The 72,089-nt window shown below is 41.7% G+C and overlaps 1 protein-coding gene across 1 annotated transcript; it reads right to left on the minus strand.

Moving 5' to 3' along the window:
• Positions 1-21,846: 21,846 nt before the first annotated feature.
• LOC126334893 (mitochondrial import receptor subunit TOM20 homolog) lies at positions 21,847-45,457 on the minus strand. The gene is made up of 4 exons (XM_049997593.1): positions 45,085-45,457; positions 44,919-45,010; positions 25,862-26,035; positions 21,847-22,364 (listed from the first exon to the last, which is right to left on the minus strand). Exons 1-4 carry the CDS (start codon positions 45,212-45,214, stop codon positions 22,299-22,301), a joined length of 462 nt encoding a protein of 153 aa, XP_049853550.1. The 5' UTR covers positions 45,215-45,457; the 3' UTR covers positions 21,847-22,298.
• Positions 45,458-72,089: the final 26,632 nt, after the last annotated feature.

A 72,089-nucleotide genomic window follows, 5' to 3' on the forward strand; every position in this document is an offset into this window, starting at 1 on the left:
TTATTAAGAGTGTTCAGTGCATTGTGACATTGTGAGCTCAGACACACTTGTAGTCCACCCAGCATTAAAGTCTGATGTTAGTTCTGCCACAGTTAGCTGTCTGTCCTGTTTTACCAGTTTGCCCAGCCTGTGCTGTCTGACATCTGTTGTGATGGGTGGCAACCAACCTCATGATGTCTACATGTGGTTTCACCTTAGTTTTGCCATGTGTTAAAGACACTCACCACCCCACTCCTCAAACATGTGACAAGTCATGCAGTTTCCTTGTGCTGAGACTCTGGGCCATCACAGTCTGCCCCTGGACAAACTCAGATAGATAGATGGTGCACCTTCCCCATTCTACACACGGACAGCACACTCATGTGATACTACATGCATTGTGCATGTGTCTTACTAGTAGTCATTTCTCGCCAGGTCAGGCTGCTATCGCCTGGACAGGTCTGTATCAATAGTAGGTCAGTGGTCATCATGTTCTGGCTGATCAGTGTACTCTTTCCTTGGGCATTTTACTTCTCTCCCTCTCATCAATCATAGGACTGATTTGATGCAGTCCACCACATATTCCTCTCTTATGCCAACCTTTTCATCTCAGAGTAGTAACTGCAGCCTATACCCTCAATTATCGCAATATGTACCGGGTGATCAAAAAGTCAGTATAAATTTGAAAACTTAAAGTCGCAAGTGTATCGTGATTGACCGACATCTCTAGGGATGCTGAAAGACAACATCCGACGCCAATGCCTCACCATAACTCCGGACATGCTTTACAGTGCTGTTCACAACATTATTCCTCGACTACAGCTATTGTTGAGGGATGACGGTGGACATATTGAGCATTTCCTGTAAAGAACATCATCTTTCTTTGGTCTTACTTTGTTATACTAATTATTGCTATTCTGATCAGATGAAGTGCCATCTGTTGGACATTTTTTGAACAATTGTATTTTTTGGTTCTAATAAAACCCCATGTCATTCCAAGCATGTGTGTCAATTTGTACCTCTCTATCTACATTATACCGTGATTTATTCACTGTTCAAAATTATACTGACTTTTTGATCACCTGGTATTTCAATTTCTACCTTCCTCTACAGTTTTTATCCTCTACAGCTCCCTCTAGTACTATGGCTGTGAGTACCGGGCGTGAGTCGTGCTTCGGTAGCTCAGTTGGTAGAGCACTTGCCCGCGAAAGGCAAAAGTCCCGAGTTCGAGTCTCGGTTGGGCACACAGTTTTAATCTGCCAGGAAGTTTCATATCAGCGCACACTCCGCTGCAGAGTGAAAATCTCATTCTGGAAACATCCCCCAGGCTGTGGCTAAGCCATGTCTCCACAGTATCCTTTCTTTCAGGAGTGCTAGTTCTGCATGTTTGCCAGAAGAGCTTCTGTAAAGTTTGGAAGGTAGGAGACGGATACTGGCAGAAGTAAAGCTGTGAGTACCGGGCGTGAGTCGTGCTTCGGTAGCTCAGTTGGTAGAGCACTTGCCCGCGAAAGGCAAAGGTCCTGAGTTCGAGTCTCGGTTGGGCACACAGTTTTAATCTGCCAGGAAGTTTCATATCAGCGCACACTCCGCTGCAGAGTGAAAATCTCATTCTGGAAACATCCCCCAGGCTGTGGCTAAGCCATGTCTCCACAGTATCCTTTCTTTCAGGAGTGCTAGTTCTGCATGTTTGCCAGAAGAGCTTCTGTAAAGTTTGGAAGGTAGGAGACGGATACTGGCAGAAGTAAAGCTGTGAGTACCGGGCGTGAGTCGTGCTTCGGTAGCTCAGTTGGTAGAGCACTTGCCCGCGAAAGGCAAAGGTCCCGAGTTCGAGTCTCGGTTGGGCACACAGTTTTAATCTGCCAGGAAGTTTCATATCAGCGCACACTTCGCTGCAGAGTGAAAATCTCATTCTGGAAACTATGGATGTTATTCCCTGATGTCTTAACCGATGTCCTGTCATCCTGTCTCTTCCCATATATTCCTTTCCTTACCTTATCAGTCGACCTGATTTTCAACATTCCTCTGCTTCAATTCTCTTCCCTTCTGGATTTCCCCCAGTCCATGTTTCACTACTGTACAATGCTGTGCATAAAATATACATTTCTTCCTCAAATTAAGGCCTATGTTTGATACTAGTAGTCTTTTCTTCACCAGGGATGCCTTTTTTTTGCCAATGCCAGTCTGCGTTTTATGTCCTCTTTGCCCTATCCATCATGGGTTATTTTGTTGCCCACGTAGCAGAATTCCTAAACTTCATGAACCCCTTTCTAATGTTAAGTTTTTTGTTGTTCCCATTTCTGCTACTTCTCATTAATTTCGTCTTCCTTTTGTTTGTCTCTCAATCCATGTTCTGCACTCATTAGATTGTTCAATCTGTTCAGCAGCTCCTGTAAGTCCTTTCACTTTCACCTAGGATAACAAAGTCATCATCAAATTTTGTCACATATATTCTTTCACCCTGAATTTTAATCCCACTCATGAACCTTTCATCTATTTCTGTCATTGCTTCTTTGATGTATAGACTGAATAGTAGGGGCGAAAGGCTACATCCCTTTCTTACAGCCTTTTCAATGTGAGCACTTTTTTCTTGGTCTTCCAGTCATACTGTTCCTCTTGGTCCTTGTACATAATGTACATTATCCATCTTTCCCTATAGTTTATTACTCTTTTTTCAGAATTTTGAACACCATGCAACATTTTACATTGTTGTTCTCCAGGTTGACAAATCCTATGAAGGTGTATTGATTTTTCTTCAGTCTTGCTTCCATTATCAACTGTAACAGTAGGACTGCCCCTCTAGTATTTTTACCTTACCTAAAACCAGACTGATCGTCATCTAACAGATCCTCAGTTATCTTTTCCATTCTTCTGTACATTATTGTTATCAGTGATTTGGATGCATGAGCTATTAAGCTGATCATGCAATAATTCTCATATTTGTCACCTCTTGATATCTTCAGAATGAAGTGGTTAGTTAGTTGGTTGATTTAATAATTAAAGGGACCAAGCTATCAACCCATCAGTCCCTCCCACCTGGAACAGGCAAGTCAACAAAACTACACACCAAAAAAGAGCCTTGTGTGCGACACCCACAGAAAGTAGACTCCATGGTCTATCAACAGTCAACAAAGCCTACAGAAAGGCAAAGTGCCCTGTCCAGGGAGGAGCCGGAGGCCCTCGAATGCATGAAGTGTGATGGGGGATACAACCTCACAATGGACAGGCCGAGAGAAGCACAGGGAATCAGAGGAAGAGCACCAAGTCAAACAAAATATGTGAGAATGGGGAAAAAGAGCAAAATAATCGATAGGACGAGGACTGGGACAGACCACCAAGCCCAGACATCCACTGCCCGGCTGGGGCAGAAGAGGGAATCCAACAAGGCTGAGCCAGCTGCTGAGGCATTGTCCACTAATACCAGGAGTAGCAAGTCATGAAGGTTAAAAGTCCTCTGCAATGCAGCTAGTTTAGGAGAGTCCAGCAAGATGTGGACCACTGTCAAACGGGCACCACGATGGTGGGGCAGATCCTTGCGACAGAGGAGCTGTCCATGAGTTAGTGAAGTATGGCTTATGTGGAGTTGGCAAAGGACAATGGAGCCCTCACGAGATGCTCACTTGGAGGACCTTCACAAATTTGTGATCTCTTTTGATGCCCATAGTTCATTTCGTGAAGTCAGAGCATGCCATTCGATATTCCATATCCTGAGAAACTGATGTCATAAATCTAAATATAAGGTCTGGTACGAGAATACCGATCGAGAGGTGGCTTTCCAGTAGCCAATTTGTCCAGCCTGTTAGTGAGTTCATTCCCAGGGTTCCCAGTGTGAATTGGGGTCCAGACAAAGATCACAGAGTGTCCATATTGTTTGAGGGCAAAAAGGAATACTGTATACCAGAATGAGATTTTCACTCTGCAGCGGAGTGTGCGCTGATATGAAATTGCCAGGAAGTTTTGAATACTGTATAGTATAGTCAGGACCAATGGGTGGTGAGGGTAACACTGGCCAAGACCTTGTAAACCACTCAAAGAGTCACTACAGATGAGGAAAGACTCACTAGTGTAGGAACGAATATGATCAAGGGCATAAGAGACGGCTATCAAATCCACGGTGAAAACCCTACAGCCATGCCGCAAGGAGCAGAGTTCATTACATCCTGCATGAAGGTAATCAAAGCCAGTGTGACTGGCAACCATAGAGCCATCAGTGAAAAGACCTTGTGATGGGTCAAGACAGGGCTGTGGACAGAGGATGCACCATGCTGGTGTATGTGAGTTTCCCCGTAGAAGAGGTGGCAGAAGAGAAAGTTGCAGTTAAAAGGGACTGGATGTGGATGGCAATCTTAACCTTAGGCCTGTCCTGCCATTGTGGGAGGTAGATTTCAATCTCTGGGAAGAGGAGATGTTAGTTTGGGTGCTCTGGGGAGTAGCAGATGTATAACACATAAGCAATCAACTGTTATTGGTGCAGAACGTAATGGTGGAACCCTGCCTCCACTAGGAGGCTGATCAATAGGCTGCTCCGAAAGGCACCAGTTGCCAGTTGTACCCCACAATGGTGTACGGGTCCAGCATCTGTAACATAAAAGGTGATGCCAAACCTTGTGCCAGACTCCCCTATACAAGTGAGTGGACCAATACTTTCTTTGTAGAGCCATAGCAGACTAGAGTGGTCTATGCCGCAGCTGCTATCGCTGAGGCATTGAAGAGCAGTAACATGCAACCAACATGTCAGCTTTAGTTGAAGATGTGAAACCCATGTCAACTGGGCATCAAAGATCAGCCCCAAGAAGGGAGAGTCAGCTACACTGAGGGACTGGCCATCAAGATTGAGGCACTGACCAGTGGTGACAGTAATATGTAACACGTCTTGGCAGCTGAAAATTGGACGCCATGAGTGACAGCCTGAGACTGCACTTGTATATTGCTACCTGCAGCAATGCCCCTCATGGACAAAAATAAATCCGAAAGTCATTAGTATACAAAGAGAGAGACACTGTAGGTCCCACAGCCACCACTAGACCACTGATAGCCACTAAAAAGAGAGGGGCACTCAACACAGAACCCTGAGGAAAACCATTCTCTTACATATGGGGTGTGGCACAGGAGGTGCCAATCTGTACCTGAAATTTGCAACTTGATATAAAATTCTGGATACAAATCAGGAAAAGGCCATGGAGATCCCACTCATGTAAGGTGGCAAGGATGTAGTGGCACCATGTGGCATTGTAAGCTTTATGCAGATCGAAGAAGACTGGAAGAATGTGTTGACACTGGGCAAAATCTGTTTAGATAGCACACTCCAGGTGGACTAAATTATCTATACTAGAGCAGCCTCTGTGAAAACCACCCTGGGTCAAAGCCGAAAGGTCCAAGGATTCAATGATACAAATAGACTTTGACTCACCATATGTTCAAGAACTTGCAGAGAACATTGATTAAACTGTTCAGATGGTACTTGTCATTCTGAAGAGGCAGTACATCCAATTTCAAAACTGGAATAACAACACTTTCTCACAACTGGGAAGGGAATTCCCGTCGCTTCAGAGACAGTTAAAAAGGTCACATATATGACGTTGACCAGCCACTGATAAGTGTTGAATCATGTGCTTAGGTACCTTGTCTGGTCTAGGAGCCATGTCGGGGCAGTGAGCAAGGGCACTAGTAAATTCCCAGTCACTAAACGGTGCATCATAAGGTTTCAGGTGACAGGGAACAAAAGATAAAGGGAGTGATTCCAGATGGTGTTTGAGAACATGGAACACACGCAGATAGTGGACCAATGCCAAGGCCTGCACAAAATGCCAAGCAAGATGCTCAGGGACAGAATCCAGGCTGACGAGGATAACACTATTCAGGGAAATTCTCAGAACACCTGTAGGAGGACAGCAGTCAAAAATGTGCCTGACCTTTGCCCATACCTGATAAGAGGGTGTGTGCAGCTCTATGGTGGCAACATATTGTTCCCAACAAATCCATTTCTAGCATTTACGAAGATAACGGGTCTGGACCCAAAGCTGTTTACAGGCCAGGAAGTGGTTGAGAGATGAGTGCCATTTGTAGCATTGGAAGGCATTACAGCAGTCTTTAACAGCCCCAGTAATTTTGGAGGCCCACCATGAGAAAGCCTTCTGTTGGGGAGAACCCGAGGAAGAGGGAATCATGGAAGCAACTGCCAAATGGATGGCATTGATCATTCTCCGTATGGACTCATCAGTGCCACCCTATGGTGGAGTCATTGGGATGTCAGCCAAGGAAAACGCATTCGAATCTGCATTAGTAAAGGCCCATCTGGGAGTTCGTCCAGGCAAGTGATGCTGAACAAAAGATAATCACAAAATGATTGCTGATACACAAATTGTTGTGAGCTCTCCACAGAATGGAGGGGAGGAATACAGGGCTACAGATGGAAAGATCAATGGCTGAGAAAATGGTGTGTGCCATGCTAAAGTGAGAAAGAGAAGAAGTCCTACCAGCAGGTCTTCAACAATCGCACTCTGGTCAGTAGCCGCCCTACCCCAGAGAGAGTAATTGGTGTTAAAATCCCCAAGGAGGAGGAAGAGAGGAGGGAGCTGTCAAATGTAGGCAAGAAGAGCAGGAAGAGTAGGAGGCTGATTTGATATTGTTACTGCAGAGTCTAAATGGACCCAAACAGCCACCACTTCAAGTGAGGAACCCAGGAACTAACTACATCTATGCTGATCAATGTACAAACACTACTGGAGGCTCACAAAGGGCCAACCTAGTTTTGGTGCAACAGTAGGCGATTGAGCATCCATGAAACAAGTTTCCAGCAATACAAAATAAGCTACAGAGTGCAGAGAAAGAAAAGATGACAATCCCAGAAGGTGATGATCATTATCATCACACTTTCACTGGAGGAGAGTAATATAAGATGCCACATGGCTGTTGAACAGGCCAAAATCGATCACTGTGCCAAGTCTTTTTCCATCAGCGGTAAGGACAAAGATTTATGAATGCAAGATCAAACTCTGATTGAGAGGGGGGAGGCAACACCCCTGGGATGTCGGGTGGGAGGCAGGGGGTTCATCCTGAGAGTTTTACATCATCATCTCCTTCAGAGGGTGAGAGGAGGAGTGGTCTGGAAGAGAGCCGGTCACGCCAGTATCAGGATCTAAAAGAGAACAAGCAGTCTTCAGGCCCACAAAGTGTGGGTCCTGCACTGGACTTGAAGTAACAGGCTTCATTTCTTGGAGATAACAGTGAAGGGGCTCCTAGAAGCAGGTGCCAGACAAGAGGGTTTCTACTCCAGCCAACGAGAAGGAGCAGTTGCATGAGGAATGGAAATGGGAACCACGAGGGATGAGGAAAGGGGAGACAGAATGGAGATAAAAAGGAAAGAGGAGGAAAGGACACAACAGAAGCAAAGGTACACATTAAAGACACCAGGTGGGCAGTGGACAGTATAGGACAGATGGTTGAGTTTTGAATTCCTGAGTCTTCCTTTCCTTTTTATAGATGGGGCTATGTTGTGAGGAAAGAGAATAAGGGCCAAACACTTCAGCACTTGGGCAGTGGGGTGCAAGGACTCCCCATATGGAGATGGCATCTGCAGTCACCGCAAATGGGAGTCCCCTCACATCACAAAGACATGACCAAAACACTTGCACTGGAAATAGTGCACAAGAGGTTGTATGTAGGGCTTCATATCACAACTGTAAACCATACCTGACTTTTTCAAAAGGGTACCTCCTCAAAAGCCAGGATGAAAACACCACTATCAACACAATTGTACTTAGGGACTCTACCAGTTAGACAAAATGAGTAGTGCACCATACCAGATTAGTCCCCAGTTCATCATCAGATTGAAGGAGGAGGTACCTGTGGAAAATAACACTCTCGGTCATATTTAATGACTGGTGAGGAGTAACACTCACAGGGATGTCTCCTAAGTGCTCACAACCACAAGGGAAGCCAATTGACTGGCAGAGGTTTAAATCACATCTTTCCAAGGGACTCAGCTTCATCAAACTTATTTTCAATGTGTTCTACAAAAAAGAGCAGTTTGTAGCAGTTAAAGTCTCCTAATCCGTCCTGGAACAAACCAAGTAATGGAGGAAAGGGTTTCAGCCCAAGCCAGTGGGCCTGATACACCCCCCCCCCCCCCCGCTCCCTGCGGATGGTCAGGGAGCGGAAGGCTGAGAAAGCAAATGTAGGAGCAGAGAGAGAACCTTTCCTGTCTCGAAGAGATGGCCATAGAAGAGTGGCCATTAGTATGGATCCTAGCAAGTGCAGAGCGTCCACCCTGGTACCGCACACTCTGATTAGGGGTCTTACCATGGGCACCACCCAGCTGCAGCAAGGGATGCTGGGAGTGCCGATACCCCAAAAAGATGAGCAACCATTCCTAGGCACATGTCAGACAGTGACAGCTAAGGTACCAGAAGTGTGATCCCTTTGTTGTCAGGGTGATCAGCCAGATGGGTACATAACAGCCCTACCACATGGATTGACTACCATGTTGGTGACCTAGCAGGGGGGCTACAGTAGGGAGGATGGACGAGGAGAGGAACCCACACTGGAAACAGAATTCAGAAGGGGAGGGTGAAAGAGAGGGGGCCAGGAACAGGAGGAGTTAGGATGGTAGGGAGTGGATGTGGTGAAAGGAATGCAACCTGGAAGAGAAGAAAGGCTGCAATAGCTTGGAGCCCTGCGCACGCACCACTCATACTTACAGAAGTGCTGTGCCCTCCTGGGGTCAGAACTGTGTGGGTGAGGTTTCCCGAAAGCCTGACAGTATATCCCAGTCTCAAACACTTTACATACCAATGTGAATAGTTGTTTTGTTGCCACATCACCCAATGATTTTATAAATTCTGATGGAATGTTATGCATCACTTATGTCTTAGTTGATCTTAAAAAGCTCTTTTAAAATCTGGTTCCAATACAAGATCCCCTGTTATTTCACCATTGCTTCCTGTTTCTTCTATCATGTCATCAAAGTCCTCCCCTCATATAGGCTTTCAATGAACTCTCTCCATTTGTCCACTCTCTCCTCCGCATTTGAGAGAGGAATTCCCATTGTACTCTTAAAGTTACTGCCCTTTCTTTTGATTTCTCCAAATGTTGTTTTGATTTTTCTATAGGCTAAGCCATTTCTTTTTTAATTTCTTCACACTTTTCATGTAGCAATTTGGATTTAGCTTCCGTGTACTTTCTGCTTCTTTCATTCCTAAGCAGTATGCATTTCCACGTTCCTGAATTTCCCCTCACCATTTTTTTTTTACTTGCTCCTTTTGTCACTCAACTGACTATACCTTCTGCTACACATGGTTGCTTTGCAGTTACCTTCCTGGTAACATATGTTTTTCTTTACACCTTCTGCGATTTCTTTTTTTTTTTTTTAACAGATGTCCATTCCTCTTCAACTGAACTGCCTATTGAGCTATTCATTATCGCAGTATCTATAGTCTCCGAGAACTTCAAACGTATCTCTTCACTCCTTAGTCCTTGCATATCCAACATTTTTGTGTACTGATTCTTCCTGACTAATCTCTTAAACTTCAGCCTACTCTTCATCATTACCAAATTTTAATCTGAGTCTATATCTGCTCATGGGTATGCCTTATAATCCAACAGCTGACTAGAATCTCTGCTTGACCATAATGTAATCTAACTGGAATTTTCGAGTACCTTCTGGTCTTTTCCAAGTATACCTCCTCATGTAACTCTTGGACTGAATATTCATTATTACTGGCTAAAATTCATTGCAGAACTCAATTATTCTTATTCCTCTCTCATCCCTGCTACCACTAATATAGTCTCCCAAAATCCTTTCTTTTTCTCCTTCCTCTACAACCACATTCCAGTACCCCATGACTATTGGATTTTTCATCTACCTTTACATACTGAATTACCCATTCAACATCCCAATACACTTCCTCGATCACTTCATCATCTGCCTGTGGCATCGACGTGTGTACCTGAACTACTACTGTTGGTGTTGATTTACTGTAAATTCTGATGAGAACCCTATTACTGAACAGTTTAAAGTATCTCACTCTCTGTCTTACCTTCCTTCACAAATTCTACCACCACTGCTATTGGTATTACCCTATATTCATCTGACCAAAAATCCTTATCTTCTGTCCATTTTACATTACTCATTCCCACTACATCTTGATCAAGCTTTAGCATTTTCCTTTCCAGATTTTCTAGGTTACCTACAATGTTTAAATTTCAAATAATCCACATCCCAAATCATAGCACATTGCCTTTCCATTGGTTATTCACGGGTGTTGGCCAGAATGTTTTACAGGCAAGAGAGTGCCCTGAACTTCTGCCCGCTCCTGTCCTCTGACGAGATTGTTGGCAGAATGAGGATGGCTTCTATGCCAGAAGTCTTCAGCTGCCATTACTGATGATTTTTTGTCAAAATTTAAGCAGTGGCAAGGTTCAAACCTGAGCCCCAGGACATTTTAATTGATAGTTGAAGACACTACCCCCAGACCATTGCTGCTATAATACTTACTCCTATAATCCTATTACCGGTGCCCAATCACTCCACATTTGTCACACTGTGCTTGGTGACACTTTCTGAATGTGGCTCAAATGTCAGCAGCTATAACATCTCAGTCTGCTGAGAAGACTTTCCTTTTATCCTGTACTCTTCATCACCACATCTACCTCCATGGCCACCGTGATGGTGGCAGCTAGGTCCTTCGGAGTTCCTGCATGCAACTCCTCCCCTCCACCCTCTTGACAAATGGATAGCAGCCCCCCTTTAGGAAAACATCAAATGCTCAATGTTCTGCTTCCTAGAGAATTCATTCTCAAACTTAGAGAGATTAGCATTTAATTTCTTTATGCTACCAATAAATGTTGTACAAATACAGTTTGCCTCTGTGACACCCCTCTCAGCTGTTAATGAAGAATCTACCGTATTTACTCGAATCTAAGCCGCACCTGAAAAATGAGACTCGAAATAAAGGAAATCAAATTTTCCCGAATCTAAGCCGCACCTGAAATTTGAGACTCGAAATTCAAGGGGAGAGAAAAGTTTTAGGCCCCACGCAAATCGAAACAAACAAGTTCGTCCATTGTAATATGAGACACAATTTAGGTCGAATGAATGACGATACAGCTATAAGAGTTTGGTTCGAATCGTAAGCTTAGCAGTTAAGCTTTACCAGGTAGCCATTGCTATGCATCAGGCACTCCATCCGTATTTATATGGATACCCTCCCATTTTCACGTGCTTTGTCCGGTTTGAATTGATTGCTTATTTTTCTTTGATCTGATAAGTGCTGTTCTCTTTGTTATGCGTGTTTTCGTCACTCTAAGCTGAAAATGCATTACTGTACTGTGTCATGCATTGTTTGTCACATTCTGATAATGAGTGCTTTCGTGCACGCTACCGTCACTTGCAATTAAAAAAATAATAATAAATAAAAAATGATAGAGGAGTTATCTCATTAGCGAAACAATGGCAAGAGACTGCTATTTGTTGTTACTTACACTGCTGCTTTCTTTGATAATGATTAACAAGAACCACATAATAGACTGCGTATGATAGAAGATGTTCTGAACGAGAGTTTAGCGAAAAATTTTCTCCGTTCGAAAATCTTTGCAGACGCCTCTTTAGTACATTACATTCTGCACAGAAACTAGAGTCATCTTAGCTTTAAAATCTACTCAATTGCCGTGCTTCATTTCTGACTGTATCACTATTAGGCATAAGAATAATACGAATATAAACATTACATGATATGTATATTCTTCCACGTTTGCTGTTGTGTCATTCTAGTTTCGTAGTTTATTAGGCAGACAGGATTTAAATGAGATAGCAGCAAACACGAAAGAATACATGGCAAAATGTTTATACTCGTATTATTCTTATGGTGAAGAGAATACTGCATGTGATTCACAATTCATAAAAGTTCCTATTAGCAACCATCTCTTCTCACAGGTAGGAAAAAATTCAAAATGTAGAGTTGGCCATATTAACAAACAGTCTTGCCAGTCGGATTTTCGTAGTACATTGAAATGCTGCTACATTCGAAGATGAACAATACGGAATTTGTATTTACTTCGTTGGATAAAGTATGAAAATGCAGTGGTCGAAACTCGGGGCGGAGAAAAAAGCTCGTCTTCCACATTTTCTTTTTAATTTATTTACTGACGCAGAGGTTTTGTGCCAGTATTTATCTTTGTGCCTACAAAGCATGCCTGTGGAGCGCTACATATATACGACGGCAGAAGTTAGTTGTGGCAGTAGCTACCAACGTTTTTCAGAACTTCTGCTTACTTTGCACTCGATTCTAAGCCGCAGGCGATTTTTTGGGTTACAAAAACCGGAAAAAAGTGCAGCTTAGATTCGAGTAAATATGGCAATGTTATTTTGCTTTTTATACCACTATACAAGACCTTCCTTCAGCTGTTTGAACATATGCGCATTCTACAAGTCTTGGCAGTACATCACATAAGTTTTTGCTTCACCCGCTGGTGCAATTTGGTCACCTGTGTAACAGCTGCTCATCCATCCAGGAGTCCAGTCTTGCAGCTGCTACTAGCTCATCTAAGAAAGCCAACACACCTCTGTTGACTTGCCTGAGAAAGGCTAACCAAACAATCTAATACAGGAATGGTTCAATTGGACAAAGTTTTCCCTGCTCTCATAGCTACCAGCTGCCTATGCTGCTCTGTGTTGTCTGCTTTCAGCTGAACTGCTTGATTCACTGAAGACTGACTAGCTTCTTGCAAGGAAACACCTTGTGTCAGACACTTGACATTGTGGAACCTCTATCAGCAAAACAAAAATACAACAGAAAAACGAATTAAAAAGACACACCAAAACAACAACAGGAAACCATTCTACTTTTTACTCATGATCCATCTTGACTTAGGCACTGTTTACCAAAATGACAAACCGCCCAATTACACACACTGCCTATACTAACCAGGTGCAAAATAACATACATTTTTGCACAATATAATAACCATTGTTTGAGTTTACTTTCCACAATTCTCATACAAAAACGAACTTGAAAACCTGATAAAGACCCACTGCCTCAACATGACACTTGCAAGGGGGGAAAAAAAAGCCAACACCATACACTGTGTTTTCGATGCTGGAGCTGGTGACATTGCTCCTGAACCAGCCATCACAGCAACAATACTTCAGACACCAAATGTATGGGCCAGAGGTGAGTGACCTGAACAGGTGATAAAGAGTGGGCTGCTAGTGGTCGGAATAACTTGCAGTTCATTAGCCTCAGCATGGCCACAACAACTTGCTGGGTGGATGCCAAATGATTGTTCAACATTTCCATACGAAAACAATATTGTCAAGCAATCTCTTCAGCCCATAACAAAGTATAGCAGTAATGATGGCAATAGGAAACGGCCAGATTCCTGCAAGCTGCACTCGGGCGGTGACAGCAAGCCTTGCTCAGAATGGACAGCACATGGTCCCTGGTGAGGCAGTGCAGGCAGCTCAGTGGTGTAGGTGATCACTCAGGGTGGGAAGTGGCAGCCTGCAACAGCAGCTGTGGCAGTCTCCAGGACAGTTGTCTACTTGGATGTTTAGTCTATCATGATGTTTTACCCAGTATCCATGTCCACTATGAAAAATCATTCCAGCAAAAGATGATAGAGGAAATTGGTATAGAGTGTAAGGTGAAATTAAAGACTGTACACGGCACTTTATTTTGGCACTGACACTATGGGTGGGTTGAGCAACATCAGTGATAAACACACAGCATCTCCTGACTGGGCGCACCTGTTTACACAGTGATGCCCCCAATTGGATGTATCATGGGCTGCACAGAATGAGCAGCCTACCAACAATCCCATCATCATCATCAAAGGTAAATGAGTTATCTTTTAATATACCAGTGATTGCCTGTATCATCTTTAAGTAAGATGTGTTTTAACAATTGATGTCTTATTATTGACAGAGCATATTTGAGCTACTATAACAACAAAAACAATCAATTATTGATATAATGTAAATGGATGGATAAACAATCTACTCGCCAAGCAGCAGCACGGGGACACACACACAACAGTATTTAACGTTTACACACTTTCAGAGCCATTGGCTCCTTCTTCCGGCAGAAGAGTTGAATGGGGAGGAAGACAGTCATAGGGTAAGGAATGGAGATGTTTAGGGAAAAGGGTACAGTTCAGAAAAGTCCCGTCCAGTAAATCTCCCCTGACCCGGGGTTCTGGATGACTTTTCTGAACAGTATCCCTTTCTCTATACCTCTCTTCCTTTCCCTTCTACTCTTCTAACAGACGGAGCCACTGGCTCCGAAAGCTTGTAAATGTTAAGTCCATTTGTGTGTGTGTTTTCCTGCTGCCGCCTGGTGTTTTTCATCTATCCATTTACATTACATTTGAGCTACTGTAATATATGTTAATGAGCAGTAATGAACTTTAAAAAATAGAAGAGTTGAAATGAGAGTTTATTCAAAGTCATTTCGTAGCTTGGAGAAGTTGCGATCTTTCATTTAGCTTTCCTTGAAAGACAGAATGAAGTCCTTAAGAGTTCAATGTTCGAATGCAACAGTGGCACAAAGGATCCAGACCATTATAATGAAGTAGCAAGACAACAATTTATTGAGAAGAGACATTTGAGGTAACAGACAGCACTCCAAAACAATGTTTAAGGCAAACTCAAGCTATATAAAGAATACTCAACTTTTACCACATCCATTCACAAATTTTACAGCACAGCTGTGTTGCCACAAACTTTACAGTGTGTGTGTGTGTGTGTGTGTGTGTGTGTGTGTGTGCCAAAACATACTGAGTCAAACTATTCACCAGTGCTGGAGGTTACGGCTCACAGCGGCGGTGTGTGCCTGCAGAGACAATTGTGGCTGGGCAGCTACATAGCCCAAGCTCAAACATCGAATCCTTAGGTCAGGTGACAAGCGGTGGTTGAAAGATGGTCAGCAGGTAGTCCACTAGTCAAAAAGGCTTCAAATTACCACTATTCGGACTCGCACAAGTGTCAGGCCCACAACTAGTGAGGCAGAGTCTGATGGTAGCATCTTCTGGTCCCATGTTGACTAGTAGATTATCTTCCAACTCTCTGATGTGTCCATGACATTACAGCTCTGGCTTTGCTGTCAGGGCTCAGACATGTGGCAACTTCCCTGACAAATCAGTGGCATTACTTTAAATATCAGCAGGTGGTCACTTTTTAATTGCACCTGAACAGCTGCAGTCTGAAATTTCCATATGCCTCAGCCATTAAACTGTGGGCAGCATTTTTACTATTATTTAGCCATGCCCAGTAAAACAGATGTAGCACAACACAATTTTTGATCTTTAAGAGGTAACCGGAAGCATAGCTTTGTATCAGCTGAACTACCACTAAGTTACTCAAATAGTGCTCAGTTTTAAATTTTACACACAAAATTGCCACAATGTTCTTTATTAAACAGGAATTCTTGTAGTGTCACAGTGCTCAGTTGGCACTTGCATTTTTCCCATGATTAACACTGTTAATAACAAGATAAACTTTATCACAGTCACTGCTGCAAGTACTACAAAACAGCAAAGTTAGAACATAAGCAATCAATGAGACAAACTTAACAACCAATGCGGTTTAGTTTTTTCATGCGAATGAACTTTAATGACAAAGTTCCAAAACTCCGGGGAAGAAATCATTGTAACACAACAGGTGATTAGCCTGGAGAAAAAAAAACAGTCATAATATACAAAACAAAAATTCGGGACATTCTGTTGCCCACAAAGTGAGTTTGGGGGACAATGAATACATGGACAGTCCCAAAAAACCAGAACGAATGGGAACACTAGGCTCAATGGATCAAGTGACATGCGGTATCATCCTTTTCCAAAATGTTGTTTACATCATACTAGCAATACACCAAAGGATTCTTTTAGGATACTACTAGCAGGTGACAAACTTCAGCCTATAGTGGATGACACACTTGACAACACCGTGAACATTATTCTAGGTGGTAATTAAACAATTGGTCTAGCTGTAGCTAAAAACTTTTTTATGGGTATTTGAGTATGGGTAATGTGAAATCCATCTGATTACAAGACTACCGGAAGAAATATCTTCTGTTTCAAAATGGAGGTCTAGTGATGAACAGAGCACTCAATGTAATAAAACACTTTATGTATTAGGTGCTTCCCCCCCACCCCCCGGGGGGCCCAAACTTATTTGTTAATTATAAGCCCACTGCACTTTCCAATCCTGAGTGCTCGCCCAAACAGGTGTACAACATTAAACAAAAAACTTACCAATATATAACTGACTTCAATTTTAATTTGGTGTGTATTAAATTAATGTGAACATATTTTCCTTACCATCATTCAGCATCAATACAACCAGTAACATTATCTACATAAGCCAATTCAGTTTAAAAGGATAAATTTGGGTCACAAATTTATGAAGTGGGAACTGGAGAATTATTAGTTTCAAAAGTAATAAAACTATAAGTGGACCAAAAAATAATCATTACAGTGTGTGCCACTTTATTCACAACAAAACATGTGGCATTTGCAATAGAAAAAAACCAATTGAATCATTTGCACCTTTTGGTAGCAGATCATTGATACAGCTCAATGCAAGCAGTACACCTACAACATAGTCCTCTGAAGTGTTCCACTATACAGCATCTTAATCATATTAAGATTTTTTCTTTATTTGTTCAAAGTGAACACAACTTGCTTCCTACCTGCTTGGTTCAAATCCACTATTGGTGAGATTTTTCCTCCAATGCCATAATACTCCAACTTACACTAGACTACAATTATAAATGCTTTTGGTCAATTAAAAGTATCAACTGTCACTGCAAGTACCATGCGTGCAAAACAGTAAAATGCTTTTGCTGTTGGTGCCCTTTTTCCCCAGATCCAAAATTCAAGTGCGGCAATAAGTTATGTGTACTGCTTTGTGCTATTAATGATGTACTGCTTTATGCTATTACCATCCAGTTACAGTACTTAACAACTTTAAAATTACATTGAAATCCAAACAATTTGAATATCTTCATTAAAATTTGTTTCCAAATTATTTATCATCTTGCAATTCAAAGGATCATTTTTATAAGTTAACAGAAATTTTTAATGGCATTCTAAAGGTTGTATTCACGCATATGTAAAGGACCCAAGACCAATTTTTTAAAGCATGTTTCAATGCAGCACTATTTTGCAAAAAGAATTTGACCTGCTAGGAGGCAGCAGCGGTTCTAAGTAGAGAAGTATTTCCTACATGGTGGAATACTGTTATTTTACATCACAACTGGTTTTTGGCCAACATTCATTAACATGTGAGAGGAACATGTACAAACTGACATACATTGGTGGTTGTTGTGGTCTTCAGTCCTGAGACTGGTTTGATGCAGCTCTCCATGCTACTCTATCCTGTGCAAGCTTCTACATCTCCCAGTACCTACTGCAACCTACATCCTTCTGAATCTGCTGGGTGTATTCATCTCTTGGTCTCCCTCTACAATTTTTACCCTCTATGCTAAATTGGTGATCCCTTGATGCCTCAGAACATGTCATACCAACCGATTTCTTCTTCTGGTCAAGTTGTGCCACAAACTTCTCTTCTCCCCAATCATATTCAATACTTCATTAGTTATGTGATCAACCCATTTAATCTTCAGCATTCTTCTATAGCACCACAGTTCGAAAGCTTCTATTCTCCTCTTGTCCAAACTATTTATCGTCCATGTTTCACTTTCATACAAGGCTACACTCCATACAAATACTTTCAGAAACGACGTCCTGACACTTAAATCTATACTCGATGTTAACAAATTTCTCTTCATCAGAAACGCTTTCCTTGCCATTGCCAGTCTACATTTTATATCTTCTCTACTTCGACCATCATCAGTTATTTTATTTCCTAAATAGCAAACCACCTTTACTACTTTAAGTGTGTCATTTCCTAATCTAATACCTTCAGCATCACCTGACTTAATTCGACTACATTCCATTATCCTCGTTTTACTTTTGTTGATGTTCATCTTGTATCCTCCTTTCAAGACACTATCCATTCAGTTCCACTGCTCTTCCTCCATGGATTTTAATACCTACTCCGAATTTTTCTTTTGTTTCCTTCACTGCTTGCTCAATATACATATTGAATAATGTCGGGGAGAGACTACAGCCCTGTCTCACTCCCTTCCCAACCACTGCTTCTCTTTCATGTCCCTCGACTGCCATCTGGTTTCTGTACAAATTGTAAATAGCCTTTCATTCCCTGTATTTTACCCCTGCCACCTTTATAATTTGGAAGAGAGTATTCCAGTCAACATTGTCAAAAGCTTTCCCTAAGTCTACAAATGCTAGAAATGTAGGTTTGCCTTTCCTTAATCTTTCTTCTAAGATAAGTCGTAAGGTCAGTATTACCTCATGTTTTACAATATTTCTACAGAATCCAAACTGATCTTCCCCAATGTCGGCTTCTATCAGTTTTTCCATTCGTTTGTAGAGAATTCGTGTTAGTATTTTTCAGCTTTGACTTATTAAACTGATAGTTTGGTAATTTTCACATCTGTCAACACCTGCTTTCCTTGGGGTTGGAATTATTATATTCTTCTTGAAGTCTGAGGGTATTTCGCCTGTCTCATACATCTTGCTCACCAGATGGTAGAGTTTTGTCAGGACTGGCTCTCCCAAGGCCATCAGTAGTTCTGATGGAATGTTGTCTACTCCCGGGGCCTTGTTTCGACTCAGGTCTTTCAGTGCTCTGTCGAACTCTTCACGTAGTATCGTATCTCCCATTTCATCTTCATCTACATCCTCTTCCACTTCCATAATATTGTCCTCAAATACATCACCCTTGTATAGACCCTCTATATACTCCTTCCACCTTTCTGCTTTCCCTTCTTTGCTTACAACTGCGTTTCCATCTGAGCTCTTGATATTCATACAAGTGGTTCTCTTTTCTCCAAAGGTCTCTTAATTTTACTGTAGGCAGTATCTACCTTACCCCTCGTGAGATAAGCCTCTACATCCTTACATTTGACCTCTAGCCATCCCTGCTTAGCCATTTTGCACTTCCTGTCAATCTCATTTTTGAGACGTTTGTATTCCTTTTTGCCTGCTTCATTTACTGGTTCAAAAATGGTTCAATCCGCTCTGAGCACTATGGGACTTAACATCTATGGTCATCAGTCCCCTAGAACTTAGAACTACTTAAACCTAACTAACCTAAGGACATCACACAAGACCCAGCCATCACGAGGCAGAGAAAATCTCTGACCCCGCCAGGAATCGAACCCGGGCGTGGGAAGCGAGAACGCTGCCGCACGACCACAAGATGCGGGCTGCTTCATTTACTGCATTTTTATATTTTCTCCTTTCATCAATTAAATTCAATATTTCTTCTGTTACCCAAGGATTTCTACTAGCCCTCGTCTTTTTACCTACTTGATCCTCTGCTGCCTTCACTACTACATCCCTCAAAGGCACCCATTCTTCTTCTACTGTCTTTCTTTCCCCCATTCCTGTCAATTGTTCCCTTATGCTCTCCCTGAAACTCTGTACAACCTCTGGTTCTTTCAGTTTATCCACGTCCCATCTCCTTAAATTCCCCACCTTTTTGCAGTTTCTTCAGTTTTAATCTACAGTTCATAACCAATAGATTGTGGTCAGAGTCCACATCTGCCCCTGGAAATGTCTTACAATTTAAAACCTGGTTCCTAAATCTCTGTCTTACCATTATATAATCTATCTGAAACCTGTCAGTATCTCCCGGCTTCTTCCATGTATACAACCTTCTTTTATGATTCTTGAACCAAGTGTTAGTTATGATTAAGTTGTGCTCTGTGCAAAATTCTACCAGGCGGCTTCCTCTTTCATTTCTTAGCCCCAATCCATATTCACCTACTATGTTTCCTTCTCTCCCTTTTCATACTACCGAATTCGTCACCCATCACTATTAAATTTTCGTCTCCCTTCACTATCTGAATAATTTATTTTATTTCATCATACATTTCTTCGTCCTCTGCAAAGCTAGTTGCCATATAAACTTGTACTACTGTAGTAGGCGTGGCCTTTGTGTCTATCTTGGCCACAATAATTCGTTCACTATGCTGTTTGTAGTAGCTTACCCGCATTCCTATTTCCCTATTCATTATTAAACCTACTCCTGCATTACCCCTATTTGATTTTGTGTTTATAACCCTGTAGTCACCTGACCAGAAGTCTTGTTCCTCCTGCCACCGAACTTCACTAATTCCCACTATATCTAACTTTAACCTATCCATTTCCCTTTTTAAATTTTCTAACCTACCTGCCCGATTAAGGGATCTGACATTCCACGCTTCGACCCGTAGAACGCCAGTTTTCTTTCTCCTGATAACGATGTCCTCTTGAGTAGTCCCCGCCCGGATATCCGAATGGGAGACTAGTTTACCTTCGGAATATTTTACCCAAGAGGACGCCATCAGCATTAACCATACAGTAGAGCTGCATGCCCTCGGGAAAAATTACAGCTGTAGTTTCCCCTTGCTTTCAACCGTTCGCAGTACCAGCACAGCATGGCCGTTTTGGTTATTGTTACAAGGCCAGATCAGTCAATCATCCAGACTGTTGCCCCTGCAACTACTGAAAAGGCTGCTGCCCCTTTTTAGGAACCACACGTTTGTCTGGCCTCTCAACAGATACCCCTCCATTGTGGTTGCACCTACGGTATGGCTATCTGTATTGCTGAGGCACGCAAGCCTCCCCACCAACGGCAAGGTCCATGGTTCATGAGGGGGGGATACATTGGTTATGAAAAACTAATTGTTCTTACCATAGATGTTTACCTGCCACTAGATTGGATTTATGATGCAAATGGTGATTTGGACGGTGTTGCAACTCAGACTCATTCCATTTATGTTCACAGTGTACTTTTCCATCTGCATCTATCTGATCATCCCCCCTCCCCAACTGTTCATTTTGTATTCTCTCTCTCAACTTTGTCTTGCAACAGCTTCCATATATTTTCATAATCATATAATTACTGTTCCTATTCTCCATCCTGAGATCATAACTGTACTGCAGAATTGAAACAGAGGCTTCACAAAACTCTTCAGCTGCTATCTCAGAACTCAAAGATGAAATGGTAAATTATATTCAACATACTCTAATCATTGCTTATTCCTGTAATCCCACTGGACAAAGTCAAGGATTGAACAATATAATTATGCTTATGCCCAAAGTCAGGTCGATAGGCATGGCACATAGTGGTATATCCACAAGCACCACATCATATGAGTAAAGAGGAGTGGCACATTTAAGGTCTGCCAAGGACAGTCTCAGTCACACTTGTCTCTCAGTTCTTTCATGTGAACTGTGCGCTCTTTGGTGGACTTATAATCAAAACTTTCTGATACTTGGGTTGTTTCTGGACACTGATATGGATTTCGTCCATTGATGTTTGGTTTGTTCATAATTATATATTTTCCTGATGTGGTGCTATCTCCATTTCATGGCATAATGTGCCTATCTTGAGGTACCAACAGCCTGTGCATGCACCACAAGAGTGGTTCATATTAGTGTCCTTTTCAGCCTGCCAAAGATGGTGTTCTCTAGCACTATCATTTGAGATATTTAATAAATCTCCAGAGGGCTCAAACTGCTTCAATCTTAACCACTCTTATCTCCTCTGTTGCCTGTATTATTCATAAGTTTCATTCACAGTCAATAACAAAATTCAAGTCAAGACAATCATCACAAATGAGTACAGCAATTACTCTAATGCCACACATGCCATGCATACAACACACACTTGATAATTCCTTTCTTTCTCCATTACTACATGGTCTGCTAGCACTCAACAAAAGTATTATTTTTCAAAGCTAGTACAATATTGTATAAAAATGATTAAAATTTGGATAATGGACAAATATGTGTAACACAATCTGTGGACAACAATACAGTGTAACATTTTATTAACAGTTAAATTGATTAACAATTTACCAAGTAAACAATTATTTTTATCTTAATCTGTTAATTACATTGGTATATCGCTATACTTATTGATCTCCCATAATCACTTACTCAATAAAAGTGTTACTTAAAAGTAATAAAAAATACAATCAAAACATTCAAAATAAGTTTCTGATAAGAGAAGGGCTTATGAAATCAATATCAAAAATTTAATTTTGAAATTATTTCATATGCCACTTTCATCCTGATTCAGTGATATTATGCCAAGAAATGTGCATCTTTGTACTCATCTGCCATTAAGGCAGGCAGATTTGAAAAAGATTTGACTGCTGTAGTCCACAGGAACTAGTGGGCCAAATGGCATCTTATGCCTCACACTACATCAGCAACCAGCCTTTTAACATGACATGACGTAACAAATGTGCTTACTCGAGCTCATCTTCAACGCCAGCCATGGTTGGCATATTCATTCCACTTGAAGCAACAAGTTTCTGTACAACAGGAAAATAGGTTAGCTTTGGACAATTAGAAGCAGTAGCTATACTAGAGAGATAGATATGTAATTATTTTAATTATAAAAATCACTGTATATCAATATACAACTACTAAATTAAAATGCAGTAAACACATAATAGCATTAAGCTGACAATTAGTCACAATAAATAATGGGTAGAGAGTAATTTGTTTAATACAGTGGACTCTAGCTCAAATCAGTTAATTTTTTGTATTGCTGCAGTACCAATAAAAAACAGCACCTAATTTAGAAATTTAAAAAACCATACAAACACAAACAAACAATATGAATATTATGTTTTACACAATACAAGTACAAAATCCACCAACACTTTTCATCATCTCCATTAATAATTAATAACACACATTAAAATAACTCCACTTAATCATCAGGCCCCAAAACTAAACAGATACAATTAAGACATATCACTCACTTCACAAAGAAGACGTATCACTGCATGTAAAGAAAGAAAACATTTCCAATTAGGCAGCTCATTTACCCCTCTCAGTCACCTAACCAGCCATCAATGCCACCTAACTGACTGTACCGATACACATCAAAATTGTGGAAGCATCTGCCTGATACAGATAATTTGCTGTTTCCTGAACACACAACACAGTGGACTGTTTTCAAGAGAATTTTCATCATGCTGTGTGGCACTGGCACCCAGTCTTGCTAATGACAACTCATCATTCGCTGAAACGAAATGGTACTTTTACATTTTGGAACAACTCTTTTGTTGCAGGCTGTCGGCATCAGAGTGCTACTATAGAAAATGGCAAATAAACCAGAAGACTGGCGTGTCCCTCAGTTATCAAAAAATGAATCTGTAACTGCTGTTCAATGAGCATTTCAAACACACATTCACCAAGATCCACAAAGCAGTCTCCATTTATACTTGGTACAACAGTTTGAAGAGAAAGGCTGTATTTGCAAATGCAAAGGTCCTTGACAGCCTTTAGTGTCAGAGCAAAATGTCGATTGTGTTGAAGCAGCATCCCAGCAAAGCCCAAAGAAATCAACACATCAGGCATGTCGTGAGCTTCAGATCCCAGACACAAACATTACCAAAATCCAATGTAAACGCTTATGCATGAAACCATACATGCATTCATTCCAGGAGATTACTGCACGATCTGAATTCTGCACCGAGATGTCAGCAAAGATGGGCAATGACATGTCAAAGGTATTAATTTTTAGTAATGAAGCAAAAATTTCACACTAATGGTAAAGTTAACCAGTACAATGTTGTTTCTCTATCAAAAATGAGTGAGATTCACACTAGGTCAATGTGTTCTACGCAATGCCAAGGAAGATTTGCAGCTCCTTTTTGACAGAGAAAACCATCACAGAGATTTGCTACCGCGACGTTTTCTCTGTGGCTTATGCCTCATTTGCAAGACAACTGCAACAGCTTCATATTGTTATGAGTTGGCACATGTCCTGTGGTCCAGTTGGCTGTAGAGCACGCACGCACACACCCCTGTCTGCACAACAGCTTAACTGTGCTCGTGTTGATGGTGCTTGTTGCAGATATTCACCATAATCACCAGACTTAAAAACCCTGTCATTTTTAAGGGGTTATGTTACAGACAAGTTGTTTGTCCCACCCTTGCTACAATCTGTGCCACAGCTATAGCAGCAAATTGTAATTGCATTTCAACCCATCACTACCCTCCAGAAATTTATTATGAGATATGTTTATAGAGCACATTTCAGGGTATATTATTACTGTCCCACAGCAGCAGTTGTTTCAAGGTTGGTGTTCAGAGTAAGTAAGTGGTAGTCAAACCACTCTTTGCCCTCTTCCCACTGAGGTTATCCTTTTGTGGAAATTGCAAAACCCTCGCAAAGGGGAAAATTATGATTCAGATGGATCTCATTTGGGTCGAGAACTTTAATTCATCCATAACCTTGTCTGATTCATCAGACCTGCGGAAATAATGGTTTGATGGTTTTGATGCAGCTCTTTTGGCTTGTCAGTTCTTTTGATAAACTACGTGAATTTGACAAGATTGGATGGTTCACTGCGAGCTTTGGTTTGCTCTTCATTGTCTACATTCTAGGAAGGTGTCTTAATCTGAATGATATCTGACTCTCCTGGTACAGGTTGTTCCACATTGGACATGCTGTAAATATAGTCACCAATTCAATTTTGCAACTATATTTGCTGTAGCAGGACACTTGCAACTGACACTTGTAGGTATGGTGGAACATTCTATATCCAATTTGTGAGCAGCTAAACATCTGGCACAGGTAGTCTTGACTGTACATATCACCATGGTACAGCCAAATTGTTTGCATTTAATACATCACATGGTACTGGGCTATATATTGAAAAAATTCCAGGTAGATAAGATGTATTGTCTTTTGGTAACATTAGCATATTACAATTATACACATAAGAAGTGGTCTTCTCAGCTTCATTCATGCATCCCACACATTTCTGCAAACTAGACCCCTGGCTACGCCACATATCAGCATGTCACCACAGCTAAGTTTTCGTATTCACAATCACTTCCTTCACCAAAGTGCAATCAAAATGTCACTTTCTAATCTAGCCTAGATCTTGGGTGCACTACAGATTTGACTGACGCAACAATCTACATCCAAAAATTAATAGATGCAAATGAAATAATATCAGTGTTATCTTTGTGCATGTATGATGTAACATGCCACATCATCATTGTGTTACAGGATGAAGCTGATATTCAACATCAGTTCGGTCAATTTTCTCGTCTATTCAAATTGCCTATTCACCCATGTTACAATACTTGGCAGCTCGGTGGTGACACTGTACTATCCCAGTGTGATTCGCATCAGTTCACAGTCACCTGCTCATTGTTGGAACCCATTTTTACACTTCCTTCCCAATATGCTTAACTCCTTCAAGACCATCATCATTATAAACATTTGACATCCACTGATAGATAAGGGCATACTTTAGGTATCTCCAGGTATTACGGTCTTTAGCTTCATGAATTGCTGTTGGCTGTAATGTCAAACAGCCATCTCTTGTTAGATCATCACAGTCTTTCTGTATCTCTTGGAATCAAGCAAAGAACCTCTTTGATCCATCTACCATGCATTTGTCTCCAATAGCACCAATTTTCCACGAAAGGTTCATCGTCGTCTGCTAGAAATGTCACAAAGGAGTTTTGATCTATACCCTAAAATTTTCTTCCTCTGGTATGGGCAAACAAAGTGCTGCACTCTACAAAAGTGGAAAGTTTCGTAAGTCTCTAAAATAACGCAGCTGCTATACTTGCAGAAGTATCACGATCTCCACAACATGTTAACACAAGCTGGTGGATAATAATGGTGTCAATGTGGAATGTTAACTATGCAAAAAATTGTGTCAATGTAAAACACAACAAAATGTATGTCGTTTTTGATGAAAAATGATTGCCAATCACATGAAAATTTGATAAGTTAATTTGCAGTCAAACTGTGTGTGAAATGTTTTTCAATTACCTGGCCCACAACTGGGAGCCGCTGAAGCAGCAAGTGGAACACCTGTGGTGGCAGGGTCTGCTGGAGCACCTGCAGCAGCTGGTTTGGCTGCCCACACACGGCCACTGCATTACCCAAATGCTCCACTCCAGCATCCAGGTCACCACGTGCCAAAAGCTCTTCACCAAGTTGGATCTGAAACAGTAAAAAGTGACAGCCTTAGGCACACCTTGGTATACCACCCACACAGTGGTTTATTAGTAAAGAAACACAACAGTTTATCAGTTTTTAAAATTAATCACTTCCTTCCAATCGGGTACCATGGCATTGATACTGAAGAAACAGTTATTCCACAGGGCTGTATTTTAACATTGCAGTTTAGTCAGTACTACTAGTTCCTGACATGCCCCATTTTCAAGTGCATCTGTAACAGATGTGATTACATGGTCCTCATCTCATCATACAAAAATCGTGTGCCATGTGCAATTGTGCATAGTGCAGTTGCAATTGCATTAAAAGTACTCAATCGGAAAATTTTATCTTCTCGAAACATTCTTCGGGGCTTTGGAACTCCTTTCATAAATAGAAATCACCTTCATAAACTAGTATGGATAATTTTGTTAACTACTATTTCTCCAGCACATAGGTAAACAATCAGCTTCTTTGATAGCCATATTTCTGTGCCCTTTAATGTTGCTATATTTTGCACTGGCATGCAAAAAAATTACAATTTTTATTATTACACGAGTCTATACGTAGATGTGTCAGTCCTTGCTTAGTAGCTGAAACAAGACCATCTGAGTGAATTAGTCAGTCTGTGCTTCAGCTAAACTACCAACATCCCTGAGGTGTCTCTATCACTATCAATCAGGCAATTAATATTTATTCCATTAATATCATACACTCAGTGTGAATTGGTCAGTCTGTGCCAAGCTATCAGTATGTAATTACCAATGTGACTTTGTACAATTACTATGTATATTAAAGTCGAAGCTGAGCAGTAAAAGTGCTCAATTATTATGTAACAAACATAAATCTGATGTCATATTTATGTCAGGACTTGACTCAATCGTCACCAGTGCACAGTAAAGATGTCGCCCCTCTGTCAGAACAATTTTAGCATAGGTGAAGTTCTGACTTGTGGTACACAAGCTACCTGACTGTTGAATACAATTTAATCACAGCACTGTTACTTCTGTCAATAAATGTGAAGAAGATAATAAATTTATTTCTACAATGTTGATGCAATTATTTAGAAAGTAGTCACTAAATCAAAAATCACAGCATGACAGACAACACAGAAAAGCTCCAAGACTTCCAAGGTAAAAATCCAGATTAGTAATGCTTCAAAAAGAGGACCGTAGAGCACGAAAAAGTCTAGATGAGGTCTTTATCCAGCAGCTGATATCAAATGGCTGATAATTATATAAGAGTACTGCCATTAAAAGAAAGAAGAGGGGATTAAAGTTAAAACAGAATCTCATACTGGATAAGGATTTTCCAGGGATTCAGCTGCGGCTTTGGTTACAATGCTCAACATCATGGTTAATAGCGCTTCAGCCAGGGTATTTTCAAAGAAACAGTCATAAAATTCTCCACAGTTTATCGTTCATATCAATTCATACAGGCAAAGAAAAAATCTTGCCTTCATAGGCTCAGATGTTTCTGAATTTAACAAACAAAGTAAGAAACTACCCCCAAAGAGGGCACTTAAGGCAACATTTGTCACATGCATAATATATTCAAATTCTCGATCTCTGGAATAATTCAAGATATTTAGGTGATTTTTATATGACACATGAGAATTTTCTGATTAAAATGATCCTAGCTTGGAAACGTGTATCCAAGCTCTTTTGCTCACTGGTGTCACATGACACAACACCCCCTAAAAAGAGCTTCCACATCTCAGTTTAAAAGGTTTCATTAACATAACTTCTGCCACATACCAGTTTCTGTTGCCATATTCTTACATAAAGGCTTCATAAATTCAGAATCTAGCCTCACTTGACCAACATTTTAATTCATCCTGAACACGTCTAATAAACAACTTTCAAATATTCATTATAAATTAGAAGTGATCACTGGTGGTAGTGTTGCTGCCTTGCAGCTGCAAATCTATATCAGGCAGCTGCTCCATTCTGTAGCATAAAGTTCACAATGATTTTATCTAAATCACAACCAACATCTATAACCTCTGCAACCCACTAGTCACTGCCATGTAAAAGAGACAAGCATCCCACAGTAGGTTGTGAATGCAAATATTCTCCTGATGTTTCTGAGATTTTGACTGGACATATGAAATTTGTCTCTTGATACCTAAAGTTTGCATAACTTTGTGCCCACTGAATTTTTTCATTGGGGGGGGGGGATCTTGGTTTGATAATTCCTCTATTCCATCCCTTCAGTTCTGTAACACATTGCTGCTATTTCTTCAAAAGTTTTAGTTTTCCTGCTTTTACTGTCCATTTTTCAAGTTCTTCATTGAATATGTCCAGGACAGGGGTTATTCTCCTCCCATGTTCCAAACGTAACTTCTGAAGAGCCCTCTGGTATATTTTCCAATTCAAGTGCAAGTCACCTCTTTCCAGGACAATCATCATGTTTCTGAAACTAACATGTGTCTCCTTCGACATCACGTACCACTAATGACTTCACACATCCATTCAAAGTATCATGTCACAGCTTCAAATATGATATTCAAATTACCGCACAGAGTCTAGGGAAAATGTAGAACAGAGAAAGTCATAACTGGAAATATCTATTTCGAGAGAGTATTGAACGAGTCTTCATACTCGTATTTTGAACAAAGATTTTTCTTTTCTTCTAGCCTTAATTCCACACTTAACAGAACCAAGCAAGGCGGCACAATGGTTTGCATATTGGACTTGCATTCAGAAGGACAAAGGTTCAAACCTGTGTTTAGTCATCCTGATTTAGGTTTGCCATGATTTCTCTAAATTGCTTCAGGCAAATGCTGGGATGGTTCCTTTGAAAGGGCACGGCCAACTTCCCTACCCATCCTTCCCTAATGGAACCAACGACCTCGCTGTTTGGTTCCCTCCCCCAAGTCAACCAACCAACGGGTATCCAAACAATAAGCACACTTCATCCTGTCTTGGTCCAGGACAGATGACATTTCAAACATAATAATTACCATACTAAAAGCCCAAAAATTAACAAAATTTTCACAAAAGCTTACTGGCAGTAGACAACAAATCTGGTGAACAGTTTGTATGTCAACAGCTGAACTATTATTTTTTCTTTCTCACTCTTATTTCAAGACCCCAGGGGTAAAATTACTCTTTAGTTGTTGTTGTTGTTGTTGTTGTTGTTGGGATGGTTAAGGGGGACTAAACAGCTAAGGTCATCAGTCCCCCATTCCAAAAAACCGGCGAAACAAAATTTACGGAACAGGTGACGCCCCTCCCCCCAGTCACTGAAAGAACATCAATGTGGCAGCGAACACTAGAGACAAGAAGAGTACAGACGAACACTTGACAGAAAGAAACGGAAGAAAATAAGAGGGTCGGAGACTGGTTGACTGACCATGGGAACAAAAATTGGGAAAGAGTCAACCACCCGAATACACACATTAAAATCTGCGACCAATGGGACACTCGAGGACAAGATACACAGAAAGGGAAAGGGACAGGTCCCCCCTAAATGGAACCATAAAAAGGACTACCACGGATAAAATTTAAAACGTCGTCAGCCATGGAGGCATCGTCGCATAAAACCAAAGGCAACGTGCCCGGGAGATTAAAAGTCTGCCGGAGGGTGCGCAGGCGGGGACACTCCAACAAAATATGGGCGACCGTCAACCGGGACCCACACTGACACAGGGGGGGATCCTCCTGACGCAAAAGATGTCCGTGCGTCAGGTAGGTATGGCCGATGCGGAGCCGACACAGGATGACAGAGTCCCTGCGAGAAGCCCGCAGGGAGGACTGCCACACATCGGTCGTCTCCTTAACAGCCCACAGTTTATTCGGAGAAGTCAGGCTACGCCACTCGTCACGCCACATCTGAAGCACCTTACGGCGCAACGCCAGCTGCAAATCACGAGCCGGGAGGCCGATTGCCAAAGTGTGGGCGTCGACCGCCCCTTTGGCCAGCCTGTCGACACGTTCATTCCCCGGGATGCCAACGTGACCTGGCGTCCAAACAAAGACCACCGAACGACCAGAGCGGGTAATGGCAAAAACAGACTCCTGAATAAAGGATACCAGAGGAGAAGAGGTATAGCAGCGGTCGATAGCCTGGAGGCTGCTCAGGGAGTCACTGCAGATGACGATGGACGTACCTGAGCAGGAACGCATATGCTCAAGAGCACGCAATATGGCCACCAGCTCTGCAGTAAAAATACTGCAGCCAGCCGGCAAGGAGCGCTGTTCAACATGGGCAGCGTGAGCAAAAGCGTAGGCAGGACGACCATCCACCAGGGAACCATCAGTGTAGACAGGCTCACAGGCTGAAAATGAGGCGACGAGCGCAAGAAAACGGTGACGGAGGGCCACATGCGGAACCGAATCCTTGGGTTCCCATGCCAACTCCAGGCGGACGGACGGACGGGTCATACACCAGGGAGGCGTGGGTGCACAGGCCCGGAAGGGCGGCAGAAGAGGGAACGACCCCAGTTCAGACAGCAGGGACTGGACGCGGACAGCAATGGAAAGCCCAGACCTAGGTCGCCGGTCGGGCAGAGGGAGAACCCTGGCAGGGAAAAGCAGGCGATGATTGGGATGGCCCAGTGAGCAATGCACGTGGACAGCATAGTGGGCGAGCAGTCGGTGGCGGCGAATCCGCAGCGGGGGAACCCCGGCCTCCACCAGCAGACTATCCACGGGGCTTGTACGGAAAGCGCCAGTTGCAAGCCGAACCCCACAGTGGTGTATGGGGTCCAACAACGTCAACACTGAGGGCGATGCAGACCCATAGGCCAGGCTCCCATAATCAAGCCTGGACTGCACAAGGGCTCTGTACAATCCCAACAGCGTGCTGCGATCTGCACCCCAAGACGCATGGCTCAGGCAGCTGAGGGCGTTGAGGTGCTGCCAGCACTTTTGCTTCAGCTGAGTAATATGAGGAACCCACGTGAGCCGGGCATCAAAGACGAGTCCTAAGAAGCGGCTAGTGTCCACCACTTCAAGTAGGTGACCGTCGAGGTAAATTTCCGGATCAGCTGCAAAGCGATTTAGAAAAGATTGCTGTATGGTGTGTCAGGTGGCAGTTGACGCTAAATAACGAAAAGTGTGAGATGATCCACATGAGTTCCAAAAGAAATCCGTTGGAATTCGATTACTCGATAAATAGTACAATTCTCAAGGCTGTCAATTCAACTAAGTACCTGGGTGTTAAAATTACAAACAACTTCAGTTGGAAGGACCACATAGATAATATTGTCGGGAAGGCGAGCCAAAGGTTGCGTTTCATTGGCAGGACACTTAGAAGATGCAACAAGTCCACTAAAGAGACAGCTTACACTACACTCGTTCGTCCTCTGTTAGAATATTGCTGCGCGGTGTGGGATCCTTACCAGGTGGGATTGACGGAGGACATCGAGAAGGTGCAAAGAAGGGCAGCTCGTTTTGTATTATCGCGTTATAGGGGAGAGAGTGTGGCAGATATGATACACGAGTTGGGATGGAAGTCATTACAGCATAGACGTTTTTCGTCGCGGCGAGACCTTTTTACGAAATTTCAGTCACCAACTTTCTCTTCCGAATGCGAAAATATTTTGTTGAGCCCAACCTACATAGGTAGGAATGATCATCAAAATAAAATAAGAGAAATCAGAGCTCGAACAGAAAGGTTTAGGTGTTCGTTTTTCCCGCTCGCTGTTCGGGAGTGGAATAGTAGAGAGATAGTATGATTGTGGTTCGATGAACCCTCTGCCAAGCACTTAAATGTGAATTGCAGAGTAGTCATGTAGATGTAGATGTAGATGTAGATGTAGGGTGGACCGTCCGACGCCTGCAGAAGTGCATAACTCGAGTCTTGGCCGCAGAGAACTGAAATCCATGAGTCAGAGCCCATGATGCCGCCTTGCGAACGGCTGCTTGCAGCCTGCGTTCGGCGACTCCCATAGTCGTTGAGCTAAATGAGATGCAGAAGTCGTCGGCATACAAAGAAGGAGACACCGACGACCCCACGGCTGCAGCCAGACCATTAATGGCCACTAGAAATAAGGAAACGCTCAACACCGAGCCCTGCGGGACGCCATTTTCCTGTATATAAGATGAACTAGAGGCGGCACCGACTTGCACCCGGAAAGAGCGGTGCAATAAAAAGTTTTGAAGAAAAGCTGGGAGCTGACCACGAAGAGCCCACTCGCGCAACGTAGCAAGGATGTGATGCCTCCATGTTGTGTCATATGCCTTCCGCAGATCAAAAAATACAGCAACGAGATGCTGACGGCGGGAAAAGGCCGTACGGATAGCAGATTCCAGCCGCACCAAATTGTCCGCAGCAGACCGGCCCTGACGGAAGCCACCCTGGGATGGAGCGAGGAGACCGCGCGACTCAAGGACCCAACACAAACGCCGCCCCACCATACGTTCGAGCAATTTGCACAAAACTTTGGTTAGTGTAATGGGACGATAGCCGTCCACCGCCAGAGGGTCCGCACCGGGCTTCAAGATGGGAACGATAACACCCTCTCGCCATTGCGACGGGAACACGCCCTCGCTCCAAATGCGGTTAAAGATGGTGAGGATGTGTCTCTGGCAGTCCCTGGAGACATGCTTCAGCATCTGCGCGTGGATACAGTCCGGTCCTGGCGCTGTATCAGGGCAATTGGCGAGGGCAGCGAGGAATTCCCTCTCGCTGAAAGGAGCATTGTGTTTCAGAACGACGTGTGTGGAACGATAACGGCGTCCGCTCGGCGCGCTCCTTTAGAGAGCGAAAGGCAGGAGGGTAAGTTGCAGTCGCAGAGCTCGTAGCAAAGTGCGTGGCAAGGTGGTCAGCAATGGTGGCAGCGTCCGTGCAGACAGCGCCGTCCAGGGAGATTCCAGGGACACCCATAGGGGCCTGGTATCCATAAATCCGCCGGATGCAGGACCACACGAGCGACGGGGAGACACGGGAGCCCAAGGATGAAATGTACCTCTCCCAGCATTCCTGCTTACGCCGTGCAATAAGACGACGGGCCAAGGCACGGAGCTTCTTAAAGGCGATGAGGGTCTCCAGAGACGGGTGCCGCTTATGACGCTGGAGAGCCCGCCTACGGTCGCGAATAGCCTCAGCAATCTCCGGCGACCACCAGGGGACAGACTTCCTCCGAGGGAGTCCAGAAGAGCGAGGGATGGCAGTCTCGGCCGCAGAAATAATTGACGAGGTCAAGACACGGACCACCTCGTCAATGTCACCCTGTGGGAGAGAAGCAATGGTGGCAGCGGAAGTAAAAGCCGGCCAGTCAGCCCTGTTGAGAGCCCAGCGGAGCAGGCGCCCAGAAGAATGACACTGGGGCAGTGACAAATAGATGGGAAAATGGTCACTACCACACAGATCAGGATGCACTCTCCAGTGAAGGGATGGGACAAGTCCGGGGCTGCAAAGAGAGAGATCAATGGCCGAGAACGAGCCATGGGCCACACTGAAATGCGTGGGAGCACCGGTGTTCAAGAGGCTAAGGTCGAGCTGAGCCAACACATGCTCCACAGTGCGACCGCGGTCATCGGAGACAGTCCCACCCCATAGAGGGTTGTGGGCATTGAAATCGCCCAGAAGCAGCAATGGCGGCGGGAGTTGAGCCAGCAGCGCAGCCAAGATATGTCGGGGGAGTTGCCCATACGGAGGAACGTAAACAGAGCAAACAGTAATAGCCGGCGAGAGCTCAATCCTGACAGCGACTGCCTCTAAAGGCGTCAGAAGGGGTACTGGTGAGCTACAGACAGAGTGGTGAACAAAGAGGCAAACTCCACCTGAAGCTCGTTGACAGTCAGCGCGGTTCTTATAGTATCCCCGATAACCGCGAAGGGCAGGGGTCCGCATTGCTGGAAACCAAGTTTCCTGAAGAGCAATGCACAGAACAGGGGAAACACTCAGAAGCATCCGGAGCTCAGGCAGGTGGCGGAAATAACCGCCGCAATTCCACTGGAGAATGGAAGCAGGAAGGGACTGGGAGGGCATGAAGGCGACTAAGAGGCAGACGGTGCCGCAGAGTCAACGGCCGTCACTGAGCGAGAGTCAGCTGTGTCCATAGGAGAGGTCCCCGAGGGTTCCGTGAGGGCGAGATCCGCGGCAGAGGCGAGGATCTCCACCGCATCCCCAGAGCCAGAGCTATTGACAGCAGGCGGTACTGAAACTGCCGGAGCGTCCTTCTTCTTGGACACGTTCCGGTCCTTCTTCTCGCGTCTGTCCTTTGGCTTAGAGGGCTGGGAGAGTTTCTCTGAAGGAGCGTCGGAGGCTGACGACGACGCAGAAGCCCTACGACCAGCAGGTGGATGAACCTTCAGCCACTGGCTGACATTCGGCGGGGTAGGAGAAGAAACGGAAGAAGGGAGGGCCCCGAGGGACCCCTTCCGCGAGAGAGGAGCAGGCAGAGACGACGCCGGCAGAGAAGGGGGAGGGATCGAGCCCCCTGGTTTTGGAGCAGATGTCACTCCTGAAGCATGTGCGGGGGGAGTGACAGAAGGGGGTTTGCCCCCAACTGCTAAGGGGGCAACAGAGGAAGGCTTGCCCCCAGACACGAGGGAGGCAGACAGGTGGACGGCCCCGAGGGCCAACTGAAGGCGGCACAGAGGAGGCGACAACTGCCGCCCGCAAGGGCGACGATAACGTAGCTGCAGCATAAGAAGTTTGAAGAGGGACAGGATGCAACCTTTCAAATTTCAGTATTGCCTCGCGATAAGTAAGCCGGTCCAGGGTCTTAAATTCCATAATCTTTCGCTCCTTATGAAGAACAGGGCAGTCCGGCGAGCATGGAGAGTGGTGTTCCCCACAGTTGACACAGACAGGCGGAGGCGCACATGGAGAATCGGGATGAGAGGGGCGTCCGCAATCTCGACATGTGGCGCTGGATGGGCAACGGGAGGACGTATGCCCAAACTTCCAGCACTGGAAGCACCGCATCGGGGGAGGGACGTGTGGCTTGACGTCACAACGGTAAACCATTACCTTGACCTTCTCAGGCAATACAGCACCCTCGAAGGCCAAGATAAAGGCACCGGTGGCCACCCTGTTGGTCTTGGGTCCTCTGTGCACACGACGGACAAAATGCACACCACGTCGTTCCAAGTCAGCTCTCAGCTCGTCATCTGACTGTAACAAGAGGTCGCGATGGTAAATAATCCCCTGGACCATATTTAAGCTACTGTGGGGAGTGACGGTAACAGGGACGTCTCCCAGCTTATCACACAAGAGCAACGCCCGTGACTGGGCTGGGGAGGACGTCTTGAGGAGGATGGACCCATTCCTCATTTTAGACAAACCCGCCACTTCTCCAAACTTATCCTCCAGGTGTTCCACAAAAAACATAGGCTTTGTCGAAAGAAAGGAGTCACCATCAGTCCTGCTGCAGACAAGGTATTGTGGTACATAAGGCTCCTGCTTGGCACTAGATCTGCGTCCCTCCCATGGCGCAGCCAACGAGGGGAACGACTGAGGATCATATTGTGCAGCATCGAATTCAATTTTGCCTCGCTTAGAGACGTTGGTGGCAGTGCGACCACCAGCTTGGTGAGATTTATTGCGCTTCATTGCGCCACATCCGCCCAGATGCCACCTACTCCGAACGAGGGCTCTCCCCAAGGGCGCCACCCAGCCAAAGCAACGGGTACCTGGCCGATATCCCATTGCCCGGAGTCCCCGTGCCCCAGACAAGATGGGCACATACTCCTTGGCATGCATGGGGAGGAAACAGCTCTGGCATCTGTAGTGCGATCCCTGCGTGGTCAGGGGGCTACCACCAAGAGGGTACATGACGACCCCACCACAACGGACTGGCTACCGTGCTGGATTTTAGGTGTTGAAAGGGTCCACAGTTGCCGTGGGCGCTAAGAAGGGGATTGCGCACAAGACTAGGAGGCAACCCAGAAGACATGGGGTGTAAATCCCTCCACACGACAATAGATAGCATGCAAGATGGAGGTGCACGATGGACCAATAGAAAAACACCACGTAAGGCGTCCTTCCCCAAATGGCACGCACTAACAACGGAAATTTTGAAAATGGCAGGTCAAACCCAAGTGGGGACCATCACATAAGGCCGAAACTTTGAAGACTCCTTTTAGTCGCCTCTTACGACAGGCAGGAATACCGCTGGCCTATTCGTACCCCCGAACCCGCAAGGGGGTACTCTTTAGTCAAACGTTTTACATATTTAACTATAGTTCTCAAAATGCATAAAATGGCAGGTGAAAATAAATGTTTCTGAATATATGTTGGTGGACTTTATTACCTTGAAAACTGTTTGGATAATTTTGTACTACAATTACAATAAAATAACTGTTGACAATGTCAATGCTGCTATGGAATAATGGTAATGCTTGAAAATGATCATGTTCACGATGGAGGTAGAATGCTGAATATGACGATAGGGCTTGTGGAACAGGAAGTAGTGATTAATTTCACTGAGGAAGAGGAAAATGGAAGGAAGGTGTGAGGTAACATGTTGTGATGGGCTGGAAAGAAGGTACACACCATTGGCATGGAACTGTAAATTTATGTAACCTCACTTTTACATAAAAGGCCAAGCAAAAAGGAATTATCTGGACGGTTCCAGATTTTCTAATATACTATGTGAAACACTGGAATTACCTGGAAGCTTTCACGTAATTCCAAACACCTTAGATGAATTGGAAAGTTCTATGTAAAGCCAATCCAGAATAACGTTTCACTATTTCCAACTTCATTTAATTTATATCAATTTACCTAATCTCATTGGTCCAAGAGTTGATTAAAAGAAATAATAGAACAAATGTGGTATATTTTCCTTCTCAATGTATGCCTTTGGGTATACAGCTCCTGTAAAACCTCTGAATTTTTTGAGAAGGTACCTTTATGCAAACAAAATCGTAAAACAATTACATCGAAGAAATTAAACACAAAAGTTAAAACAGGAAAACCGTCTATTAAACATATTAAAATGCAACATGAAAATGATCCTTTTAAGCAGATGTATGATTGTATGGTACTGATCAACAGTAAAAATATTGAGATTTTTTAAGGGCTGGTAGATTTAGAAAAAAAGTTTAAATTCTAATTTTAAAAAATTCAGTCAGTCAGTCACAGCAAAAGAACTTCGACACACAATTCCAAACTGTAGTTCTCTTTTTAATTTGAAAATTATGTTTTAAATAAGAGAAAAAGTAATAATATACCTTTAACCATCCCTGAGCTACTGCATTTTAATATTTTGCCAAATGTCACACTTGAAGTCATTCAAGCTGCCACCTGTGGTGGCCTGTATCTTGGGGCAGGAACTTTGGAGGAGGGGAAAATTCTTACTTTGACCTGAATTTTAACATCTAAAATTCAATGGCATTTGTCACTATATCAACTGCCAAATCAATGTGGACTTACCATGCCAGTGGTGATTTATAGAAGCCTAGCTCTGGATGACTGAGTGGGTATTTGAACCATGTTCCTCTGAAATGAGAGGCCTGTGACTGAAAAGAAATGACTGCAGCACAAAAGCTGTTGGCTCCTCTTGACACTTTTAACACAGACAAAATTCTGGCCCTGTTTATATAGTGGAGTCATGATCGTGTTGAGGACAACTTATATAACAGAACTGCTTTACTTTACACAGCTTGTGGTGTATTATAAAAGCACAAGTTGATTGATTTATGAAGATATAATGATGTTCATATAGGGAGTGAGATGTAATCAACACCTTATGAAACCTTAAGAGTATTTGATATAGTGTATCAAACTGTTGTTCAAGCTTTAAATGAATAAATGAACACAAAATGTAAATGGTCTAAGCTCATCCAAAGGTAATTTAAATTATTGTTACTCAATGCATAGTATTCTGCACTGAAGCTGTGGCACCCATTAGGCCTGAGAACAGCTAAACCATTCTCTTGTCTGTTCGGGAAAGGTATTTTCTACTAGGGGAATTGAGCAGCCGATAGTCTTGTGGGTCACATATAGAAGGGGTGGCAATGTGTGACTGTTTTCTGCTTCGGGTATGCCCCCCCCCTTTTAACAAAGTACACTGCAGACAGACTGATCTGGGCAGAATAGCTTGCTGGCAGTCAGAGTGGAAGGTCATGCAGTGGTGAGCCCTGCAAGACATGGAATATTTGTGCCAATTTTGGGACAACTGATGGCAGCAAGTAATAACTATCGCTTCTACAAATAAAATCATCTCTGTTAAATCGTTGCCATGGATGCAAGTCTTTTTCCCAGCAATACAGGTGCGACAAACGTTACACCATACTATTTCAAGTATGCTGATCAAGGGTCGCCATTATGGTACTTTTGTCTACCGAAGTTATTAGATGCAAGAAGAACGTGCAGGAGTACCTTCGCACCACCACATCCTACCTGCACTGCACTACCCAAGGCAAGCCACAGACAATTTATTTTTTAGTATTGTGTAGGAGAGCGAGCCTCTCATAAATTAGACAGCTGTGAGAAGTGTTTAGATTTAGTACAACACTGAAAATTTATGAGCGTGCTTATTTAATTTCAAACACCTACTTCATCTACTTTAAATCTTAATGTTACTAGTTTCAACAGTTAACACAATGGTGGTGGTGCCTATTAATGTAAGAAAAGGGTGATCACAGAAGCATCTGATTCCACCTATCTGTTTTGACCCATGATGTCACCAATACAGTAGAAACGACTATTCACATTGACTCCAATATGGCGCCTATGATTCCATTACATAAACACGACAACAAACATGAAAATAGATCGAAAACCAACCAAACACACACACACACACACACACACACACACACACACACACACACACTTTGCTCCAAAAATATAATCAAACTAACAGTACAAGCATGGGAAATTGAGGGTTTTTGGGTGGGGACAAACTAAACATAAACACACACCACCATCCCAAACCACGCAAAACAACAACATAAATCAACAACACAAAATTCTCAAATTCCACTACACTCACAATATCCTCAGGAATAGGTTATTCCCTTCACCTATATAGCTCAACCGCAATTGTAGATATCACATTATAAAACTCCAAAAATTACACCACCACCACAACTTCTGTTACCACAAAACCAACAACTCAACAAAAGAAATTGCAATCTAACACTTCCCTTGACCTAAATAGGTCAACAGCAGCTCACAATACCAAAACACACATAGCTACGACGATGCAATGGAATTGGTCACTTTCCTTCATCTATACAGGCCAACAGCAGCTCATGATACCAAAACACACATAGCTACGAGAAGATATTGAAATCAGGCACTTCCCATTAACTTAAAAAAAAAAAAAAAAAAAAAAAAAAAAAAAAAAAAAAAAAAAAAAAAACCACGCCTGCAAGTACTTCCCAACAATATCTAAATGAACCCCAAGTGCCAATACCAAAACATCAACCACCAACACCTGCAGTAAATACCACCGACCTAACAACACAGAAATATCCAACACACACACACACACACACACAAATAGGAGAGAGAGAGAGAGAGAGAGAGAGAGAGAGAGAGAGAGAGAGAGAGAGAGAATAAACAAATCCCAATCACATAATACAACTCAAAAACAACCACAATGCAATAGTCCCCTGAGACACTTTTCTGCCAACAATACTCATCTAAATGTGACTGAGGGTTAGAAGAGTGCCTCTTCCCCTCCCAACAACTGACTTAACCGCCCCCTGAAAACCCCTCTTATCATATTTGTATATGCCCCAGTCTCATAATTCTTGAATTCTAAACTATGGTTAACAATTAAATCTGGCCAAACCCTCTATAAGATGAAAAAGCACCGGAAACTATTGTGCTACCCTCATCTATAAACTCCTCAATCAATCCCACCAATTCCCTTTCATGTGCCCCTTCAAAACCCTAAAAAAACACACTGAAAAGCCGCCCCCAGATACAACAGCCCCAACACACCCATATACCAACTGGAGATTTACCCCTTCCATACTTCCTCTTCCCAAACTGTGAATCGTCAACCTCCACGAACACCCCAGGCCCACCCAACTTACCCCTGTACTTAAAATATTCAGAACAAACTTTCCTACAAAATGAAAACCAGTCATAAATCGCCCTCTCACTAACACCAGTCTCATGTGTACAAAAACTATGGGAGGATCTATAACAAAAATAACACGTCATCAACACTATCTCTCGCATGCCCAACCTAGATCTCTCGATCCAGGTGTGACTCCTTATTGAGCGCCAAAGGTTGTCCCTACAACACCGCCACATACAGCAGTCCCTGATCCGAGACGCCAGAACTCTGGCCAACCGCATGCTCTGCTGACACACACCGCACTTCACCACTTCAGTCAACAGCCAGAATAATTGTAATAATTTTATCAGGGACACGTATTGTCACCCTTTCTGCCTGCAAAAGAGAACTATTATATTTATCCGTCATATCCATACCTAACAAAAGCAGCAACAAATTAAAATAAATGACTCGTCACGCAACATACAGCAAACAGAACTAAAATAACTTAGACACAACAAAAACTTAATTCTTAACTCACTGAAACCAATTTCCGTTAAATACCATTCACAAATGACACCTGAACAGATCAAGCAGCAGCACCAAAATGAACCCAATACACCACATAACACGCGAACTATAAACACACCACCAGAGTACACCACCTACCGCAACAAAATGACATCTACAACCACACCACAACACCCCTTACGTGACTGATCAAAGCCAACGGGTGGAATAGGACCGCCACTGACCCTGAAAAAGGAGCCTCTCAAATTTGAAGGGTCACAATGATTCACTCCATGCATGACTTTTGTTGACAAATTCATATACTCAAAAATGAAGATTAAAAGTAACGGATGACTATAAAGACCAGTATTAAATTCGACTCCTTTTAACAAGTTTCTTGAAGTAATACTTGAATATCAAATAACTTAAAGCCTACAAGTTTCATTCCAGTACAAGAAACAACAATAATTGTCACTAAATATTAAATTGAATGTTTTCCCTAAGACAAACAAACAAGCTGGTTTAATGACCGTTCATTGCAAGACAAACAGTTTTTCAGAAGGATTGCTCACAAGGTGAGTCGTCATTCATCCTGCTGTACGGTGTCACTGCACTTTGGTGGAAAACAATCCCCATCGAAGTGATAGTTGAAGGTGTGAAGTTTATAACTGTTTTCCAACAACCCCCTACGTCATCTACTAAATAATTTGGATGAAGTAAGATTGCCTAGTTCACTTTCAAAGTGACACAAACACAATTAATTATATTAAGAATGTGTAAGTTACAAAAAGCAGTTGATTTATTTGAGAGTCTAAATTTAGCAGCTACGTAAGACAGTCAAAGTGGTGATAAGGTCATGCTGCTTTGAATGCGTGACCACAACCTCTTAACATAGAACACTTTTAAGAACAGTATAGAGTATGATAGGATTGTTACAAACTTACACATCCTATCTGGATATACTATATTGGGATATTATGAACTGTCATTAAGTTAGTACCAACTGTAGCTGCTACTAATTCAACATGACAAAACAATTTGTTGTGTGTAGCACACTTTGATAAAAGAAGAGAATAAATAACAGTTTTTGAGACTGCTCTTGTTATGGGTGGAGGTTACACTCAACAACCAAGCTAGGTTAATAATTGGCTCCTTTTACCAACCTCCCGATTCAGCAGCATTAGTGGCAGAACAGCTGCGAGAAAATTTGGAATACATTTCACATAAATTTTCTCAGCATATTATAGTCTTAGGTGGAGATTTCAATCTACCAGATATAGATTGGGATACTCAGATGTTTGGGACGGGTGGTAGGGACAGAGCATACAGTGACATTATACTGAGTGTACTATCTGAAAATTACCTCGAGCAATTAAACAGAGAACCGACTCGTGGAGATAACATCTTAGGTCTACTCATAACAAACAGACCCGAACTTGTCGACTCTGTAAGTGCAGAACAGGGAATCAGTTATCATAAGGCCGTTGCAGCATCCCTGAATATGGAAGTTAATAGGAATATAAAAAAAGGGAGGAAGGTATATCTGTTTAGCAAGAGTAATAGAAGGCAGATTTCAGACTACCTAACAGATCAAAACGAAAATTTCTGTTCCGACACTGACAATGTTGAGTGTTTATGGAAAAAGTTTAAGACAATTGTAAAATGCATTTTAGACAGGTACATGCCGAGTAAAACTGTGAGGGACGGGAAAAACCCACCGTGGTTCAACAACAAAGTTAGGAAACTACTGCGAAAGCAAAGAGAGCTTCACTCCAAGTGTAAACGGAGCCAATACCTCTCAGACAAACAGAAGCTATGTAAACGGAGCCAATACCTCTCAGACAAACAGAAGCTAAACAATGTCAAAGTCAGCGTAAGAAGGGCTATGCGTGAATTCGAAAGTAAAATTCTATCTACCGACTTGACAGAAAATCCTAGGAAGTTCTGGTCCTATGTTAAATCAGTAAGTGGCTCGAAACAGCATATCCAGACACTCCTTGATGATGATGGCAATGAAACAGAGGATGATACACGTAAAGCTGAAATACTAAACACCCTTTTTCTAAAGCTGTTTCACAGAGGAATACCGCACTGCAGTTTCTTCTATAAATCCTTGCACAAACGAAAAAATGGCTGACATCGAAATAAGTGTCCAAGGAATAGAAAAGCAACTGGAATCACTCAACAGAGGAAAGTCCAATGGACCTGACGGAATACCAATTAGATTCTACACAGAGTAGGCGAAAGAACTTGCCCCCCTCCTAACAGCACTGTACCGCAAGTCTCCAGAGGAACAGAAGGTTCCAAATGATTGGAAAAGAGCACAGGTAGTCCCAGTTTTCAAAACGGGTCGTCGAGCAGATGTGCAAAACTATGGACCTATATCTCTGACGTCGATCTGTTGTAGAATTTTAGAACATGTTTTTGCTCGAGTATCATGTCGTTTTTGGAAACCCAGAATCTACTCTGTAGGAATCAACATGGATTCCGGAAACAGCGATCGTGTGAGACCCAACTCGGTTTATTTGTTCATGAGACCCAGAAATTATTAGATACAGGCTCACAAGTAGGTGCTATTTTCCTAGACTTCCGGAAGGCATTCGATACAGTTCCGCACTGTCGCCTGATAAAGTAAGAGCCTATGGAATATCAGACCAGCTGTGTGGCTGGATTGAAGAGTTTTTAGCAAACAGAACACAGCATGTTATCAATGGAGAGACGTCTACAGACGTTAAAGTAACTTCTGGCATGCCACAAGGGAGTGTTATGGGACCATTGCTTTTCACAATATATATAAATGACCTAGTAGATAGTGTCGGAAGTTCCATGCGGCTTTTTGTGAATGATGGTATAGTATACAGAGAAGTTGCAGCATTAGATAATTGTAGCAAAATGCAAGAAGATCTGCAGCGGATAGGCACTTGGTGCAGGGAGTGGCAACTGACCCTTAACATAGACAAATGTAATGTATTGCGAATACATAGAAAGAAGGATCCTTTATTGTATGATTATATGATAGCGGAACAAACACTGGTAGCAGTCACTTCTGTTAAATATCTGGAAGTATGCGTGCGGTACGATTTGAAGTAGAATGATCATATAAAATTAATTGTTGGTAAGGTGGGTACCAGGTTGAGATTCATTGGGAGAGTCCTTAGAAAATGTAGTCCATCAACAAAGGAGGTGGTTTACAAAACACTCGTTCAACCTATACTTGAGTATTGATCATCAGTGTGGGATCCGTACCAGATCGGGTTGAGGGAGGAGATAGAGAAGATCCAAAGAAGAGCGGCGCATTTCGTCACAGGGTTATTTGGTAACCGTGATGGCGTTACGGAGATGTTTAGCAAACTCAGGTGGCAGACTCTGCAAGAGAGGCGCTCTGCATCGCGGTGTAGCTTGCTCGCCAGGTTTCGAGAGGGTGCGTTTCTGGATGAGGTATCGAATATACTGCTTCCCCCTGCTTATATCTCCCGTGGAGATCACGAATGTAAAATTAGAGATATTCGAGAGCACACGGAGGCTTTCAGACAGTCGTTCTTCCCGCGAACCATACGCGACTGGAACAGGAAAGGGAGGTAATGACAGTGGCACGTAAAGTGCCCTCCGCCACACACCGTTGGGTGGCTTGCGGAGTATGAATGTAGATGTACTGGGAAGCCAAAGTTCCAACAAGAGCAAAATTCATGCAGCATTGTAGCATAATTTAACCATCATGGAAATACATAATGTTGGTGTGTTCTTTGTAGTAGCAGGTTTTAACAAACTGTCTTACAATTTATAATAGGAATTACCTTACTCTATAGTAACTGAAGGCATGTCATCTCACTAGGCCTATAAACTACATGAAGCTTTCAACACTAATTACATCAAACACTTTCAAGACTGATCACATCCACCAAGAAATTCACCTATTTATGTAACACGTTATCACTCATAATAAAATCCAGCTGCTCACCAAATTTAATTAATGGCCCATGGAACTAACCAAAGATAGTAAATTAAATGGTGGTCATATTATACAATTTTAGGACAGACCCAATTATCACATTTGTGAAATATATCTTTTCCAAGACAAAAAACATTTGATCGAACATATTTCTTTAAACATTTCAAAATATTACAGAACAGCATTAAACAATGTTTACCTACATTTCAGTACTAATTCACAAGCATCACACAAGTAATTTTGAACTGTAACACTGACAGAAACAGATAAGACAGTCTTCCGCAATAATTGTTTTCTTAATTTATTGTGTAAAACCTACATCTTAACGAAATGACACAAAAGTGCAGAAAATGACTCTCACACATAACCTAAAATAACAATCTCGAGCCACAGAAGTTAAGAAAATATTCTGGGGTGCCGTCCGATTAATGCACTGTACTGTTGGTAACATACACCTAACAAAATGTACAGACAGCAAAACAATTTTGTAACTTTGTTTACTGTAGAATTACCTCCTGCAAGAACCATCTTTGAACGTCGTCCCTGTCTTTCAGATCTGGAAATTTGGACCCTTCCTTGCTAGCTGCTTTTCTGGCCTTCCTTCCTGCAGAAATAGCAGCAATATCTGTAAGTTCTGTAACTGCTTGAAACTACTACAACAAAATCTATTGCACTTACTCTCCCTCAATTTCTTCTTGAAATTCGGGTCGCTCCTGCGCTTCCTATCAAAATATATGCAGTAACCAAGAAATAATGTCCCACAAATACCAGCCGCAATTCCAATCGCCGCCTTCGAAACCATCGTCATTCTTAAACACAAATTATTTTCCTTCCTTTCACTTCACCGCCACACATCCCCCACACAAACCTTCTGAAGGCCAAAGAACTTCGAAAGCCAAACAGATGCGAAGACGACATTATACGCGTTCACGTGGTGTACCGGAACTGTAAAGTCGAAATTACATTGTACACCATAAATTTTATCCGCGCCAAAATATATGAAACAGTTAGCCAAATAATATCTACAGCTGACAAAAGAAAAGCAACAATTAACATGCTTCTGGAACACAGAGACAATATACAAAGAATGGAGTCTGGACTACCAAACAAAAAATGCATATTCCTTTTCCACATTTGTAAAATCAAGAAAAAAAGTTCTATGCGTTAGCTAAAGTGTTGTCACTAGATGAATTTCGTGCAAAACTGTCAATTTGAACGAGAAAATTTCACACCTAGTAACTATCATTATCACTGACTTCCTTTCTCATCGCCTAATAAGTAATAAGCGCTACAACATAAGTCTATAAGGGGAGAGCCCCTGGTTGCTAGAATGGCAGTAGCTGACATTCAGAAAGTAACTCGAATTCCTCATCAAACTTATGCTATTACTCAATGGGTCAAATGGAGACCAGCATGGTAAAGCTGTTGCAGATGACAATTGTCACCCAGTGGAGCTCCTCAATCAGTTTCTTTAAACCAATATGTAAAAAATTTTGAAGATCATTTTTATTTCGATTCTCTGCGTTTACATGTGGCACTTCCGGAAACGAAAACAGTTTTTCACTGTCGTGTTTATATATTAAGGCTTGAAATTTTATCGTCGCTTTCATTATTATTATTTGGCCTTGGCGTTAACCACTTAGTCAAAGGAGGGGGTATTGACAGAACTATTACACAGTATCACACATACAACATATTAAATTACGCTGGTGCAAGTTAAACGTCATAATACACTTAGAAAAATTGAAATGAAAGGAAATATGACTATAACACCGAAGAATGAATATTGACAGGAGCCGTAGATAGTGTATTGCATAAATCGCATTCGAGTATCTTGAATATAAAATCTACCGTGAAGATTACACGGACGAGATCAAGACCACCTCGCTGGTACCCCGCTTGCTAACCACCGACTGTTCAGCACAGTCCTTGTGTCACATCTTCCAATGCTGGAATTGTTGTGTCTAATTTGTAGCTGTACATGCGCTTCTGGCAGAAACTAGGCATAGTCTACCGTGGCCAGCTATCGAAACAGATCTTTTACAGATGCTGTGAGAACGTTGCGCCGTTGCCTGTCGTAACGTGATCTCTCAAGCATCACATAGCTGAGTTCTGCCACCTGAGTTGGATGGACTTCGCAGTATGGGGAAGGTTGGACTTTCATCCTATAAAGATGTGAAAGATACCAAACATGACCCAGCTGCATATGCCCTATAATAGTTGTAATATGTCTAGAGAGCTTTATCTGCGTAAACCAAATTTTTTGGTGAATGCTCGGCTGTATTGTTGCATAATGTCTTCCTCAGACGAGAGATGTCCAACCCATGGCCCGAGGGGCCTCATATGGCCCAAAGTAATTATAAGTGCAGCTCAAGAAGGGAGTATGTACTACAGATTAAAAAAATGAAAGAAAAACAGTCCGTTTATGTAAAGTTACGGTAAATTGAATATTTCAATTTGAAACTCCCACCTCATGATGCTGTTCTCTCATCGATCCATTCCTTTTCTTCAGTTGTAATTGTAGGTGTTAAGCGTATTAGGTGCAGCCTAAATATACACTTCTTGTTCCATTGTGGTCCAGGTAAGTTAAAAGCTTGGTTTCCCTAGCTCTAGATGGTTTCTGAGAGTTGCCACATCTTAGACCATCCATAAAAGATTTGCTTCTTCACAGTAGCAAGGAAATGTAATAAAGTGGAGCATTATTCACATTTCGTTTCATCAGATGGTCCACTAACTCATTATTTGAAATAACAAAGTGACCCTTGATCCATAATACCTGTATATGTTCATGTTAGCGTTCTTTGATGTTTTTCTAGGTTTCCCAGAGCACTCCTCGAATCCATGACAACAAGGATGTAATCAAATTGATCTGCCATGTATCATTGCGAAATCTTCAGCAGTCAGCGTTCATTGGAAGCTTAAACATTGCCCAGGATATTGCATCTGTGTGGACGCCAGTGAAGGCAATGCCTTCTCTTGTTTTGGAGATGTCTGCGTATATTTTGATCAGTGATGACCATGATGACGAGATCTGTAAGGAGATAGCAGTAGGAGACGTGGATGATGACTCACACTCTCTAGGGTGATAAAATATTCGTATCCCAAATAAATATAGGTGGCAGTGAGTCTTTCATTATGAGAGGATCACATATAAATGCTGTCTGTATCTTTGAACTAGTAAAGGCACCTTTCTTCATTGGATGATATCAATGCATCCATTGTTCTCAGTGAAGCTGTTTTGTACATGGAGGAAAGGATGAGCTGCATTTGCTGCTCTGCTAAATATGAATTTCTGAGCCGATAAATTTCACCTTAGTTGTAGGGTCTTCTCTCTTGCCTCCCCCTTCATAAGAGAAGAATTCCTTTCCACAGATTCAAATAGTGTGGTACTGTAGCAGACTGATCCTGCTTGGTGCTGACAATAGAGAATTACCGTGTAACATGCACCCATATTTCAAAATAGAATGTATCATGCCATGGTAAAGTGTGAGTTGGATTGTAACATCAGCTTCCACCTTACATGGAACAGAACTCGTATTATACTGAGTGATTGGCCGACCATGGTATTCAAATTTTCCACATGATATGCCTGTGTCAGTCTACTGTCAACATAGAGACGAAGTCGTTTGATTGAACTGCTTCTGGGGATGACAAAAGGCCGTACTCGAAGCTCTGGCATTGCTACTGTCTGTCTCCACCATGTAGAGATGGTGCCTGCCAGACTGAATATATTTCTACACATCTAGAAGAAGAAGAATATGTCATCTGTTTGATCCAGCCACATTAGTACCATCCTCAATTTGAGAGAAAGCGGGTTCATGCAGATATAATTGCTGTACATTAAGGTTTTTGCTGAAGGACCAAAGACTGTGTCAAGTTCAGGTGAATACACTGTATAGAGAATTAGACACAAAATGGAGGCTTGCGGCAGTCCTCAGTCGACCAGCCATAGGTCATGCAGTGTATCATTCTGTTGCCTAACGTAGAATCCATATTGATATATGATGGAATGAAGGTTGTGGGTAATGAGATCTGGGATGCCCATCGACTAAAGCTTCTATATCAGGATGTTCATGTTCATGCTTTCATGCTGTCACATGCCCAGAAACATCTAACACCAATACTGTCAGCCTTAAAAGCATAAGTGCGTTTTATTGTATGTCCATAATTAATATACTATGGCTGCCAGTGTTGCCTCTTTCTTTTCAAAATCTGTATTGAGAGGCACGGAGAAGAGAATTACTCTCACACTATTATTCCAATCGACTTTTCAAGATTCTTTATAATGTTTTGAGTATACCCGAAGTAAGAGTGACTGCATGGTGTGAAGTGGCCACACCTGGGACTTGACCATGTTCGAGTATGAGAACAATTCCGTAAATGCACCAATCGTCCAGGATTACCTATTTTCCAACAACGATTGTAAATTTCGATCAGAATGTGTAAGCCTTGGTCTGGTGAATTGGCTAATATTTGTATGTCATCATACCTAAGAGCAGCATTGATGATACCTTTTCAGACTTTTCTCAGATCTGAGAACTGAAAGGGACTGAGATAAAGAAACATAGCATAGGTCTGTTAGTCAAAGTAAAAAAAGCGTTAGTGGTGACAACTTTTTTTGGTTTTAAGTCAGTGAGGTCAGTTACACGACATTGTGAACTTGTATTTGTCTGTTCCATCCAGTTTCACTAGAGCATTTCCTTGTTTTATTTAATGTTGACGACTACAATGAAAACGAAAAGTTGTAAATTCAATCTGGACTTGCAAAACTAGGGTGAAATAAACATGATGGGATATTTTCTGCTGCCCATGCCAACAGACATGATATATAAAAGCATTTTACATCTGAGAAGCATAAAATGGTGCTGATCACTGCAAGTATATGATCATCTACATGTACATTACTATTCTGCAGTTCACACTTAAGTACCTGATAGAGCATTCATTGAACCACCTCCAGACTATTTCTCTACCATTTCATAGGAAAAATGAATGCTTAAATTTATCTGTACAAGTTTTAATTTCTCTTATTTTACTGTGATGATCATTCCTTCCTACATAGGTTGGCAACAATAAAATGTTTTCGCATTCAGAGGAGAAAGTTGGTGACTATAATTTCATGAAAAGTTCGTGCAAAACGAAAAAAAGGCATTGTGTTAATGATTGCTACCACAACTCGCTTATCATATCCATGAACTTTCTACTCTCCTTCGCGATAATACAAAACAAGCTAACCTCCTTTGGACTATTTTTATTTTCTTCATCGATCTTACCTGGAAAAGAACTCGGTTGGTATACTATCTGGACTGGAAGAATTACATTATTAAGTGATTTAAGATGCTTCGCTGCACAGAGGATACCTGTTCTAAGTGACATAGGCTCCTGCTCTTGATCTGAATTCTGGAATTATTTTCATCTTCTTGGTAAAAGAATTGAGGAAAACTATGTTTAGTTACTACATTTTAGAGGTGCTGCCATTGGTAAAATAAACACTGGTATTGCACAGTGAAGGTATTGATTGAGTTTTGCCACTTTTATATTTTACACACGACCAGAATCACTTTGGATTTTCTGTCAGATTTCGAAGCCGAGTTTCTTTGTAGAAGCTGTTAAAAGCATGTTGCTTTGCAGTCCATAGTAAGTTGTGACTTTCAGTAAAATACGGCCAATTATCGAGATTTTGTTTTCTTTTATATACGTTATGCTTTTTTGTTGCTTCTGCAACAGTGTTCTGACCTCCTTTGCATATTGTGGGAAGATCAATGCCATCTTTCATTATTTTATTTGGTATAAACCTCTCAATTGGCGTCGATACTATTCCTTTAATTTAAGCCACATCTGGTCATCACTTACATAGTCAGTTTTGAATTAGTGAAGGCTGTCTTTTACAAAGGGGTCAAATGGATTTCCATGTGCTTTTTCTAAATCGGTATATTTTGTTTTCATTTTTGGTGGATTTGGGTGTTTCAGTGTTCACTCTCGTTACAATGACCTGTGATCCCTAATCCTTTTATATGTCATGATGCCCCACATTTGCTCATGCTTATATGTTGCTAGTAGAGTAAGTATCTCTATCAACTTACCTCCATCAAAAAAAATTGGGGATAAGGAAGTAGAGCTTGCAAGAGCTGAAAGTTCATTTGCTTTCCGTGTGTTAAGTCATAAAGTTTTCAATTGATGGAATGCAGTTAAAAATAAGTTTAAAAAGTTTCTAAAAAGAAGTATTCCTGGACAACAACTGGGGGTGAAGCTATTATATGGAATATGACAGTTCTGTATCTTTCAGATAATCTTAAGACATTACTCAATGATGTAACATTAGTATCTATATTTACAGGTATTTCAGATCAAAAGACATCAAAATATTTCCAGTACCAGCGTAGTACTACAAACAGAATTATCATCAATATATTAGATCTCTTGGCTTTGCCTAATGTAACTGGGGTCATTATATACCATTCTTTAATGGTCATTCTTGAAAAGCACAAAGTTAAAGAAAAAGTAATTGATAATTGTGCAGATATAAACTTGGCAACCAATCAGTGTGAAGGACAATGTAATGTTTACTCCAAACTTCACAAGGACACAGGCAGAAAAATTGTTGGCGTGGGCTACACATACATATGGCACACTACACTATTCAAACAATCAGTTGATTAGTTACCACTAGACATCAATCGCAAATTTATGAACATTTATTCATAATTTTAAAATATTTACAGTGCATGCAGCTGCTCATAAATGTTCTTTCAGAGAAGCAGAGGTACAATACAAACTAATGTTGGAGTATAGTAAACCAAAATGGATTGAAATTTAGTCTGTAGCTGAAAGAATCTTTCAAATGTGTTCCCCATTGAAATTTTGCTTCTTATCACAGGCAAAAGATTCAGATGTACTACATACATTTTTCTCTAATGGATGCTTGGAGCTGCAGTTAAAATTCGTATATGGTAAAACGCCAGCATTTAACGATTCAATGAAGGTTATGAAAAGAGACAAAAATAGTTGCAAGGGTGTTTCCTACTTGTCTGTCAATTTAAGAAAGAGCAAACGAAATGAGTTACAATAGGTTGTGGAGAGTGGGAAGCTGGATAATAATTATATTACACATGTAAGTACAACAGCACTATCGATGTAAGAGTCAAAAGAGCTACAGCAATGAAATGGGATCTCTGGAGGAATGGAGGTCCAAAACAGTCTGACTTTGACCTTCATGTTGTGTAGACGTCTTGTATACGTTCTCTCCTGATAAAATGTTATCTGTACTAGGTACAGGAGGTATTAGCGCAATATTGATAGCATAATTTGATATGCAAATTGTCTAAATTAAAAATTAATTATCCTGACCATACCCACCCCCAGTTGATGTCATGTGTTTTTCTCAGCCTGCACGTGAATCCAAGCCCACTCCTCCTCTCCCACATACCCTACTGGCGCGAATTTCGAATTTTGGAGGGAATTTCGAATTTTGGCAACAATTCCGAATTTTGATGGTAATTTCTTTGTCCCACGCTTGAGGTGACATCCCACCCCACCCCTGCCCGGTATTTGGTGGGAAATTAAAAATGGTGGCGCCCTTTCTAGGACTTGAACCTTTGTCCTCTTGGTGGGAAAGCCCAAATGCACCCCCCCCCCCCCAACACAATTATACCCCCAAGGGCGCTTGGAATTGGCGGGAAATTAAAAATTGTGGAGCCATTCAGTCATCTGGTCCTTGTGGATGAAAAGTCCGAGTGCATCCCCCCAAAAATGGAAACTGCCAAGATGCAGGAGAGGAAGATTGGTTAGTGTACTGTATTTATTTTGGATGTGAAACTAAACTAATGATCGGTCCTGATTACACCATTACTCATACAGACCGGTCTAATTACACAACTTCATGCATAGCGCTACACAAGGACTGCCTGAAATCGCGACACAGCTAAAAAATGATGATGTCCTACAACTGGTGTTATCTTGCAAGGGAAAAAATTCGCAATTCGACTTCAAACTTGTGGTAGGCGCAATCAGACTCTACCCTTTATAAACAAGCTGGCAGGAAAACGCTGGGCTGTAAAGTACTATATGATTTTTTTTATTTGTGGGAAATATATTCAACTGACGAGATGCTGGTGATGGACAGAGAGGGGTTTAATATGTACAGTACCTGTATGCCTACAGCTGAGGACTGTATCCATCGCTATTTGATGTCAGAGTTCGCTACAAATGCCTGCTCGACAATCACCCTGCAGCCCAGGTAACTGAAGCCAATACATTCTAATACAACTGATGGAAAAAAATACAACACTATTCTAATTACACTTGCAAATTATCGTGAAAAATCTGCACTCATAATGAACGGGTAATAATGGACACTTGTATGGGGGAAAGTCATCGTCCCAAAAGATTCCAGAGTTGGCGGCAGTTGAATGTGAGTTCTCCTCGATGTATATTGAAGAACTCCCGAAATTCGAGGCCCTCTTCCTCCCCTCAACCCTCCCATCCCTCCGTCCCTCCCTACATCCACCTACAAAGGGGGCTCAGCTTTTTCCTATGCTCAACTGCTATCGCATAGCAGCTCTTGGTATTTCAGTGGCCAACAGCCATTTTCTCGTGGTCACTGGCCTCACCCAGTCTGCCTTCAGGCGACGGCCCTTCAACAACGCAAAATGTAATTTTAGCGGCTCCATCCCGCTTCCAAATCTGTGCAGGTAGACCAAACACATTGGACTGTCCCCCACACCACAGTTCTGCGATGGAGAATAGTCGTATTTAACATCAATGCATCTCTTACAACCGAGCATCTATTAAAAAGGAGAACATAGTCATGTTGTTGTTGTTGTGGTCTTCAGTCCTGAGACTGGTTTGATGCAGCTCTCCATGCTAATCTATGCTGTGCAAGCTCCTTCATCTCCCAGTACCTACTGCAACCTACATCCTTCTGAATCTGCTTAGTGTATTCATCTCTTGGTCTCCCTCTACGATTTTTACCCTCCACGCTGCCCTCCAATGCTAAATTTGTGATCCCTTGATGCCTCAGAACATGTCCTACCAACTGAACCCTTCTTCTGGTCAAATTGTGCCACAAACATCCCTTCTCCCCAAACCTATTCAATACTTCCTCATTAGTTATGTGATCTACCCATCTAATCTTCAACATTCTTGTGTAACACCACATTTCGAAAGCTTGTATTCTCTTCTTGTCCAAATTATTTATCGTCCATGTGTCACTTCCATACATGGCTACACTCCATACAAATACTTTCAGAAATGACTTCCTGACATTTAAATCTATACTCGATGTTAACAAATTTCTCTTCTTCAGAAACGCTTTCCTTGCCATTGCCAGTCTACATTTTATATCCTCTCTACTTCGACCATCATCAGTTATTTTGCTCCCCAAATAGCAAAACTCCTTTACTACTTTAAGTGTCTCATTTCCTAATCTAATTCCTTCAGCATCACCCGACTTAATTCGACTACATTCCATTATCTTCGTTTTGCTTTTGTTGATGTTCATTTTATATCCTCCTTTCAAGACACTATCAATTCAGTTCAACCGCTCTTCCAAGTCCTTTGCTGTCTCTGACAGAATTACAATGTCATCTACGAACCTCAAAGTTTTTATTTCTTCTCCATGGATTTTAATACCTACTCCGAATTTTTCTTTTGTTTCCTTTACTGCTTGCTCAATATACATATTGAATAACATCGGGGAGAGACTACAGCCCTGTCTCACTCCCTTCCCAACCACTGCTTCCCTTTCATGTCCCTCGACTGCCATCTGGTTTCTGTACAAATTGTAAATAGCCTTTCGCTCCCTGTATTTTACCCTTGCCACCTTTAGAATTTGAAAGAGAGTATTTCACTCAGCATTGTCAAAAGCTATCTCTAAGTCTACAAATGCTATAAACGTAGGTTTGCCTTTCCTTATTCTATCTTCTGAGATAAGTCGTAAGGTCAGTATTGCCTCACTCGTTCCAATATTTCTACAGAATCCAAACTGATCGTTCCCGAGGTCCGTTACTGCCTGTCGATCTAATTTCTGAGACGTTTGTATTCCTTTTTGCCTGCTTCATTTACTGCATTTTTATATTTTCTCCTTTCATTAATTAAATTCAATATTTCTTCTGGTACCCAAGCATTTCTACCAGCCCTCGTGTTTTTACCTACTTGATCCTCTGCTGCCTTCACTACTTCATCCCTCAAAGCTACCCATTCTTCTTCTACTGTATTTCTTTCCCCCATTCCTGTCCATTGTTCCAACATAGTCATGATGGTAATAAATGTCTTCTTTCCACGAAAATAGGCACAGTCCATTTTCTCTTAGTTTTATGAGCAAAATCGGTACAGTTTTTACGTTCGACTGCATGATACAATTCGACCTAGACATGTCCACCCTCGTGATGACTGGGTGGTGTGTGATGTCCTCAGGTTAGTTAGGTTTAAGTAGTTTTAAGTTCTAGGGGACTGAAGACCATAGGTGTTAAGTTTCATAGTGCCCAGAGCCAACATGTCCACCCTGCATAAAATTGGGGGAATAAAACTTCCACTATTTTTCTGTGAAAACTACTGATCACCACAGAATGTCATCATTATTTCGAAATCGTCATCACAGTAAGGAAAAGAGAAAATCTGCACTCCGAAGAAAAACATCTATGTTAAGCAGTTTCTGTCAGTTTAATAGACAAATTACATGACCTGAGAGCGTCTATCATATTCAAATGAGTGTCTGTAAATAAACTGCCATTCATGAGTGTATTACAAACATTTTAGACACATAACACTAGAGGATACAATCTTTCATACAACTGGCTCACGTCTCTGTCGGGAGATCACACACATTGAATAGTCCCCCACACCACCGTTCTGTGATGTAGGACCGTTGTACTTAACGTCAATGCATGTCTTATAATCGAGCATCTGTTAGAAAGTAGAACACAGTCACAATGATAATTAATATCTTCTTCCCACGAAAATAGGCACAGTTCATTTTCTTTTAGTTTAATGAGCAAAATCGGTACAGTTTTTACATTCGACAGCTTGAGTCAATTCCTTCTACACACGTCTAGTCTTCGTAAAATTATGGAGAAAAAACTTCCACTATTTTTCTGCAAAACTACCGATATCTGCAGAATGTCCTCGTTATTTCGTAACTGCTATCGGAATAAAAAAATCGAGACTTAAAGCTCTGAATAAAAAATATCAATGTTAAGCAATTTCTTTCAGTTTGATGGACAAATTACACGATCTGAGAGCTTGCCTGTAAATAAACTGTCATGTGCGTGTGTATTACAAGCATTTCAGGCATGTTACATTAGAGGAGACCATCTTTCATGCCACTGGCTCACATCTCGGAAAAACAATCATTTTTATCTTCGACAACAACTTGCTACAATTCAAGCGGACGTTGCTGTTTTGCACACTATGGCAAGCCCTGTTTTACAAAGGTGAAGCTAAGTCACACTGCTGTTTATGAAACAAATCACGAGAGCCTGTCTTGTAACAGAACCTTCTATAAGAGTTTACCGCATCTCTCTCTCTTTCCCTACATTGCAACCAGTTACCTTATGCATGCTTACATTTGATATTTTTGCTCCTAACTCCCCTCTACAGACATGTCTGTAAAGTTTCTAATCATACAGCAGATTCTTGTTTACTAGTTTTGTAAGCAGTTTGCTCATCACAGACTGTTTCGCGCAATCCACTCACATGAAAAAATGTACTATCATTTGTATGTTCTACAACGAGCTACAATTAAAGTGTTGTCTACTTTATAATTAGCAGTTAGGAAGTATGAAATAATACAGGACTGGCAACAACACCTGTTTTCTAAATACACAGTCCTGTCGATAATAGTAAAAACAGCCATGATTCCATGAGAATAGATACAGCCAATTTCTATTAGTTTTATGAGCAAAATCAATGTAGTTTTGAGAGAACTATCTACATCCAAACTTTAACCAGTTATACCACTCCTTATAACAGAACCCCCTATAAGATTTTACTGCATTTCTCTCTTTCGATGTATCAAAAAAAAACAAATACTGTCTGTGCGTTGACATTGAGCATATTACATATACATGTATCAACTCGTTTGAGCAAATGGCTAGTGCACAGAGGCAGTTGCACAGATCTGCGTAAAGTTTTGTCGACTGTACTGGAGGAAGACCATATCCAGCAGACTATCAATCACAAGAGAGGATTCCTGTATGGGTCCTTCATAAGCAGTTAAATACGTTGTTTTTTCGGCTGTAACACATCCAAGCCGTGTATGACTACAGTTTTGTACACTGTCATACACTTCATTTCTCTACTATGACTTCGGGGTCTGTATCAGGTGCTAAAATGATATTAACAAGTTTCGCTCCTTTGGCTCTCATAGAAAGCTGTACATGGCATGGTACATACTATGCAGCTGCAACAATACAGGCTGGTAAGCTCACTCCATCTAGACAAAGTGGTGTCAGTCAATCATTACGCTGTAATCAACAGCGTACCAGAGGACAAACAGGTTGGAAAATACACTGTAAGGTTGAGCCAGATAGTAGGGGATTGTGTCATTTTATTTCAAAAGGTTTATTTCATTCTCTTGCTATGGTCAAGCATTAGCCGGTAGCCTCAGCTGTCTGTAGTTTTCTCATCCTAAGATCTGGTAGCAGCAAGTCAGCACCGAGGTGGGCAGTCTCGATCATGCACCTCCCTGATCGGGCCAGGTTTCGGAACTTTCCATGCCGCCCTCCTCAGTTTTCTTGGCTCCTGGCCAATCAGGATGGAGGAAGCCGCGTGGTTGTGCTGGATGTACCCTGCCACCCATGGGCCAAAAGTGCTCTCTGGCACGCGCCTTATAGCCGTGAATATCATCTTCTCTTCCCAGTGCTGCAGCGCTGAGGACTTTGTTTCTGTAGCTGCCATACCATTCAGACTTGTACGAATGGCAGCAACCACCTTTCTTTAATGTCGCCTAAGTTAGCGGCGAATTATGTTTCGCCCCCCACTACGTCTTGGTTCACCCTCACCTCCCCATGTCTGACTCATGTTGCCCAATTGAATTTTTTGTTTTTGTGCCAATAAATGGCCTCATTTCGAGTAGAACACTGTCTTTCAATCAGCCTTGACCGCTCCCAAACGAGCCGTTCCTGCACAACACTGTTGATACGGGAAGATGTACTGTAATACACACAGCAGTTGATAATGTGATAAATTTTAACAATTTTACCAGCTGTTCTGTAATTTCAACGACAGCCAGTGACACAGCAGAATGTTCCCAAATTTCTGCATCAGCGCTAAATCACCCTTCCCAATTTCTCTGTCTTCATTGACAAATTCCCATCCACTACATTGCAGCTATAATATACTAGATTGCTATTGCAGGTAGATGATTGTACAGTATGTCCATTTGACCATGTATACCAAAGTACACCAAACAGCGTCCTATACTGATGCAATTAAGTTATCTAGATATTTCCAGACCATAGACTATAATGTAGAATTTACGAGTGGCCATCTTTCCCTGTGTGGATGGGCGTCACAGAGTATTCTCACATTCATAGCAAAAAATCGGATATTGACGGTTCCTCCTCACAATGTCCTTGACCAGTTTTCCCTGCAGCACCAATCTAACCCACGGCACCCATCCAAAAGTACAAGATCTCTACAGATGTTTGTGTGTGTGTCTAGGATGGTAGCAACCCTTATCAATGTATAGTAGTCATGAGAGTGTTATGGTGATAAAACAGATCGTTAAGAAGAAACGTTTGGTTTATACATGATGGAGTTCCAGACAGATGGAGTTTGAAACATTTCTCGTAAATCAGCTCTGCTATCAATTCTGAAGTATTATTCCAATCCCTGGAGTCAGTACCAGGAAGGTACCAGCATGACAGAAATGATCGTAGAGTATAAATGCACACTCCTGTGGTCATGTGGTTCTGCACCTAAAAATGCTATATTGTTAATGCCATATGGTCTCTGAAGTATTAGTCATACAGAATGCAACGCTCTTAATACTCTAATGTAGGATATACTTGTCAAATGTCAGACATATAACCAGCCCACTAGTTTCCTAACCCAGTCACCACAGTGAAAAACTTTAAAATGGTAAAAATGCTTCCTTCCACACTATTCTCGTGTCCTAGGATGACATCGGCAGTGTATATCCACCGTTCAGTCTGCTTACAAACCAACCACAACGAAGTCCAGAGAATGCTGTTCTGTCTATTAGGAAATTAGTGGATTTTATATGTCTTTTTGAGTCAGAAACGTATGTATACTCAATCATACTTCACGCATCGGTCATGCTTATAATTAGTAGTAATATCAGTTTTGACAGATATGGCTAAGTGTCACTAGGAAATGGAGCGAGGAATAACCAACATGAATATTTTCGATAGCTGATACATTGAGGTACCACTCACATCCTGCTGCACGTAAGTGCACACGAAGAAGCAAAAGCTTCTTACAAGACAGTAAGCAGCACAATCAGTGACCAAAGGAGATGTAATAGTCTTATTGCTGTTTACAGTAGCACCATCACAGTTCTGGTAGCATTCTTCTTGCACGAAGAAGTCTTGGTCTGATGTTAGGCACTTTTGCTTATGTGTAGGATAATATACCAATTTCGTCCTCCACATCTCTCGAGTACATCCCCATCACAATATTAAAGGCGATACATGTGACATCTGTCCACCCTCCTACAGATCACGCTATGGAATGGCTTAAGTCTGATAAATGCAATGATTCTTCTCCTTAATACTTAGCGAATAATATTGTTTGTGAGAACCAGCTGTAATTCAGCAATATCTATATTCAACTGCATGTGTGAGAACATAAGCCGGCCGCTGTGGCCGAGCGGTTCTAGGCGCTTCTGTCTTGAACCATGCGCCTGCTACGGTCGCAGGTTCGAATTCTGCCTCGGGCATGGATGTGTGTGCTGCTAGGTTTACGTAGTTCTAAGTCTAGGGGACTGATGACCTCAGATGTCCCATAGTGCTTATAGCTATTTTAACTTTTTTGTGAGAACAAAGTTATGGACTGGGATACATACGTTTAGCATGCTTTAATACATCGCCTCTGTGTAATACTTATGTCACCTTTGTTGAAGTATGTGTTACAAAAATCCACATAGTTAACAGGGGGAGGGGGAGGGTTGAAACTGAATGCAGCCAGAACATAATTTTAAGCTTTTCTCGATCTTGAGTGTCCGGGTACCACCAACCCATCTTCATTCCCCACATTTCATGGTACTTTTTCTCTAATTTTATTTATTCTCAGTCAATTTACGTAATTTTGCAAGTTTTTTTCGAGGTTCTATATATCTAGTTGTATTTCTCTCAGTGTTATGTATTGCTCATCAATTTCTCTCCATCCTTCCGACAGCCATCTAGCACATAAAATATTGGAATTGGGGGGATGGCGTACCATGATCGTGGAGCATAACATTTAGGTGTAACAGGCGCACCAGGATGCCTTGGTTTGCTCTTATTACTGGAGAATCTAGGCAATATTATCACGAAACGTCGGTAACATAACTTGCGCGAAGATGTTATGCTCTTCAGCAGGATGAATTTAAATGGGTTTACATTCCCTACAGAATCGTTCTGCAACGAGTTTTTCGCTCTTTGCAGGTCAGCAGCACTGCCGAACATTAACGCATAAGCGGTTGAAACAGAGATTCGTTATATGCATGCATACTTATATGTGTGTAGAACTGTCAGCGGCGGACGGTTGCGGTTCTAATGCATAACTCGCTAGCTGTTTGCCTAAAAATTACGTTGCCAGGGGTGCACACTCTGCAGGTATGGAGAAGGGAAACTCTCACGTTCCAGGACGCTAAGTGCTGTCGACACACTGTCTACTAACGAATAACTTATTACTAAGGTAAAAAAAAATACCAGAAATCTACAGTTTGTAGACGTTCTAACATGGTTGTGGGGGTGCATCATAGTTGAGAGGTGGAAACAAAAGTAACGAAACTCATCTGACAACAATAAGAGCATATAGTTATGGGAAAAATAATATTAGAGCAAGAGCAGAAATCAACTGTGTACCCATGTCAATTCCCTGTTGCAGATCTGTGCATGGTAGAGTGGAAGTCAGATGACCGTGTAGAATTATGCCAGACTTTCAGTTTGCATCAAGTGTATCGTTACATGAGTCTGCAGGAAAGCTCTCTGATGTGTTGTAACGGCAGACAGATTTGTTTAAAGACTACGAGTTTCCAATCTGCACCATTGATTGAGTCTCATATAGGTATGAGACGAGTGTTACTATACTTTTCATGATCTCCCTATCCAGAATTCATGCATGTAGATCATCAGGAAGAGGGGAATTCTTAGGATTTTTCGTGCGCTACTGTATAGGACACGCATATATCCTCATATAAAATCAACCAACACGCTGGAATGCCGGCAATATGACCACATATATATGGAACAATAACAAAAATTTGAAAAAAAAATGATGTAAAAATTAAAATTCGAGGAAAACCTGATATAATTACGACAAATTGATGGGAAATACGTAATATTGAGGAAAATACGACGAAATATGTAAATATTCAGAAAAAACATGCAAAATTACATGCACTGAACAACGATAAATAAAATTAGAGAAAAAATACAACGAAATGCGGGGAATAGAGGTGGGTTGGAGATACTCAGACAGTCAAGATAGAGAAAAGCTTAAAAATTATACAGTTGCTGCATTCAGTTTTAATGCTCGCCTTCCCCCTGTAGACTACGTGGGTATTTTTGTAACACATAACTCAACAAACGTGGCATAAGTATTAAACGTAAGTATTACACAGAGGCGTTATATTAAACCATGTTAAATGTGTGTAACCCAATCCATAAATGTGTTCTCACATATGCAGTCGAATATAGATATGGCAGTTATAAGAGTCGAGGGACATGAAAGGGAAGCAGTGGTTGGGAAGGGAGTGAGACAGGGTTGTAGTCTCTCCCCGATGTTGTTCAATCTGTATATTGAGCAAGCAGTAAAGGAAACAAAAGAAAAATTCGGAGTAGGTATTAAAATCCATGGAGAAGAAATAAAAACTTTGAGGTTCGTCGATGACACTGTAATTCTGTCAGAGACAGCAAAGGACTTGGAAGAGCGGTTGAACGGAATGGATAGTGTCTTGAAAGGAGGATATAAAATGAACATCAACAAAAGCAAAACGAAGATAATGGAATGTAGTCGAATTAAGTCGGGTGATGCTGAAGGAATTAGATTAGGAAATGAGACACTTAAAGTAGTAAAGGAGTTTTGCTATTTGGGGAGCAAAATAACTGATGATGGTCGAAGTAGAGATGATATAAAATGTAGACTGGCAATGACAAGGAAAGCGTTTCTGAAGAAGAGAAATTTGTTAACATCGAGTATAGATTTAAGTGTCAGGAAGTCATTTCTGAAAGTATTTGTATGGAGTGTAGCCATGTATGGAAGTGAAACATGGACGATAACTAGTGTGGACAAGAAGAGAATGGAAGCTTTCGAAATGTGGTGCTACAGAAGAATGCTGAAGATTGAATGGGTAGATCACATAACTAATGAGGAGGTATTGAATAAGATTGGGGAGAAGAGAAGTTTGTGGCACAATTTGACCAGAAGAAGGGATCGGTTGGTAGGACATGTTCTGAGGCATCAAGGGATCACCAATTTAGTATTGGAGGGCAGCGTGAAGGGTAAATATAGTAGAGGGAGACCAAGAGATGAATACACTAAGCAGATTCAGAAGGATGTAGGTTGCAGTAGGTACTGGGAGATGAAGAAGCTTGCACAGGACAGAGTAGCATGGAGAGCTGCATCAAACCAGTCTCAGGACTGAAGACCACAACAACAACAACAACAACAAACCATATGTTTCTTCTTAACACTCTCACGTTTGTTATACATCGATAAGAGTTGCTACCCTCCTCGACACATGCATATTCGGAGAGATCTTGTGCTTTTGGATAGGTGCAGTCGGTAAGATTGGTGCTGCAGGGGGGATTGATAAAGGGCGTTGTGGGAGGGATCTGTCAATCTCCGATATTATCCTCTGAATGCGAGAATACTCTGCGATGCACATCTACACTGGGAAAGATGGCCAGTCGTAATCCTAAATTCTGCACTATAATCGATGCACTGGAGATGTGTAGGTAATCTAATTGGATCGGTATAGGGCGCCGTCTGATATACCTTGGTGTATATAGTCGAATGGAATTATAGTACAATCATCTAGTTGTATTGGCAGTCTAGTATAATGTAGCTGCAACATAGTGAATGTGTGATTTAGAAAGGTACAGAAATTGGGATGCTTTCTACTGTGTAACTGGTTGTCGTTGAAACTACAGAATAACTGGTATACTTTGATGGATGTGTTCGAATAGATGTACTGCACAGTCATCCAGCTGCATTCACAATCTAGTGTATGATATTTGCAAAGCACTCGAGGGGTGATTTAGCGATGATGCATAAACTGGGAAGCATTCTGCTGTGTCATTGGCTGGCGATGGAATTACGAAACAGCTGTTAAAATTGCTAAATCTGATAGCACTATCAACTGCAGTGTGTATTACAGTACATCATCTCATATCAAAGTGTCTTTCCCATCCAGTCCATCATCTGTACACTGTTGATTACCACATACTGACTGATTGACACCACTTTGTCTAGGTGGAGGGAGCCTTGGCAGAATACTGGATGTCTGCTACTCATCAGTGTGGAGCATAGTCAGTAGTTTGGAGATGTTCCTCAGTACTGTAGACTCTTAATATCTCCATGTGCTATAATGCCCTCCAGTTGTTTTTATTCATCTTTTTTATTCACCAATATTTATTTATTTATTTATGCATTTATTTTACCTGGCGATCATATGGATGACTGCAAAATAAGGAAACAATGCTTGTCGAAATGGAACACAGAGACCTCGGCTACCTCATCGCTATGAAAGATGACATTAAGTGTATAGGTCATCACCTTCATATAGCTGTTGGAAACGCTCTACAATGCTGTACAATCTTCCAGTTTCCATACATTGCAATGTCTTCCACTTTTTTGTCAATTAAAAACATCGCATCTGTGTGAAACTTCCTGGCATGATATTCAGCTTTCCATGAGAGCCAAAGGAGCAAAATGTGTTCATATTGTTTTAGCACTTGACACAGACCTCGAAGTAATGGTAGAAAAACGAAGTGTGTGTCAGTGTATAAAACTGTAGGCGTACACTGCTCGTATGTGTAACATCTGAAAAAACAATGTATTAAACTGCCTATGAAGGACCAGTACAGGAACCATCTCTTGTGATTGATAGTCTGCTGGATATGGTCTTCCTCCAGTACAGTCGACAAAACTTTACGCAGATCTGTGCAACTGACTCTGTGCACTAGCCATTTGCTCAAACGAGTTGATACATGTATATGTAATATGCTCAATGTCAACACACAGACAGTATTTGTTTTTTCGATACATCGGAAGAGAGAAATGCAGTAAAATCTTATAGGAGGTTCTGTTATAAGGAGTGGTATAACTGGTTAAAGTTTGGATGTAGATAGTTCTCTCAAAACTACATTGATTTTGCTCATAAAACTAATAGAAATTGGCTGTATCTATTCTCATGGAATCATGGCTGTTTTTACTATTATCATCAGGACTGTGTATTTAGAAAACAGGTGTTGTTGCCAGTCCTGTATTATTTCATACTTCCTAACTGCTAATTATAAAGTAGACAACACTTTAATTGTAGCTCGTTGTAGAACATACAAATCATAGTACATTTTTTCATTTGAGTAGATTGTGCGAAACAGTCTGTGATGAGCAAACTGCTTACAAAACTAGTACACAAGAATCTGCTGTATGATTAGAAACTTTACAGACATGTCTGTAGAGGATTTGGTGATCATCCGCAGGGGTATGGCAGTGACTGCTAGGGCATGGCTGTAGGCTGCAGAAAAACTATGAGGCGCTCAGTGGTAGCAGTTGACTGTTTGAAAAAGTCTGTGTCTCTCCCATAGGTAGAGGGAGGGATGGGAGGATAGAGAGCCTCGAATTTCGGCAGTCTGTGCTTGTACATCGAAGAGAGCTCATGTTCAACTACCTCCAACTATGCAATCTTTTGTTACGATTGTTTTCCACAATACATGTGTTTGCATTATGACTTACTGATTACGAGTGCTGGTTTTCCACAACAATTTCGAAGCGTAATTGGAACAGTGATGCATTTTTCTGTCAGTTGTGGTAGCATGTATTGGGTTCCATTACCTGGGCTGCAGGATGATTGTCAGGCAGGCGTCTGTAGCGAACCCTGACGCCAAATGGTGATAGATATCTGCTTACACTTATTAAGCTCCTCTCTGTGCGACACCAGCATCTCATCAGTTAAATATATATATAAATAAATATAATATCTTACACTCCAGCGTTTTCCTGTCAGCTTGAACGTAAAGGGTAGAGTATGAGTGCTCCTGCCACTAGTTTCGAATGGTATTGCGAAATTTTTTCCCTGCAAGATAACACCAGTCATACGACATCGTCAATTTTAGAGCTGTATTGCGATTTTAGGCAGTCCTTGTGTAGCGCCATGCATATAGTCGTGTAATTAGGACCTATTAGTATGGTTAATTATGTAATTATGACCGATCTTTAGTTTAGTTTCGCAACCAACATAAATACAGTACAGTAACCTAATCTTCCACCTTGACAGTTTCCGTGTGTTGGGGGGTGTACATGGTCTTTTTATCCACAAGGACCAGCTTTGAGTCCCCTGAAAGGGCACTGCAATTTTTAATTTTTTGCCAGTTCCCGAGTGGGGCGGGGTGGTGGGGTTGTATGGGAGGCAGCACAGCCATGGACAAAGAAATTCCCACAAAAATTAGGAATTCCCAGCAAAATACAAAATTCCGCCAATAGGGTAGGTGGGGGAAGGGAGAAGTGCGGAAGGGGTTGGGGTCCACATGGAGGCTGATGACGTCATCTGGGAGTAGGGTGGGCATTGTTGGGGGTAATTAATTGATCACTTCAATTATTTTGCATATCAAATTGATATCAGTTTGATATCAAAGTTGTCCTGATACTGCCAGTACCCCACTACTATTATTGATTCATAACCTTGATTTCCTCCTATACCAATAGTGGAGATCTCCTACAGTGGTGACCCATGACTAATGCATCAGTTGCACCAGTCGGCAGTTTGCTTGCTTTGTTGTGTTATACACTAACAATGCAGCTACTTTCTCTTATGACGAACACATCAACTTCTCCATGTGAGAAGGCCATATGGATCCTGTCTCAATATATGTGACATCATTGTAGTGACTGGTTTAATCGGCAAACAGTGATTAAACTAGAACCTTGTTGATGGGTGCAAATGATGCAGCCTTAAGCTATCACAATTGCCTCACCACAGCAATAATCACCATGTATGTATTAAACCAGGGACCTAGAAACAATGGAGAGGCTTTGTCCCATCAGTCTCCCCCCCCCCCCCCCCCCCCCCGCTGCACCACACCGAACCCAGGGTTTATTGTGAGGTTCGGCCCCCAGTGGTTCCCCCCCCTCCCCCCGACAATGTCTCATACCAGTGAAGTGTAAACTCCAAATGTTCAAATGTTTGTGTGGTAGAGTAATTATGGTGTACGCTTACGTGGAAATGGTGTTCCGCAGAAATCGCTGCGGAATGCGGGGTGTAACACTTTATCGATTAGGAGTAGGTTTATTTTATGTAACTGTGTATTTGCAATTTATGAAATTTACATTCTGCAATGTTTAAACTGCTGGAACTATGTCAAAAATAGAATTTTGTAATGCGTATATGAAAAAAGAAAAAGAATATGTTGAAATTTTAAATTATTATAATATGAATACGTTTATAAAAAGGAGTATGTTTGTTAAAAGCTGGCTCATGGTTAGGGCAATTGTATTTGTAACATGTAAATGTTGCAGGGAAGTCCCTCCACAAGAGAAGTGCAAAGCGCGATGTAACAGGTTGGTTTGGTGGTCGAACTGAGCGGTTCCTTTGTGTCAACGACACATAGTATGTGGCTAGCCTTAGCACAGTGCCTCTTCGATGGCGCTAAGAGAGGCAATTGAAAGCTGTGTTAGAAGGGATTTGCCTCAGATGTGCATCTGCCTATTATTTGGTATTCACAGCATAATAGAATGTAATATGTTGAAAATCCGACTGCAGGAAGAGAATTAATAGAGCATTCACATATCAAGAGCTGTAAGTACATTTCCCTCTGCCACTAATCTTCAACACTGCTTCACAGACTTCATACATTCATTTAAGTAACGTATATGGGCATGGACCAGTTAATTTGTGTGTTGTTTCCATAATATTCACATAAAACATAAATTCGTGCCCAGAACCATATTTTCAATTCTGATCACGAACCTATGCAGGGTCCTCACCCAAGTGCTACTGAAACCGAATATCCTGATTTAAATTAACATTTCTTGCACTCATGTGTTTAAAGTGATTTTTGTGTAAAGTAAAAGAAGTAGTAAAAGTTAAAGCTGAAATCACAAAAGTGAAGTTGGACAGGCTTTTGATAAAGTATCCTTACTTTATAATAAAATATAGTTTTGTAAGATTACAGTACAAGATTGTGTAAATATTATTGCAAAGAATACCTGCTTCACAGGTAATTAAAGTTCAAGTACACATAAATCTTTAATGAATAGATTTACGATAGTATTGTTAGAAGAAAATTATGTCGTTGAAATTTGCTGTTACATACATATAAATGTGTCAGCATGTATAAAGTTGACATGGCTTGAAGCTAAAACTTGAAAATGGCCTAAGGCCCAAATTGTAGTAATGGAAATAAAAGGTTTAACAGTCGCTGGCGTAGACATGACATCTTTTAAAATAATTTACGTGACTGTGAATCCCAGTTATGATAAGATAACCTTTGAACAAGATAGCAGAAAACCAATGAGCATGAAAGATTTGTTAAAAATGTTGTCTGAACAAACTGAAGCACAAGGTCATCAAATTAAAACAGAAGGTGTTAAAATCAGTAAACAGATCGAAAAAGTAGACTCAAAAGTAGGTGTTGTGAGTAATGCAATCAAAGACTTAAAAATTGAGATAGATACTATCAATAACAATGTCGGCACTATGCAGGGACAGATTAATGACAACGATAGGTTCAATACTGAAATAATGAAGATTCAAGACACTGTAGAACCTCTGGTTACAGCAAAAAGTATTAGGCCTCAAAACCGAATTAGTAAACAAATGTAAAACTGAAATTTCTCAATTGAGACAAACGGTGAATCATTCAGAAAGGAACTGCGTAAACAAGTGAAAACATGCGAGAATAATTGTGAACAGAACACTTCCAAAATTCAAAGTAAATTGAATCTTGAACGGAAAGTAAGAGAAAAACCGAATTATGTCACTGGCAGAACAACGTGTAGCAAATTGCTAGAGGGCAAAAATCGCTTCGATTCAGCAAAAAGGCATAATGGATGGTACGCATTAGACATTTTTGAAAAACTGTGAAAGAAATTTTCTTGGTCGGGTAACGGACCAAGAAAAATCAATGAGGTCGTTAGTGCATTAGCTGGCAATGCGAAAAGATGGGGCCTAAATTTGGATACAAAACAAATGACATCCGTCGAATTTAAACACAGATTTATAGCGGAATACTGGTCGGAACAAAAACTGCCTATGGTGGGAATTTATCGTGGCCAGGTTATATGACAACAGAGACACAAACTCAATGAAAGAGTCTTGCGAAATGTGGTATCAGAAACTGACACACTTGAGGAACAGACGAACAGAATCCGAAATACTGTGTGAACTATGGAAAAAGCTCCCGGAGGATTCGAAACGTTACGTGGGAAGTAATCAGAAAGGCTTCTTGTCATTTTCGGAAAGAGTCGAAGACGAGGAGCATTTGAGAGGAAACTGTGATAATCGTCAAAATAATGACAACTGTAATCAGGATAATCACGAGAATAATGAACAGAATAAGAACAAACATTACCACATAAATATGATGCAAAGAGGTTAGGCAGAGGTCGCGGTAACATGGAATTTTGCGGTAGAGGATTTGCACTGCGAAACTATCAAAACCAAATGATGTGGAAAACAAAGATCCCCCATGTTTTACGGGCCAGATTTGTGCGGACAAATATTATTGGCCCAAACTAAAGAAATCATACCGACCAAAACAAAGTAAATTTAAGACACAAATAAGCGACAGAGCAGCACCACATGACGTTACACAGAGAACGACAGGTGCGGACATGGGTGAGTCACTGGTGGCAGGCTAAGCTACAGGGGCTAGTGTGCGAACTTAGCAACTGTGTGCATTGCATGTGGTGGAGCGATCAGCTGTCCTTAGCGGCTGCAGTAGCGGCAGTAGGAAGAGATGACGTCGCAAGGGAATTAAGTGGAACTGTTTTGGTGGGAAATATCACCGAAATGATAAAGGAATCGGACATGTTCTTAAGTAAAAATGAAAGTATCCACAACCACGTACAATTTGTGCGAAAAGGAGTCTTCAGGGATTGCAGAGTGGCGTGATGATTTCTTTTATGGTATAAAGCAATATGAGTGGGAAGATTTTAGAAAGGGTTATATGGCCAGGGAATTAAGAAAAGGAAGAAACGAAAGTGGAAACATCGAAAAGAGGACGTTGTTCGAAAATGAAAGGAGATGAAAGTAGTTAGCACTGTGGAAGGTGCGCGAGCAGCGATTTCAGATGAAGTTGTTGGTAAGGGACAAGAAGGGGCTGCACAAAGCACGTGAGCCGCCAATGTTCAAGAAATTGGTGCTAGAAACAGAAAAAATGTTCGGTATAAATAGGAATCTGGAGGATGATGAAATCCTCGACATTGCAGATGAGTCGATCCTGGCTGACAAAACACTCGTACAATTAGTTGTTGTTGATGGTCAAGAGAACATAGATTCAGATGCGTATAAGCGAACCACTGAAATCCATGACGATTGTAATAAATATGAAGTTAATGTTGACATCATCAAAAGTGATATTGAAGAAACGCCTGTGACTGAAAATGAAATAGAAATTTTAGGAAAGAATCGAAAATATGAAAATCAGAAAACTGGTGAAAGACCAAAAGAGGGGCTTGCTCATTGTCTAAGAGTTACATTCATGTTAGAATCAGACAGTGAATATGAAATAAATGATAGTTCAGACGAAGAAAATGTAGAAATATGGAAAATGGAACAAACTACAATGGAAGATGTCTCTGAAAAGCAAAATGAAGTCTTGTTCAGACAAAATCCAGTAGTAGATACAGAACCAAAAAAGAAAGAGCCACCAGCCAATACAATACCAGGGCAAGGTGTGATTAGATTTGTGAAAGATGACGAAATCAGAAAACCGAAGAAGCCCCCAGACATATGTGATTTGCCAGTAAATAACACATCTTATAGCAATCTGATGGTCAAACTTACTGCCACCACAATCATAAGGCATGAGGCAGATTTGCTGCAGACTTTGAAATTGTGATGAATACCCTCCACCATGAAACTACAGGATTTCCACCTGAGGAAATTGTACTTAATCATAAGGGTAAAAGTGTAATTGAAGAAGCCTTAAAATTCCCACCCTGTGTAGAACTAGAGCTGAGGGGGAAAAAGACTTAGTAAGAAAAAGAATGAATCAAAAAGTGGAAGCCTGATTAAAAGCCACAATAATGGCCTTAAATTGACCGAATTCAAAATTGAGAATTTTGTTCTCCTAAATGCTCACGAAAAATCTAGTGAAATAAACCAAGAAATTTCTAAGTTCAAAGATATTTATAATGGTCCCTTTGAAGTACAAGGAATTCCGCACACTAACGCTTATTATTTTGTTTACCTTAAGTCAAACAAGCCATTAGGCGTTTGTAACATTGTAGATTTAAAACGTTACGTCCATAGAAATGAGTATTAAGAACAACATTTAGAAGTGTATACAGAATGAATCAAACAGTATTTTACAATGTATGTTTTTGTTCATGATGTGTTGTCAAGTGTTGTTATGTTGGAAAAAACGTTTCTGTAATGAGACTACTAATACATGTCTCTGAGTTTCAGATTCTGTGTAATACACAAATCAAAAAAGTTTTGCATCACCCCAGTTCCCAGAACTACTGAAGACAGACGTTGATTGTGGATATTGTAACACAGCACACTCCCTTTGAGTGTTCAGATATATCACTAAACGTGCCCAAAGATGTAAACAACCATGTATGAGCAGAGCCTATTAGATGGAGGGGGGTCTGACAGCAGATCAATTCCTGTCATTCCACCAGGAAGGAGGTGCACGGCTCGTGGTGTCTGTAGTTCAGCCATGCCTGGACGGTCAATATCGCGGTTCGATCGCATCCGCATTGTTACTTTGTGCCAGGGAGGGCTCTGAACAAGAGAAGTCTCCAGGCGTCTCTGAGTAAACCAAAGTGATGTTGCTGGAACATGGAGGAGATACAGAGAGACAGGAACTGTCGATGACATGCCTCACACAGGCTGGCCAAGGGCTACTACTGCAGTGGATGACCGCTACCTATGGATTATAGCTCGGAGGAACCCTGACAACAACGCTACCATGTTGGATAATGCTTTTCGTGCAGCCACAGGACGTCGTGTTACGACTCAATTTGTGCGCAGTAGGCTGCATGATGCGCAACTTCACTCCCATGGCGAGATCTATCTGTGCAACCATGACACCATACAATGCAGTACAGATGGGCCCAAACACATGCCGAATGGACCGCTCAGGACTGGTATCACGTTCTCTTCACTGATGGGTGTCTGACACGCCTTCAACCAGACAATTGTCAGAGATGTGTTTGCAGGCAACCCGGTCAGGCTGAACTTCTTAGACTCACTGTCCAGCAAGTGCAGCAAGGTGAAGGTTCCCTGCTGTTTTAGGATGGCATTATGTGGGGCCGCTGTACGCCGCTGATGGTCATGGAAGACACCATAACGGCTATACGATACGTTAGTGTCATCCCCCGACCAATAGTGCAACCGTATCAGCAGCATGTTGTCGAGGTATTCGTCTTCATGGACGACAATTCGTGTCCCCATCGTGCACATCTTGTGAATGACTTCCTTCAGGTTAACGACATTGCTCGACTAGAGTGGCCAGTATGATGTCCAGACATAAGCCCTATCAACATGCCTGGGATAAATTGAAAAGGGCTGTTTATAGACGACGTGACCCACCAACCACTCTGAGGGATGTATGCCGAATCGCCGTTGAGGAGTGGGACAATGTGGACCAACAGTGCCTTCATGAACTTGTGGATAGTATGACACAACGAATACAGGCATGCATGAATGCAAGAGGACGTTCTACTGGGTATTAGAGGTACTGGTGTGTACGGCAGTCTTGATCACCACCTCTGATGATCTCACTGTATAGTGGTACAACATGCAATGTATGGTTTTCATGAACAATAAAATGACGGAAATGATGTTTATGTTGATCTCTGTTCCAATTTTCTGTACAGGTTCTCGGAACTGAGGTGATTCAAAACTTTTTTTGTTTTGTGTATAACTGGATATATAAAATTATTTGTAAACGCCAGGCTATGAAGACATAAGGACTACACTGATTGAACACTTGCAGCATAATCAGGAGGGCTGCCAAATACGTCAATAGGCAGACCATTGTTAAAGTTGAGAATAAAGGACTGCCAAATATGTCTGTAGACAGACATGACTTGAAGTCGAAAATAAAGGTGGACTGCCCAGAATA

Source organism: Schistocerca gregaria, chromosome 2 (assembly GCF_023897955.1).
Source record: "Schistocerca gregaria isolate iqSchGreg1 chromosome 2, iqSchGreg1.2, whole genome shotgun sequence".
NCBI lineage: Eukaryota > Metazoa > Arthropoda > Insecta > Orthoptera > Acrididae > Schistocerca > Schistocerca gregaria.

Excerpts from the sequence above, each read along its gene's own strand:
- LOC126334893 (XM_049997593.1), bottom strand. The coding sequence starts at position 45,214 with ATGACGATGGTTTCGAAGGCGGCGATTGGAATTGCGGCTGGTATTTGT. Across the intron at positions 26,036-44,918 it reads AAAGATGGTTCTTGCAGGAG|ATCCAACTTGGTGAAGAGCT; the intron begins GTAATTCTACAG and ends TTACTGTTTCAG. Across the intron at positions 22,365-25,861 it reads GGCTCCCAGTTGTGGGCCAG|AAACTTGTTGCTTCAAGTGG; the intron begins GTAATTGAAAAA and ends CCTGTTGTACAG.